Raw genomic sequence first — 55069 nt, 5'->3', positions numbered from 1 at the left:
AATGTTCCAGGGAAGGACATCCCACATCCTCCCTGGGCAGCCTGTGCCACGGCTCTGTCACCCTCACAGTGAAAAAGTTTTCCTTCTCCTCACTGCTAGAATTCAATAGAAACAAATTAGGAAAGGAGGTTTGCTAGCAAGAAGCACAACAGGGTGTTTTTCACCTTTGTAGGTGTTCTGTAACATTGTGTTAATCACATCGCATTTCCCCATGTTGCTTACGGGCATTCCCACACCTGTCCCAGGAGTCCCGCCCGCCCTCTGGTGGCTGCGGCTGCTCCTTGCCAGCCTCGTCTGGCTCCGCTCAACCCGCACGTGCCTGACGTTTTAGACGATGTGCTCTGGAACAGTTTTGGGCGCTTCGACCCTTTTTTGCAGGCCCAATTTCTGCAGCAGCTGTGGTCTCTGTGAGCTGTGAAAGCCACACAGAGCCCTTCTTTTACAGCGTGCAGCCGCGGCCAACGTCGCAGTGAACGCAGTCCCCATGATCGGCGAGAGGGTTGCAGGGTGGAGGGGTTGGGTTCTTCTTTTTAACTGAGCTGTCTTATCTGCAGGAACATTTCCTGAGTTACTCTCTCATCCTGCCTTGGAGATACATTTGTTTCCTAGTGTGGGTATTTTTGTTTTGTTTTCATTTTTTTCCCACCTTGCTATTTTTATCCATTGCTTCACTTTTACAAAGGTTTTTGCCGAGCCTGATTTCCAGAACGCTCATGGGGACAAACTTGCTTCTGCAGATGCTGTCTCTCACCCTTCTTGGTGTGCCCTACCCCCAGCTTTAGCCTGGTGGGCTTATCGCCTTCTTACTCCATATCCCCATAATTTAATATTACAGACAATTTATGATAGAGGCCAGCCAAGATGAGGTTATGCCAATTACGTAAGCGGTTTCTGTAAAGCCATCATCTTGCTCTTTTAAGCAACTCTGTCATTTGAACAAGTGTTCAAATCTCAGCAATGCAGTGCAGAGTTACATATGATTAAACAATTATTTTGACGGAAAATAAAGACACACTTCTGATGTTAATGTGATGTTAATGTGTTTCTTGCAGAAGCCTTAATTTTTCTGTACTTTAATTCTAAATACAGTGAATATTAACTTCTCCAATGGCTCCATTACAGCACTGAAATAAAGGGAACTCTAAAATTAAGGTTGCTAAAATAATTTTAATTTGGTTATTTTCCCTTCAGTGCTTGTGCTCCACAAAGGGATGTTCAGTTAGCATCCCACTGCCCCTCAGCTGGAGTATGTTCAGTGCAAAGATACTTTAGCTAGCAAACTCCAGGCAGTATTTATTGCAGAGTGCAGTCTGAGGTTTCAGAGGTTCAAAAACTGGCCAAGTTTGGTCAGGCTGCATGGAAATAGCAAGGGCCCATCACTTACATGAGGGTGATCTTTCACCAGGTTTCTAAATTTCTGCTTTGAACAATAGACCCTAAGGAAGGGTCTGTCTCTGCGGAGTCTTCCCCTGGGCTCCTTCTGAGGCTTCTCTGGGCAGGTTTTGTCATGGCTTTTCTCAAAAATTACAAACCAAAGCAGAACTTTGCAAAATTTTGCTATTTTATATGGTTTTTATATCCACTGGAAAATGGTCTTGTATTAAAGAATTTTGGACAGGATGTACTCTTTATAGTTACAAATAATGAGATGCTTGAGGAAAGGAATAGAGAGAGGTAATTCTTGCTGAAGGGTGGGAAACACAAAATGAAGAGTGAGGACAAAGAAATTGAAGAAGATGGAGGGAAAAAATAATGTTTAAAAAGAACTAAAGATGAAGGCAAATTGTAGCCTTTTCCATGTATGAAAAAACGCCAGACCTGTGCCAATGAGCTTGGATGGACTACCCCTAAGCATCCCAACTAACCGTGTCCTGCTCCCTGGTCCCGCAGCAGACCAAGCTAGTGCCACGCGTTGTGACATTAAAGCTGCATTTGCCTCCTCCAGTGCAAACCTCATTTTAAGCCCTGTGTGTGAGTAAAAGCTGCTTTCACCCACCTTCTAACCAGATAGCTGCTCCTTGGCCCAGGCTGGGTACTTCATTCTGCGAGAGCAAGCTGGGACGCAGGGAAGATGTTCTCTGTGTGAGACTTCAACATGCTTCACAGGCATGGCCTGTGTCTCTGGCCTGTGTCTCCTTTTTTCTTCCTTGCTCTTTCGGCATTGCCTTGTTCAATGGCACATCAGTCTTATTTCTTCTTCCTCCCTGCAAGCTGCTATTGTTTTTGTATCTCATCAAATACCCCTATTAAGACCAGCCGGAAAGTGACAGCGCAGCACTGACTAGAGAAGAAGGGACTACATGAACAAAGAGTTCTCTGCCTGAAACAGTCCCAGCAGCACCAGTCAGGCCAGTGCTCGCCCCTGTCCCAGACAGAAACCTCATCTGCTCATCTCTGCTCAGGGGCAGGGTGTCACCAGAGGCCTCTGTTAGGGACAAAGAAGACTACCAGGATGCAGCATCTGAATGAAATGCCTTCCTGTAAGAAGCACTTCGTATTTCTGATCTGCACTGACTCGTGGAGCTGACGCAGTACCTTAATTCAAGCTCTGTTAGGTCGCCTTTTAATAAATCTTCCCTGCAAAGATAAAAGATGCTAAGAAGTAGGTCTTATGCTGCCCTTCAGGCTCCACTCTCCTCTGTGTTAATCCAATAACATGTGAGATGATAGACGGGAGTTCTCAGGAGATGTCATACAAAGTGTTCACTTTAAAACGAACAAAAAACAGTCCAGTTTTCGGAAGAAAGTTATAACTCACAGGGCCTCTGGTCCTGTGAGCTCTGGCAAGCCTAACTTCAGTGGAGATTTCAGACTAAACAGACAAACAAAAAAGAGGTGCAAAATGTGGATCCAGATTGCATGGCCACCCAGGCCTGGGAGGGATGGAAAAATCAGAAGTGGACAGCTGTACTAACTTGCATGAGCCTGAAGTTGCTTTTCTTCCTTCCTGACTTTCGGAGCCTCCTGAGTACACAAGATTTTTAAAATGATTCTTTGGAATCATCGTGCTGTTTTATCAGCTCACCAGTTGGAATGGGTGGTGATTGTTCATGACCTTAATGAATCTCCACTTCAGAATGCATGTGAAGCTTAATTAAAAAATTTGCAAAGTAGGTTCTGCCCCTGAGTCCCCTGAGCCACTGATGTGATGTAGGTGGGACAGTGCGGTCTCACTGCTGGTCGAGGATGGTGGAGAGGAGGCACGGACTATAACACCCATCTGTGAGGGGTGGCGGCGGCAGGAGCACCCTCAAATTATCCTTGTGGTGCTGTAAATGTGTTAATATCAGGGCTGAGGCTGCATACAAGGGAGGCAACTCCCAGGCAGACAGACCAACAAAAATCTTTCAGCACCAGCCCAGGGCAACTTTTAAAAAACACGGCGTTGTCCCTGTGCTGCTTTTACACACTTGCACATCATTGTGTGCCAAAAGGAGAAAAGGGCTAATTTTTAAAACATTCTCTGTTTTCTGTGTTTGCTCTGGGAATGAGCAAATATTTCACATTAACTATGTTCTTCTGCCAATTTTTGTCACGAGAGCACAGTCTCTGAATTGTAGAGCCTATGAATTATAGTGGTAAATGCTGTATTGCTTTGACCTTTTGAAATGTCTCCGGCATGATTGGCTGCCTGTCCTCCCCTTCCCCCAGAGGTCGGGCAGGTTGTAAATATAGGCGAAATGGAATAGCCAGATAATCAAATTGAACCTATTTCACTGCAGTGCGGTGCAATCACAGCGCAGTGAAATTCCATCAGCATCAGAGGCTGCATTTCGAGTGCCACAGAAATCGCTTTGTAACCGTCCACGCGACTCGAGGAGCAGTGTTCGCTGTCTGTGATGCTGTGGGCTCTGCATTTTTAAGTCACCTTTAGCAAAGAAAAAAAGAAATCCCAAAGCTACATAAAAAAAGAGCAAAGAAGAGGCTGCCATTTAAAAAAAAGCACATCATCTGAAAAAAATTTACCTTGACATATAGGATGATTGATAATTTTTATTTGCCTTGGGGTTTTTTTCCTTTAAAGACACTAAAATGACTCCTCTGCTCTGGAGCAGATGAAAGAATGGATTGCTGCATCACCTGAGCTCACCTTCGAAGAAAAAGTATTTTAGTCATTATTTTAGCAACAGCATTGAAGTAGAGCACATAAGCAGTGGTATGAAAAGCACTATAACTCTAGCTAAGGATGATATTTAGAAGCAATGTCCTCTGTCCAAGCAAGATGAAAATCCGGACGTTGAAAACTGTAGAGATGGTTTTTCAGGAGAGGGAGACAAGTGCAGCGCTGCGTTTCTGTGGCTTGCAAGCGCAGCGATGCTAGCAGTGGAGTAGCAGGGCATAATTAATGTTTACTTATAATCAGCATCTTTCTGTGCCAGCAATCATGGCAGACTGAAACTAAGCAGGGGAACCAGAAACCCTGCTGCTTTCAGCTGTCTGGAACAATAATTACACAGTGCCACGGCACCTCTGGGAGTCTGGCACCATTTATCCTCCCCGACTCCTGGCGTTGGTTACCTGCCACGGAGCAATCCCCAAAGCAACCAGTCCTCAGCATCATTTTCATACAAAAGGTGGAGGGAATGATAATGGCTATGCTGTTGCTCTGCTTTCAGAAAGCCGGGCTGATGGCTTAATTGAGGTTAAAATAAGCTCCAATCAGAGGTAAAAACCTAACAGGGCTACTTAATCTTATATAAATACAAGAGAGATACAAGTGCATGAGGAGAGAATAATAACTGACTCTGGTAGGGTTTCTATGGAGAATAATCATTAGCCAGGCAGTGAACAGATTGGACTGGGAGCAGGCTATTTAGCATTCATGCCCTGGTGGTAGAGGCTTTGAGCTGGAGGCTAATTTGAATTTTAGGGCTGGGTTTAAAAAGGAAAAAAAGCCTCTGTCTGGAGCAAAGCAGCATCATATTCGTTTTTGCCCTAGACTGTGCCTAGAAAATCAGTTGACTTTTACTCTGTGACCTAAGTGTGGATTTTCTAACAAAAGGGAGAAGTCATGGCAGGACAAAAAGGCATTTTGTTGACTAGGGAGCAGGGATTTACCCTGCCCAGGGCAGTGTTCCCTAACGCTCTGTGTAACCCTCAGCTCCCTCATAGTCTTTGTAAGGGGGAGAAGGCAGCCCAGCCTGCCTTCCTTTCATCAGCACCACTGGGAATGCTACCAGAAAAAGAAACAAAAGGGGAATTTATTTTTTGCCTTACAGCTTCATTCTTAGAGCTAATTCCCTTTTAAAATCTTGAAACTGAAGTACTTATTCTTTGGCAAATCGCTGGAAAGGTTTGGCAAAACTCAGATGTTCTTATTTTTCCAGCTTGCAGTTTGTCGTTCATCTGTTTGTGTAAGTTAAATTTGAAGTTAGATTTCAGAAGTATTTGAAAACACTTCTTGCATCCAGCAGCATCTCAAATCCAAACTAAAATTTCAACTCTTTTCTGCTCTGTTTACCAGCTGCTTGCAAGAGGGGGTTTTGTTACAATAACTTTCCTTTAAAGAGACTATGTGAAAAATGCAATAACTAGCTGGAGATTTGCAGATTCTGCCAGAGTACAGTTTCTGGGCTCTGTTTTTCTTAGTGTGTATCCCCGAGACGAAGTGATATGTTTCCTCCACCAGAAGCTCAGCTCACTCGGTCACACACTAGCTGAGTGGGGATCTGGCCTCGAGGTCTGTAGCTGGAGACAAATAAAATTAGAGGCATCTATGATATTGCTGAGTGTATTTCAGACCTTATTCATTTTAATGTAACTTGGGATCCCTTCTCTCCTGCTGCTTTTTACTTATGGCTTAGTATTTGGTAAAAAGAATCTTGTTATTACACAATTTCAAAAATCATGTTGCAGCCACTACAGAAGACTCTTATGATTTGCTATGAGATTCTGCAATAATTTACTTAAGAGCTTTGCTTACACCTCCCCATTTTCCCAATCTTAGCTGGAAGTCCTTCAGCTTATGTCCGTCAAGAGATAAAACAAACTGTAGGTGGCAGCTCGGTGTAGCTGGATGCTCCATTACTGTTGCGAATTGCGAGAGTCCTCAGGAAAGCGATGAAAAATAACCCCTCTCCAGCCAGTGAAAAACGTCAGGAGCCTCATGGTCTCTGAGGCCTTAACAGAGAATAATTATGCTGTGAACAGCTTGTGGCGTGGTGAAGACCTCGCATCACTCTCAAGGGGAAGGCTACGAGACCTCTTTAAAATGGAGATCAGAGCCCTCACATAGCATTTTTTGGAAGAAGGCAGGTGAGAATAAAAAGATCACATGCCAAGACTGGCTGGCTTCATTGAGGTGAGTGGTCCTGTGCCATACAGGGCTGCTTGCAGCCAGGGAAATAAAGGATAAACGTGGCTCAACAAATAATTGGATGGGCATTTCTAACAGACCGAGCTTTGACCTTAATTCTACTGGCAGCCAAAACCTGCAAGACAGTCGAACAAATAAACAGGAGTGTGAGGTCTCAGGCAAGGAGGGCACTTGAACAAAATTTTCCTGGGAAACCCTCCTGTCCCTGGGCTGGTGAGCATTGCCTGTTTTCTCCAAGACACCCTTCGGTCAGGGGGTTCAGCCCACCCTTGGCCCGGGCTATTGCCTCCTGTTTGTGCCCAGCGTCGCAAGGGCCATGGTAGGGAGAGTTGCAGCAGGTTGTCGTGGCCGTCTCGGCCAGGACCTGGGATCCTCTTGCCCACAGAGAGCAGCAGCCAGCGTACAGCTCAAGGAGTGGGACAAGAAGGGAGGATTTTTCAGCCTGGCAGAATTCAGAGTGCGGTCTGTAGAGGAAAGGTAATGAGAATGGTGACCAGGACCAAGGACGACTGATGTGATCAGGTCAAGGCAATTCTAAAGCTATTTGCTCTTAATGGGTAACAGGGGCCAGAATCTGTGAGATATTTCACCTCCCTAGGAAAGAGTCTGACAGACCTGAGTTCATTATCCTGTGGGAAGGCGATAGCACTGTTCTGCTGGGTTGAACAGGAGCTGGGTTAAGGTTACAAAAAGAGGACTAGAGTCCTCCTAACTGTGCCTTCCCTCTCTTCCCAGCTCTTCAACAATAAAAAGTGACTCCGTACAACAGCGAGAGATGCTGTCAGCCATCTTGGTGGGGAATAGGAGTTTGGGGGAGGGCAAAAATTTTGCTAGGGTTTGTCTGCAGGGCAGGTGGGAGGAGGCCCCAATGGTGGTATCAAAGGAGCAGTAACTCAATCACTGTGACTCTGCCATCTGCTCTGTCCAGGGTTATATTTCCCAGCTCTTCCAAATTCACCCAGAGTTTTGTGGTTTGATCAGAGAAGACTTGGTGTGAATTAAAAGGCAATGGGAGGTTCTGCTTTGCAGGCCCTGAGCTGTTGGGAAGAGGACTCAGACACATCTTCATCTCAGCAATATGCTGGGGGGAAATAATTACTAGCCCCTAAACTACAACTGCATGGCTTTACAGTATTTTCTTTTCAGGGTTTAAATCACAGCTTTTCAGCAGTGCGCAGCTTTTTGATGGGTGCCTGGGAAGGAAAGGAAATTCAGGCTTTGCCATGTTCTTCCTGATAATGCAGGTGTAGTGCCGATCACCAGCCCAGGTGAAATAGTAAGACAGAGATACATACTTCTGATTTGTCAGACAAATCTGCTAGACTAGCCCAAATCTGCTAGACTAGCCCAAATCTGCTAGTATCTCTTTTTTCCTTTAATCTTCATTCTTGATGTTCATTGATTTTTTGTACAGAATTATAAGATGCTGAGAACCTCTCCAAGTTAAATAATTCATTGCCACAACAGGCTTTGTCTTGAAAATCATAATCAAGCTAAATGGGCTCACTGTTACTGTCTCCAAAAACCTCTTCCAACTGCCACACGTAGCTGACAGCACCGTCCTTCAAGTGTTGGCTTTCATGCTGTGAGTAGAAATGTAATTTCAACTTTTCCTTGCCTTCTTGGCAGGACAGGCCTTGCCCAGATGATCAGACTCATGGAAGATACAGGTTAGGGCAGGACAAGGTGGCAGCTGCTGCAGGTACTACAGAGCCTCAGCAGGAGCTGCAGAGGGATGTGGTACCGGTGGCAAGCAGGGGAGTTGAACCCCAGGGTCTCCCCAGATTTGTGGCACTGTCTCTAGTGGGGAGAGAGCAGCAGGTTGTGCTGGGAGTGCTGCTTTGGGGACAGCTTCTGAAAACAATTCTTCCTTTCCCCTCTCCAAAGTCTTTATTTAGTGTGGTCCCCTTGCAGTGCCCTGGTGGCATCCAGAGTGGCAGCCTGCAGTGCTGCTTTGGGCTGCACGGCCCTCACCCACAGCCCAGCCCTCGGAGCAGCACTTTCTACCAGTGCTCTGGTCCTTGGTCCTTCAGCAAAGCTTTTCTTTGCACAGACAGCAAGAGTTGCAGTTACCTGGGTGTTCCTATCACCCAGACCTGTTGTTCTGGAAAGGAATAAGTGTAAACACCTCTGCTGCACAGTCCTAGTGGAGCTGCCCATGGCAGGTTTCACTTTTCTCCATTACCTAACGCCAGTTTTCCTTGCCAGCACTTCTGAGTAGAAATGTAAATTTTGGAACACTCTAATATACCAGTTCTGAAACTGAGGTTTTTCTCCTTGCAAGGACATGTTCCTACAGATGTCAAGCACACTGACTTGCACACTTTTCCCACTCTGAACCCTGCCAGGGCAGACACAGACCTCCAACTTGCAGCAAATGCTACAGCACTTGCCCTTAAGCTCCTCTACTGTACATAAAACAGGGCGTAAGCACTGGCTAATTGTTTCAGGAAGCAAAACATGCCTTGATTGCTGCATAGCTCCAGGAGTTGTAAAGTCTCTAGTCCCAGAAGTGGCTGGAAATTAGGGGCTCAGGGAGGGATGCAGGGACACCCAGACCAGAGCTTCTGTGTCAGCTGACAGTGGGGTTGGGCAAGCCCATAAAGCAAAGGCTGAGGCTGGTCTGGAAGATGGCTGTTAAAGGGTAAGAATAAGTGAGGAACATTCTGCAACTTATTTTTATTTAATAGATAAGTGCTGAAGGCATCTCCCTGAGGGGGATGTGAACTCATACTTACCTGTCCCATGCCTCAAACAGCTGGCCATGTGACATCCAAAGAAAGATTAAGAGGATTCAGTTTGCTTAGTCTAGAGTAAGGAGAAAGTAGACACAGTAACGGTTTACAGCTTCATGGACTGCTGTTGCATGCATAGAGATGCACAGAAAAATAGCTCACCACATACCTTGCAGAACGGGACAAGAGCAATGGATAAGGGCAGAGTAAGAAAAATAGGAAAGTAAACCAAAGCAAGGGCTGTGCAAAAAGAACTACATGCTAGGTAAGATCAGCCAGGAGACTCCACCGTTTCCATCACTGAAGGCCTTTAAAAGCAGGCTGGACTGCTGCTGTGCCTGGGAGGAGCACATACCCCTTCGCGTCTCCCAGCCCTGGCTTCTATGTCTGCAGCTGCCCTCGGTGCCCCTGCCCATGGCCAGGGAGTGCTGCGTGCTGACTGTGCCCAGGCTGGGGTCCTTTTGTCTGTTTTTTCCCAGAGTCTTCCTTGGCAGGATGGGGGGGAGGCTGTGGTGCTGGGTGCCACGTCCCATGGCAGTTTTTGCCAGGACCCACCTGTGCCTGGCTCTGCTGCATGTAACCAAGCACGACCTGGCAGCAGCTCACAGCTTTGAGGATTTCTTTCTATCTGGTGCAAAGAGGGAAGCCTTTGTGGCTGCAAGCACCCAGCTCTTATATTTCAGGCTGCAGTACAGGAAGAGCAACTTTAGTAGGATTTTATTGAACTCATAGTCAGTAATGGGGACAGTGGTAGTACCAGGTACCACAATGACCACTCCAGTCCCCAGGAACGCTCCAGCACAGTGGGGCCGTGAGTGCTGTCTCAGTATTACTTTAGGAAAAAATGGGAACGAAGCTTTGGCCAGGAGAAGCACTTTCATTTGATACAGGGCATGAGCAGCCAAGCAGGAACAAGGAAGCCAACGGTTAAATGGACAGCTACATACCAACTTCTGTCATGGATTCTTTAAAACCAGAGAGGACCATTATAATCATGCTGCCTGGCCTGCAACATGCCACAACCCTTAGCTCACAACCTAGTAAATCAGAAAGACAGCAGGAAGGAAGGAAAGGTGCTAGTCCCCACCTTTGGCTCATACAGCATGAATATTGCTTCTGCCGTCTGAGACTGATGCTGGCAAAATAGAGTTTACCTTGCGAGCAGCAGGAGCACTCAGCACTTCATCCTGCCCTCACGTGCTCAGGTTTTATTTTTATCTCAGGGATGCAAAGAAAGCCCAGAACGCATTAGGACAACCACCTGGGGAGTTAGTTATGATTTCTAAGACTTAATGATGCCGCCCAGTGTTCAATGTTTATAATAAACTGTCTTCTCCCTCTCTTAAACTAAATTGTGTATATACAGGGGAAGAAGCTGTACCCATGGACACCCTGAGCATCTCGATTGCTGCGCAGAGCTGCTGCACTCCACGAATGGGAAAGGTGGACAGAAAGTTATTTATTTTCACGCATTTGAATGGGGTAGGCGGGGAAGCTCAGACAAAAGAAGCCAACAACTATGATCCTGGCTCTAGCCACAGTGTTTTAATGCAGACTTGAAGATTGTGCCGTCCTCGTGACAGCTGGCTCCCAGCTCAGCCTGCACAAGTGATATGGATGGTGATTCAATGGTTGCACGGAATTACGTTACTTTCCCTCAGTTTCGTGCCGAATATAATACCTACCTGCTTAGCTTATGTACATTTCTGCAGTACAGAAGAACAGGCACGCTGGGAAACATGAGCACCACACAGCCTGCTTTAGCTATTACCTGGAAAGGACCATTATTTAATTCTTCTAGTCTGTACTTCTTTTTGCCTTTTTTTCTTTTATTTGCGTTACCACTTAGCATTGATGCTGACGACTGCTTTTTAATGAAGTGTCTACTGCTGAGTGGCTGGTGCCTCAGCCTTTGCAGGCAAGGCAGGGCTCTGGGCAGAGCCCAACACATTCCAGCCCCGGGGCTCCAGGCTGTTGTACAAATAAGGAAGCAAACGGTCCAAGTGGGATTGACTTTCAGCGCAGCAGCAATAACAGGTGGATGGATGCAGGAAAAGTAGAGATTCATAAGAAAAGAAATCTTACCTTTAAAATTTGGATAAGAACCTTTAGAGCACAACTAGTATATTGGTGAGAACAGCACTTCAGCTATGAAGCAGCTATTTCATCGCAGGAAGTATGGTAGCATCCATAATTAATAAATTATGCACTAAATGCTTTAAAGGAGTGCCAGAAGAGAGGTGCTACCTCTTGCACAATCCTGTCTCTGTTTTTCTTCACAGAAGAAAGCTGTGGAGAGAGCCACGAGTGCTGGCAGGGGACTTGCCAAAGCCAGCACCCACAGAAGATGCACTCGCTCGGTTCATGGAGAGAGAATCCCCGCACCAGGCAGCAGTTTGGTGCAGCACTGCACAGCAGAAATGCCTCTGGACAACGTGTTGCTCATTCCAAGCTGACAGGAAAGCTTTTCTTGAAAAAAAGGTGATTTGCAGTTCTGTTTCTAGGTTAGACACCTTCTTTTACTGGAATGGGTAGCAAGACAGGGTGTTCACATGCAGAAGGCCAAGAAGCCACCACCAGCTCAGCATCATCTTCTTGGCAAAGAGAAGGCAGAGAGCACTGGCACATCAGCGGCCAGCTAACACACTGCCAGGAGTTTGATTCCAGCCACTTAGTGCAGCACATGAAGAACTAGATAAGCTAACCAATAGTTAACATTTTCTTACAATGCCTGAGGTAAAAAATGGCAGCTTTTAATTACATTGTTTATTGTTTTTAAATGATAGCTTTCTTTCACACTATTAACAAACTATTGTGAACAAATTTGTACCATAAATGCAAATCTAAACAGGTTGTGCAGATAGCTTAGCTTGGGTTTTTTGGTTTGTGTTTTTTTTACATTTATACATATTTTTATTCTGATATGCTAAGATTATAACAGACAAGGCTACCCGTGCTCTTCAAGATCTGGTGCCACAAAGTTCAGATCTCAGATGGGGCACTCAGTGCCACCAGAATAATGCTGCCAAACTGCAAAGAAGTGTATTTTTGTATCGCACAGACGGTGGCTGTGCATTCACAACTACATTGAAGAAACATAGTTCTTCACTCCCATTTGCACTCAGGTGTGTGTGAAGTGAACCTGGACACAAGCTCATCACTGAGGAGCTGACACATAGAAGCTGCCCTGGGAAAGTCAAGAGAAAGGGGGGCACTGCCACTTTGCCACTGTCACTTGAACACACCTGTTGACAGAGCAACTTACCCTTATAAAACATAGCCAACTGCATTGCATGAAGTGGAAAAGGCAGAACAAGAAAGAAAAAAAAAAAAAACACAGCCCCACAACTCTTGGCAGCCTGGCTTTCGCCCAGGTCTCTGGCAGGGATTCCTGCAGATTTTCTAAATGACTGTTTCTTTGCTTTTTTGCTTGTCCATCACACCTGCTTTGTCTGTTTGCCTTCAGTGTTTTGCATTTACTTATTCCCACACCAAGGATCTGCTCTCTCCTGCCATAGCCAACTGCATTTTAGTGCAATAAGCTACAAGATGAGGTTCTGTAAGAAATAAGCCTGATGCTATCCCTGCTTGTTCCACTTTTGCATTTCTGAGTTTGCTGAATGCAACACGGATTTCTTCCTTCGAAAGAAAGCAGCAGTCAACTACTTTAAACTCAAATCCATTTGGGGAAGCTGTAGGAAACTCTAATATCAGGGCTGCCGTTTAATTCTCAAGGCAATAAAAAGGACCAAGAGGCCAAATCGCTTCTGAATGTCTTTCATGTTGGTTTGTTACACAGTGTGATCTTGTTTTACAAGCGCTCTGTTTACAAGAATGCTGGGGGGGGGGCAGGGGGAGGGAAAATGTTCATTTAAATCCCACAGTCGTACAGGGCTACTTCTGAAAAGGTCTGATCCAATTCTACCAGCTGCTTGCCCACAAAACTTTGCAATTGTGAAGGCTAATTAAGATTCTTTGGAGGAGCTCTCCTCGGCGGTTGCAGAGGCCTCATCAGACATGCTGAACCTCCCCCTCTGCCCAGCAGAATGCCCCACTGTGCCTGCCTTACAGTACGGCTCATGAATTAAGCAATTGATTCTGAAAACTGATTCCTTTGGAGCTAAATAAAGCTGCTCCCTTTAAGGGGAAAACGTCAGGGCTACACATAGGAATAAAACTAATACTGTATTTATCACCTACAAACTCATTTCTCTCTTGTGCTACAAGTCGAGGATTCACTCGCCAGGATACAATGGATTCAGTACAAAGGGAATTTGTTGTGGCTTTCTGTGAAGACAGCGAGGAAAGTCTGGGCCTGGGCAGTAAGCGTGACCTATCCACTCGCACGCAGGAAGCTTTATTTACATGCAACTCTGAATAAAAAAAAATTTAGTTTACATGAAATGACTGTCTATTCCCTTTGTCTTTGTATCCACTTCTCTCTCTAGGTTTAAAGTGAAAAAAATCCATATCTGGTATAAATCAAGCACATCTGAGAGCTGCTTGGTACTAACAGCATAACCTGAACACCGCTCTAGCGGTAGAACAAGATTTCAACTGGCACTGATACATAATATTGAACCTCCAGTATCGAGTGGTTACAGCTACAGAAGTTTATATTCAGCCTTTCAATTGGTTTTAAACCAGAACAAAATCTGACTTAAGGCCAAAACTGAGAAATACGTAAATTTAATTGTTTAATCCAATACAAATAGCTTTCCCCTGCTACATCTGTGCAAAAAATCAGTTTTGATTTTTTAAAAAGAAAGCTGTCTGCAGGAACAAGACAAGGCACCTGAAATAATGAAGAAACCCAATGTGCTGACATACACAGCTTCAAGTTGGCATGATAAGCACAGAGTCTGCTTGGACAGCCTCTTGTTCCTGAATGATTGGAGTGTTTAGCTACACCTCTTTCAGTTGAAAAGAATACTCTCCCCTCGCCAAAATAAAACTGGGAAAATTAAAACATACAACAACTTCACTGCACAAAACCATATTTTACATTGTAATAACAAAATGCTTTATTTCGGGGGAATACAAGGAAAAGCGCGACATCCTCATTACCAAATTGTTCTAAAAAGGCATTCTTTCTTTGAAAAAAGTAACACTCATACAGAAAGGGTGACCTGTGGACAAGCCCTCTCATTTAGCAGTGGGAATTCTTTTTTATTTTAGAGCTGAAAATGGGATTTGAATAATCTCCAGCAACAGACTTCAACTTTGTTGATAATTTCTAGTAGCTCGTGGCACACCTACCGCTCCGCACTGCTCTGGTGCAGCAGCCTACCAGGAGGCTGATGATACACTGCGGAGACAGAGCTTTCACAATTCTCACCCAGGTCGCTTTGCAACAAACCACAACACTTCACCATTACCACAAGACGACAGTGAGAAAGCCACAAGGTAACTCAGCATCTCTTTTATCTCTGAAGACTTTCCATGCAAGCCCTATGCCCACAAAATTCTTGTACCATTCATCTGATTACACCTCAGCACCTCACCACACATCCCCTTCACTGTAAGCCAGAACTGTGTTGTGAAAGGTATATAACAGATCGGAGAGAAACGCAGTTATGTCCCCAGTGTATATGCTTTAAAAATCACAAATTTATATCCATAACTTACTTCTGCCCTCTCTGAACGTTACGTTAGAATTTCAATTGTTAAAGAAAGGGACTGGGGAGTTCCTGAAATGGTCAGGTTATAAAGTAAGCATTCATCTTTTAATCTAGGCATGACAACTCTTTGTCACAAGCAGCAGCCACGCTAAGTGGTAAGATACATCAGTCTTATCCTTTAAAGGGGGTTCATATTGTCTGAAGTGGGAATGGCAAACTCGAAAAAAACTGACGGTTCTCTTTATTCAGGTTAGACATAACAAATATGTCAGATACAGCAGTTAGTCTAGAAAAATACATTTAAAAAAATCTTCAGCAGACCATGCTTCCCTGTAACAAAATCTTTCATAAACCAATTTTACAAATTATTCTACATTAAAGTAAAAAGGAAAATCTTAAATTTAGCATCATGGATTCCATCAAACACCTATCTACCTATCTATCAAACCATGAGTTTCACTATTTGGAGATGTTAGAATTCGTAATACACTTTTCTAACGTATCCTGTACATATTAAATAACCTAAAAGGCTCTTCTTGTAGTGCATTAACAATTTAGCAAGCACACCCAGTATTTCTCCAGTACCATTTGCATTACAGTTATTTGCCTGCAAATGTAATTAACATCTAAAAGTGCACACAGTTAGGACCCCCCCTCCCTCCCCATAACCTGTTTCCCTGCTGAAACCCAGACATCCACTGGAAACATTACGCTACTCTCACTAATCTACCCATGATTAGAAATGTGGGACTAAACTGTTCTTAAACTATACAGGAACTGAATTATATACAAGAATCAAAGGGACAGCCTCTATTTACATCAAAAAACTTCCACTACCACAGCACTATACCAAGAACTCGATACAGCGTTACAGTCGGTATTTACTTAGGATTTTAGCTTTAAATCAGTATAACACAAAACTTAGCTCAGGAAGTACCCTGAAAAAAAATGAACATGTTTATTAAACAGGACTTCTGTTATGCCGCAAGACAAATACCCGTTGCTGGATATTTTTACAAGTTCAGTGTTTGAAATAGGTGTTGTTCTACAAAGCAGCTAAGAAGTTCTGGAAAAGTTGCTGGGGAAAAAAAGGAAAAAAAGAAAAAAAGGATGGAGGGGAGGAAGGACAGCAGATATCAAGTGAGGAATTAGAATTAAATAACTAAACCAAACTGTTAGCACAAGTTTAAGACAGTCACTGCATGCAGAAACCCCTTGGAAAAGTGTCATAGAGATCTGAGTAGGTTGTAATATCAAAGCTTAAGACGTAACTTCACTGAATTCTTCCATACCGGTTGGTAGGACTTTTCCCTGTCAAGTGGAAGAATTTTAAGATTAAATTCCAAACTATCCAGTTTAAGATTAATAGCTTTACTCTCCAGGAAATCCAGTGTATGAACCTATATTACATTTTTTCCAATGCTACCTTAAAAAAAGGCAAACTAAAAAGTTTTTAATTCACTTTGTACATTGAACTTCCGAAAGAAATCCAACGTGTTGTCTTTAATTCGCGTTGAAGTGGTCAAACATTTCTCCTGTTTCTCCCCTCCCCAAAAGTGCAAAAAACAAGTTGCTGCTTGGTCCACAAACATAATACATCATGTACAGTGAGAGATTTTCCTTCTGATGGAGTACTGCTGCCAACCCATCACTTCAGCTTCTACTCCAAGAAAAATGTCAGCGTCCAAAGATGGAATTCAATTCCAGTAGAATTAACTCTACAATCTGATTCTGGTATACAGTGTGGACTGCTATGTTACCAGTCTCTTTCTCTGGTTTTAATAAGGTTGGACCAAAAACTATTGCTACGCTTTGATAGGTCATTCGGTTCTTTTCTCCGTTTTCCACAACTCTGAAAGAGAAAAAAAATACACAGAGACTCACCAGTGTTAGAGTGATAGGATGACAGGGAAAAAGACAGTCCAAAGTAAATTACTATTCACAGTATTTATTTAAGAAGTAGTCCGGTTTGTAGGACATACAGCTGCTGTGGTTCCCCTCTCTACGGAAAAGTTTTATTTTGAAAAGCTATTCCTGATCCTCTCACAATCCCTTGAACATAACGGCATGGAATTAAACACCACATCTACGACACACACCGTCTGAAGTCTGTTTGGTGCTTTCCAAGCTTGTATAAATACAGACCTATATATTGATTCACAGAGTCCAACACAGGCCCGAAAAATGCCGTGGGAAGCGCCATCTAGAACTTTTAATTGCATTATTCAGCTTTGAGGTAGGATCAGCAATACAAAGTCTGTCTTTCTATCCGCTACTTACCTCTTCAGGTGTCTGAACAGCACCTGCATAGTGTCCTGATTTGGTTTTGGCAACTGTTTGATTAAATCTTTCACAGCATGGACACGCTGCCTTGGTTCTTGTTCTGCAAAAGGATGAGACGTAGAAACAGAAATTCAGTATTTTTGCTTAAAACTTGGCCATAAAATTGAACGGAGCAGGAAATACAGGGAAGGTTGGGCAGTGCTGATGCGAGATGATGCACTGCCATCTCCCGGCCATGCCACGTGTTACCGACGGTCCCTTTCAGAAGAGCCCAAACGCTCTTTTACTCTCCAAAACAATTAATGAATTGTACATATTGAGCAAAGCTTAGACGAAAAGCACACGCGCATTTCCCAGACTTACTAATTGCATTTACAAAGTCATTGAAGTGATTATAAGTGAACAGCGGCTCTGGCAATTCTCTGAAAAACATCTTTAGAGCTCCTGTGATGACATGTATATCTTCCCATTTACTGTCATTCAAGTCCAGTTTCTCATCTGAGAGAGAAAAATGAATAATTCATAATTATTTTTTTAAAATACACTTTAAAAAAATGAACTTAAATACTATTCTATTATTTATATACTATTATTGCTTTTAGAACAGTGAAGACTTAACCCCACTTAAGCCCATTCCCTGCTGGGATACAGAGCTGCAGCGGCATAAGCAGGGAAACAAAAAACCACTGCAGACAGAGATTGCAAAGCTCTGCTACTGCATCGCAGGCAGCTCCCCAGCACCAAAGGCATTTTCCAGATGGTAACAGGAGAGTGCTGCTGATATAACACAAAATTTACTACTAGACCTTGTTAATCAGGACAGGTCAGACTGCAGATGGGCTACTGTTCTCTTCCTAGTTGCAAGCCACCTATTGATTCCCACTGAGCAAAACTCTAAGAGCCAGCGTATGGCAAAGAAGAGCTAAGCAGCCCAAGTAATTCTCATTAAAAAGTACTAACTTAGAATTTTAATGCTAGTGGAAGCTTAATATGCTTACTGTTTTTCCGTAAAGTACAAAGTTATTCTGTTTGAAATAATTTCCCATTCCAATTCTATTAGCACTTTTCTTTAGGACTATGTTCTACCAATGCCTCTATGCTCCAAACAAGACCAAACCTCCAGGATACTAGGTTTTTCAAATGATGTATATTACACACTAAATTCTGCAATTCTGAAGTTATTTTCCATTGAAGATGACAATCACTTCTCACGAAAGACTGCAGTTAAGCATTAAGAAATGCAATTATGCACTTGTAATACAGTCAAAGGAAGCTTACCATGATTGACTGCAAATCTTAGCTTCTGTATCACTGCAAGATTGCCGCTAACTCGGTACAAGCCATCAACATCTAATCCTAAAACAAAGGGATACATCCATTTTAATACCTTAAACATACATGAATTCTGAAACCATTAGGCTACTTCTTTATAGGTCTACTCAGCAAAACTAAAAAGAAACCCACCTTGTAACAAAGAACACTTGGTTCAACAAAGAAAAACAAAACTAAAACAAAAGTTAAACTATCTTTTTTTGATGGGCAGGGCATATATCAGAGGTGGTTTAGTTTGCTGACACAGGTTTAGTAGTGTCAAGCTCAAAGTAATCTCTAAAACTCCCTAACACAGTAGAAGAGCAGTAATGAGGCAACAGCTCCAAGTTTCCCCAACGGGACTAAGTGTCTCATTTAAAATATTCTTGGTGGGTGGGCAGAGAGGATGCGGGAGTTCAACATGCAAGAACCCAGTATTTTGTGGAAGTTCAATTTTTTAATGTATGGTTAAGAAAAATCAAGCCAAAATCATGCATAGAGAAGCATCTTAAAATTATCAAGTGACCAGGTTTGCACAGAGACAGAATGATGTGCATGCACACTCATCACTACCCAACATCCTAAAAAACTAAAAAAAAAAAAAACGAGGTAACCTTTGTCTTTGCAGTACTGCACACTCAACCAGAAAACAAGAAAACCGTGTCTCTGTGATTGCTACTGCAATTACTCGGAAGTGACTAGAAGGTAAAGAATTGAACTGCAACGCCACTAGAACGCAGCATGTGAGTCAGTGCCACTGAGAGGGTGAGTGTTGCCAGAATACCTGCAAGTCCCTGGAGCTCCTCAAGGAGTTGTCTGATGCAAGAGAGCCCAGTTACCAGCACCATCTGACATATATCCCTTTTCCCCACAATCCACTAGTCATTCCTTTACAGAAAGAAATGATTGGAAGTGTACTGGCAGTAGGAAGAAGAGTTGGAGAAGTGGGGAAAAAAGCTGTTCATTTCTGTCAGCTTCCCCTCAGGTATTTAAAAAAGGAAAACTTCACCACTATCTTCACTGAAGTCCTGTCTTTAAAATAAAGAAGAAAAAAAAAAAGAAAACAAGAAAAAAGCAAAATAACCCCCTTTCTCACAAACTGCAGATCACAAATGGAATAAAGCCTGCTGTTTAACAAGAAAGGTGACAGTTCATAGAACTGGAGTAAGGCAATAGAAGTTATTTTTCCCCTCCCAGGCCATAAGAAGCAGCATTGAGAAAGAGGACCATAGGCTGCAACGAAACCCTAAATGAAGTTCCCATGGAAGATACATTAAAATTCACATGTAGTATTCCCCTGTAACACTTACCCTGATTCTCAAGAGAACGTTCTCAGATTAACAGACTGGTATATACCTGAATGATGATTATGGAGATTCCATAATCCCCTCTCAGTCATCTTTTCCAAGAAGTGGGGCAATGACAACAGCAAGAAACAAGCAAGAAAACCAGCACAGACTACAGCTGAGTCAGGAGTCACAGTATTCTCAGCAAAAATGTCCTTTATATCAGACAACCCAGAATGGCACATGTAGCTTTCAAGCATAATTTTCTCAGCTGTTGGGTTGGAGAGACTTATTTTCAATAGAAGCAAACAAAAATGGAGTCAATGTGTAGACTGATAATCTTGAGAATTGCATAAAACTTCACATAGCCATTGGGGTAACTGGCTGAAGGGCATCAAACCAACAGATACATCTTGTGTGGTCAACAAATACACAGAGCAGGAACACAACTTCTTCCCAGAAGTTTGCTTCAAGGACGTTTTAATATAGATGATTGTTACCACACTTAAATCTCCCAAAAATGAATGGTTGCGTTTTCAGTCTCTCTTTTCATCTGAAAAACACCAACCTTGATGGGCTGAGCAGTTCTGTTACTTCTTGTAATACCTCTCTCCTCAGAAGTCGCTCAGTTTGAAATATACCGAAAGGAATCTATTTCTTAGATATAAGATTTCCTCCCCACTTTGGATCCCACTTACCTCCCCACTCTTAAAACTACTACTGCTACCTACAAACACAAGTTTCAGATTATTTTCCCCAAATAAGTCTACAGCATTTTAAGGATTAAAACGTTCAGAATTAGATAGTGTGGCGAGTAAGAGAGATTCGGAAACAAAAAACTTCAGCCATACCATGTTCCTCAACATGCTCAATGCACAGCTTCACGAACTTTGGCACCGTGCTGTTTTCTCTTTGACACAAGCTGGTGAGATTGGAACCAAACACTTGATCTGGAACCAAGTAAAGAGACTGATTTACAGTGGAACAGGACTCAAGTGACAGAACTAGTTCAGGTTAAAACAAACCTCTACTGGATACAATTGTCGCAGTATTAGAGTGAAAACAGGAAAGCTTTGAAAAGAGATCTCAGCAGCTCTTATAAGAAGAAGCTCCCTCTAAGAGAGAGTGTCAGCACTTACTCAAACGGGAGTCTCTAAGGAACTTTTGCTACTGAAATAACTTTAATCCATCAGGAGATACCTGTGAGAGTCGTATAGTTATTACTGTAATGAGAAACTTAATAGAGTCAAATGCCCTGTTACACTCCATTCTTGTTCTAAGGTCAAAATACATTTACTGTAATATTTGTTAAAAATATGAAGAGATAATAAAACTCAACCAAAGTGAAAGCTTTTGGCATTGCTTGGGGAAAAATCCTATAAAACATTATTTTTCATTGCACCTATCTTTTAATTCAGCATTACATATTACTTGAGAGTCTTTCACTTCTAACATTTTTTTATCTCTGATACGGATTTGTAAATGAAAGACCTTTACATCAGAGAGCTCCAAATGGATGCAGCTATGACTATGCATAGGCAACCCAGCTGCAAGGCTGGAATCTAGATAGAGCTATTTTATTGGCAAAGGTAACTGAGTCTTTCAAAACTACACAGTCTAAGTGGAGTGTTTTCTATCATAAACTAGAGCCAAAATGGAAACCAGCTTGGGCAGAGAACAGATTCTTACAGTGTCTCCATGTATTTCAGCAAAATGTTAACTCTTCTTGTTCAGGTTATGTTATCACCAAAATCTCTCAGACCTGTATTCTCTCAGACCTGTATCTATAGTTTTCAAAGGTGCCCAAATAACAGATGCCCTCCCCTGTTCAGATGCAGGCGACTGCAACACGGTCTCGATATAGAGAAGAAACGCTGACACTCTTAAAAGGAAGAAAGGTTTCGGTTTTAATCATTTAAATAAGGTATGTAAAGTAGTCATCTTCGCAACATCTAGTAGATCTTACTTTAGAGCATACGCATGAGAGGAAACCACTCTTGCATTTGCACCATGCATAGCATCTCGTCCATTTTGCATGTTTAGTAATCATTGAAGTCGAAGCATTAACAGCGCTGACTACTGCTTTAGGAAATCCAAACGGCACCAAACCAATTATATAGTGTGAATGGTATTATTAGCCACATACACGTAAGGCTGGTGACCTAAAACATCTCAGTCCTGCTGCTGCTACTCACACAGCCTGCTGTATCCACAGAATCAGAAGCAAGAGATTGAAGAAGCCCACGCAATAGAAAGTCAGGCTAGCATGCAGCTGTAGCAGGTAAAGCAATGCAGATTAGGTAGCTCAAGAAAACATTAGCAGATAAACTGATTTGCTACAATTGCCTCTAACTTTAATAATTTCAATATACAGAGGAATCATATTTTTATCTCTCATCTTATGGTAACTTTTGTAATTTTGTTTTTCCATGTAACAAAACCTTAGCACAGTTACTTCTGCTTAGTGCATGCTGTTTCAAGTATTTTTGGGGTTTTTTTTCTAGAACTGTTCATTATTTTTTCTGCTTATACTGGGTTTGCCAAGTTTTCCATTTACTAAACTTGTTCTGTAGCACAGACAAAAGTACACAGGGCTTTTAAATAGACTTCTGTATTTTTCATTCATATAGCAGATGTAGAATTGTACAGCGCAGATCCAACTTTTAAAAGTTTACACCGTGCTTTTAAATAAAAACAAACTCTTCATTCCTTAACATCTTTATTAAAAATCCAATCACCAGCATGCATGTGTACAAATTAAACTTGGCTTAGCATTCACTGTTGCTAATGTCAGAAGTTACGTCACTGAGCCATGACATGAATACTAAGCTGTAAAGCAGAGCAAAATGTCAAAGTCTGGGAATAATGTCTTCTTATCCCAAACAAAAATTCCAAAATTTACAGTTAGATTATATTTGCAGATACACAAATATATAAAACACCACATGCAACAGAAGCACACGTGTTAAAGTATGTAGCTAGACAAATCACAGTAGGATTTGGTCTGTTATTTGTCTACTCATATGCTACTTTTACCCTAGTAGAGCAGCACCTACAAGTTCTACTAAAGCATACAAATAAATAAAGTTTTACAGTGAGTACCAAGTCAATAACTTACAAAAGCACATTAACTTAAACCTGTGCAAATACTGTTCTTTCAAAGTTTCTACAAAGTGCGACAAATAGAAAAAAATTCTTCCATAAGTTTGATTCAGGAATATTCGTCAGACTCATTGTTTGTGAAACAATTACAAAACCGTATACATTCAGAAAAGGTCAGGGGAAAAAGTTGTTTAAGTTAAGACTCCTTGGCCTCACCCTGGTTTGCCTAAATATTTAATTTCTTATGAGATGGCACATGATTGTCTGGTTCCACTCAGAGTTAAACACCCTTGTGAAACAGATGAGCACACGCATTCAGCTTTGTACCCAAAGGACTGTTACCTCCCTTGTATGCACAAAGGATTATCAGCTATTGCAAGCTTCCAGCTCAGAAGAGCAGACCAGATGGACTCTACAGCTAAGAAGCACTCCAAGTCCAGTCGGGCTCCTGTGCACTCAATTTTCATTGCAGTTTTGCAAGTAATGAGCTGAAGGAGAGAGCATCTCCACGAAGTTTAGTGGCTTGTAGCAGTGCTCAGAACGACAATCAATCACCAGTTCCACCATACATCCAACCAGTTACATACACGTGTGTTACTCTAAAACTAGATCACTTTAACCTCATTTTACACATGAACTAATTCAGCTTTTCAAATTATTTCCTTTGTTAAAAAGGTTCATTTACCCTTAATGTAGCCTTTTTCACGGACAGCTTGTAACGTAGGGCGCCGTGTTAGAAACTTCTTGAGCTTTGTTTTGGTCTTTTTCTGATCTGTGGAATCTATATTGCTAGGTGCTTTCACTGCTGAAAAGAGAAATGCATTTAGCATGAACATCCACAAAACCAACACTGCATTTATCTACCACGGAACCAACACTGGGGAAACAACAACAACAAAAAGCAGCAAACTCAAACCCATTTAGAAAAATACTCAAGTTTGTAATGCATCCACATTTTTTTCCTTAATTTTTTTGGATGTCCTTGTAAATAGCATCATTTTTTCAAATCACCAAGAGAAAACTCTGTCAAAAAAACCTTGTAAAACAAGTATTGCCTGTGAAACTAACTACCTGCTAACTTAGTTGTGGAATTCTGAAAATATAGCTATGTTTCAAAATCAAACTTGCCTTTCATTAAGTTAATTCTTTTGAAATAAATACTTTTTCACAAATTACACACAAGGCCTAGAAGTAGAAGACAGAAAATAATCTGCCTGATTAATATAGTTCTGTGCAAAGGAAGACATCTCTGTGGCCAAAAGAAATTTGGTTCTAAAATTCTGAAGGTGTAATTACAAATGCCTAGTTTCTCTATATGAGCTTCATAGCTTCATTAGCAACTTAAAAAAATTGCAATTTAAGTTAATAGTGCAAATGTTTACAGATGTTGTACCACAGACAAAAAAATAATCAAGTAAAAAAATTCTAATCAGGTTTGAACATATACAAGGATAAAGGTATTTTTATTCAAAACCATCTATAAAAGAGAAAATGACTGTCTAATTACTTCTCTGCATTTGACACCTTGAAAATAGTTCTTTTCACTGCTGTCTTTTTTCCCCTCTTTTTCACGTGTCATACAGCAGGAGCTAAAGACATTTGTGGGTTGTTTTTTGTTTTTCTTTAAGATCAATAAAACATGGAAGAAAATATACTAACTGGCACCGAGATGTAGAATGAACTACATAAAAGTCTCTTTCCAAACTCAAGTAGTTTCATTTCTACCTGTCCTGTTGAATTCTTCCCTATTTACATATAATAATGAAGATGCAAAAAATAAAAATAAGCTTTACTAAAATCAATTAATGGAAAACTTTCAACTCACAACGAAGTTTCTTAGAATCTTTATTCTCTTTCTCTTTTTCTTTGTCTTGTTTTTCCACCCCAGGGGAATCTGGTACCTCATCATCTAATGCTTCATCGGACTCTACTACCTATTAGATTTAACAAAATGCAATGATCAGTTTGATGATTCATAGAATGTAGCATTAAAAATACACATTTCCTGTAAACAGTTCTACAATATACATTTTTTTCCCTATAATGATACACAGTTCATTCTTTCCTGAACTTTAGATGCTAAAACTATCTTCGGAGATAATATCATTCTCACTGGCAGAGCAAATAACTGAGAAACACTCTTTGATCATACCGTCCAATAAAGAAAGTCTTGCTGAACACTGAACAGAGTACAACTAGCTTTTCAGGGTAACACTTCATTGCATCAACCAATAAACAGAAACTATTTTTTCAAATCCAGTAGACAAAACAGCTATATCATGGTCTGCTATAGAAACACTTGACTGGTAAGAGTCTAAAAAACATTTCTAGAGCATTTACTTCATTTCTGATCTCTGTAATTAAGATTTTTGTAATAAAAAACCAGAACTACCAGTTGGAAAATTTCACTAGTCAAAACGTACACTGAATTCACTCTGAAGAAGTAAATACACCAGTGCCCACAATTCTTGCCCTGTCACTGCTCTCTCAGTATATTCTCATTAAATAGTCAAATGAAACCATAGATCACGTTGTAGTGTGGAGGCAGATACCAGAGTCTATCAAACTGCCCACCTGGAGTCTCATACCTCCACTACATGTGTGACTGAAGACATATCAGAAAATAGGAGAAGACCTCACCACACTAGAACTAGCACCTCTGTCCTGGGAAAGAGACCATAAAGTTCCCCAAATTAAAAGTTTGCTTGAGATCTGATTGACTTTTGCACCCAAAGCTTCAGTGCTCGGAATTGTCAGGTAGTCTAATAACATACGGCCTTGGGATGACTGCTTAGGGGATGGGAAGCACAGGTAGTGTTCTCCTCTACCCCTGCAGTTTCACACACTGATGAAGAACGTGACAGGAAATGCCAACACATCAATGCCTGGCTCCGAGCCTGGAGGGGTTGGCAGGACTTTGGATTCTTTGACCATGGGTTAACTTCCCAGACATCAGGCACTGTGACACCGGATGGAATACACCTTTCACAGTGGGGAAAAAGGACCTTCGTGCAAGAGCTAGCAGGGCTTGTTGAGAGGGCTTTAAACTAGATTTGAAGGGAGGAGTGCATGAAACTGGTCCTACTGGAGCGAGACATGGGCAGAGCATATCTATGTTTGTGGGTCAGTGTGCCAGCAAGATTCTTCCATCTGCCATCTCATCAGAGGTAGGAGAGAGAGAGATCCATGTGGCAGCAAAGCTGCAGGTGCTATTGATGGATTACACACCAGAGGGAGAGAACCTGAGGTGCTGGAGAAGGAATCTCCAGCCAGCAAGTCACCTGCAATGAGGCCCCAACTAAAACGCCTCTACGTGAACACACGTAGTAAAAGGAGCAAGCAAGAGGAGTTGGAGATACGTACTTGCCCGCAGGGCTACGATATCATTGGCATCACGGAGGCATGGTGGGATGACACCCATGACTGGAGTGTGGGAAAGGAAGGATATTGGCTGTTCAATAGGGACAGGCAGGGAAGAAGGTGTTGCCCTTTATGTCAGTGACAGGCTGGGGTCCACAGGGCTCTGTGTGGGGATGGATGAGGGTATGACTGAGACCTCACGGGTCAGGATTAAAGGGAATGCACAGGCAGGTGACGTTGTAATGGACATCTGCTACAGCCCACTTGACCAACACAACCGATTGGAGGAGGCTCTCTACAGACAGACAAAAGCAGCCTCATGTTTGTCACCCTGGTATCTGTTAGAGTGACAACATAGCGGGGGAAGGGGAAGGGGAGGGGGAGAGGGAGGGGTCACTTAACAGCAGCCATCCAATACATGAAGGGGGCCTACAGGAAAGCTGGAGAAGGGCTTTTCACAAGGGCCTTTAGTGATAGGATAAGGGGCAACAGCCTGCAACTGAAAGAGGGTAGATTTAAATTAGATATTGGGAAGAAATTCTTCACCATGAGGATGGTGACGCAGTGGAACCAGTTGCCTAAGGAGGCTGTAGATGCCCCATCCCTGGAATTGTTCAAGGTCAGGTTGGATGGGCCTTTGAGCAACCTGCACTAGTGAGAGAGAGGTGTCCCCACCCACAGCAACTGAGTTGGAACTAAATGATCTTCAAGGTCTCTTCCAACCTTAACCATTCTATGAACATACTTTTTGAACTTTTCCCTTGTAATCTTAGGTCTCTTGGGTACCAGCTCCCAGCAGTAATATATCACCAGTTCTTCTAGAGTGCTGAGAAACTTTCCCTATTCCACCACTCACCTCCTCAACCTAATGTGCAAGATCTCAGCATATTTCAGCCTTCCCATCTTTATATTCAATTAAGCAGGGAAGAAGCATCCTCAACCACATTACACAGGGTAGACAGGAGAATGCTATCACTGAGTGACTGCCTTGCCTGGCTGTTAAGGGTCATGATATTTTCATATCAGGAGAGAGCAGAAGGCTCGGAGCCTAAAAAACGAGCAAAGGAACTAAATAACGCATTCTAGCCTGCTGTTTGAGTGGAAAACACTATCAGAGCTAAGAGAAATGAGGGCCACCGATTTAGGGGCAGCACAGGCCTGTAACTATAAAAATAAGAATAGGCATGAAGTCAATCTGATATCAGAGAAGTATTTTCTCTAAGATCTCCTCTAGCTTCTTATAAATTCAAAGATGTTAAAACTTGTTTGGCAATATGAAGAACAAATGCTTGATTAATTTTCAATTGATTAAATAGTTGACAATTTGCTGTCTGATATGACAAAATACAGTGTTTTGCCAAGGCTTTTAATTTGCACTTTTAATAAGTGAATAGCAGTAACAAAAGCTGATTAATGTATGCCATGAAGCGCTCCTTTGGCTACCTTTCCCCTTTTACTCCCTCTATATCAGAAGCTTTCAGGTCACGGAGAGAGAACAGAAGGAAGCTAATTTCTGAGTTGGAGATCAGCCTACATCTCCTGGTTCTTAAAACCAGTGGACCATCCTTCATCCTTTACCTCTATTAACTACATGTCTCTTGTCATCACCAGGAATTGCCATATTCTCCACCTTCTGCCCATTAAAGAAAATTAGGGAATGAAAATGTACACGAAGCACTAGGAGTCATTACATCAATTATTTTACTAAATAACATTACCTTGAAAACAGAGCCTTTGCAATTCAAACACATACCTGATTGTTGATGGTATAGTTAAGAACTTTATACCATTCATTAATAAAGCTGTCATTATCAGATTGAATTAAAAGCTCAGTTCCTTGGCGAGTTTTTAGCTTTAAAAAAATAAAAACAGGTATCGTAAGAATTGATGAACACACCAGAATTCGAAAGTGAAATTACCTAAATAAAATTAAACTTCTCCCTGGCGCAACTTTTAGATAAGTCTCCTTAAAATTTAAAAACATTTTCCAATACAGACATATTAAAAATGGACATTTCTTGCAGGCACTAAGATACATCTATAGGAAGAAATTTTGAGAAATGCAAGTTATTTTAAGTTTAGAGAGAATGTCTTAAGTTATTAACTAAAGTACATATAATTCCACATTTAAATAAAATAATTCACCTCAATGACATTCTTCTTGCTGGATTTGTCCTTTGAGGCCCAGTCAATTAATGCCCCTTTGAGATCCACTGTAAATTCTGGCTTAGACTGATTGACACCAAACTTCTGGAAAAAAAGGAACACTGATGACAAACTTAAACAAAAGAAAAAGGCAAATTCCTAACAGGTACAGAGCCTTGCAATCCTTTACCATGTGTCATTTGCAGTTTACAACTTAACTTTGTCACAGATCAACAGGCATGACACCAGGAAAACAAAAAACCAAACAAAAACCACACACAAAAAACCACACCAGCCTTTAAGCATGCCTATCAAAAGCTGCTCAGCGTAAAGTCCTTAAAATTCCATTATTTTAACTGCCAACTAGATTCCCACAGAGCTTTTTTTTCTATCACAAACAGTAGAAGTCCACACATTATTTGACTGTAGCTTGATTTGAGTCAAGATAGTCCTAAGCTTTAAGAAAAACAGGCTAATAAGTTACTAAACAAAAAAATAAAATTAAAAAAATCTGTAAGTTAATCAATGTCTGTAATTAAAAATCCAAAAACCAAACCAAAAATAGTAGCTTTGCTAGAAAGCAATCACATCCTCTCTCCTGCACTGAAAAAACTTGCACTTATATTTTTGTAATATATATTTAATTTGTGTGTACAGATACACATTTTCCACAATGCTTTTCACATTTTATATTTTTCTGCAGTGCTTCTAGTGCAATACCAAATCTTATATTATCAAGTAAACAGAATGCAATTTCACTGTCTAGCAACTAAACAAACAGTAACTAATCAAGTGATTAAAAAAGAGCATTTAACCCACAAGCAATCCTCCAAACAATGTGGAGGAAAACATCCAGATGATGTTTTTACCCATTGCTTTTACATTTACATTAGGTATCACAATTTTTTAAACCAAAGTACTTTTATTAGCATCTCAACCTACAGCACACGGTTTTGAAATATCATTCCTCAAGGAAACCAATTGAGTGATCCATACAAACAAAAAGTTCTAATTGCGAATAAACTAAGTAAAACACAGAACCAGGAAACCTGTGAATCACTTGGCTGTGGCACTGAAATTTAATGTTGTAGTTTTAGGGGAAGCTTGTAGCATCTGATGCATCAAGAACAGTTTTAATTTTTTTTTTAAGAAATCTTTGATGTGCAAATGTTGTTCAAGTGACAGCTCTAGGGGATGTCAGCCCCAGGACAAGCTCCTTGCTGTGAACACAAGTTTCCAGCCTATACAAGAACAGTCATATCCAAGGGGAGAAAAAACAGTTCAGAAAACAGAACTAATCTGCTGCTTCTGATGAAATTCCCAGCATGGATGTTAATTAATGCTAACTGTGTTTTAGAAAGGCTGTTTACCACTGGAAAATCTTCCCGCTTTGAATCTTAAAGGCAATTAACTGTTGAATGGATAGTAGCACCTTAACTTCTTTATTTTACCAGTGAACAGAATACAGGATGCCAGCAAGCACTTGGCGGGGGGAAATAAAACAACATACCCCAAAAAAACCCACAGCCTTCCAGTTTCTAACTTAATTCTCAGATACCTCCTCCAAGAACATTTCTTATTAATTATAGTACAGATTTTGTGAGAGGCCCTGCTCAGCAGTGAAGTCCACAGAAAAATCTCTGGGCAGCGATGCAGCAGCTGCCTATTTAAGAGAGATTCATGTAACTGCGTTACACACAACCAGTGTGTCCCAGCCACACACTTCCTGACAGCCTAGATCAATCTTGTGTTGGGAAAAAAACCAAATCAATTTATAGAGTTTGGCACTGGAAAGAGCAGGAGACTAGAGTCAAAGTCCTCTGTAGAAACCATGGCGGGGGGAGATTCAACAAAACCATCACTTGGATGGTGCTGAGAAGCACAGATGTCCTGCTACAAGTGAAACCAACAACCAACGACCAAAAAAACAGTAACAGTCACTGCTGTTCTGGCCAAAAAGAAAGCCCTCCAATGCGTTAGCTGGCTGAACTCCTCTTGGAACATATTGCAGTACTACCTCAAACCTATTTGGAGTCCACCCATCTTTTTGGCCTGACTCCTTCAGCGTTTCAGGAAAGCACAGAACAAACAAAAAACTAAAAGCTAAATTTCTCAAAGCGGGGAAAATAAACCAATACATCTTCCCTCACTCCTTCACACAAGAAGCAGTCCCCAAATCGCTGTGTGAGATCCAAAACCAGGGAAATCCATACAAAAAATCCAGGCTCCCCGCAGAGCTCTCCTGATGTACCAATCTACTGCATACTCCTTAGAAACTTAATTTCTGTATTGAAGAAATAAGTTTAGCATGCAGGTTCTTCTATAAGTTTTCCTGTCCAGGTTCTTTTCTGTTCCTAGGTGTGCAAAATCAAGATGCCAGCAGCCATTTCCCTCCTTGAAAGCTTCCAGGAACAAGTCCTGTTCCGGGTGGCTGCTCCAATGCGCCACACACGCAGGTCAGCTACAGGCAATGGAACCCTCCTGAAACAGGCAGGTTTTGTGGAGAGCAGTAACAAGAAAACCTTTTCCTTTAGCATTTGCTGCCACCTAGACACAAAGTCCGCTTTCTCAAAACAGCGCTACCAAGTCAGCACTAGTTGGGATAAATTGAGCTCTTACTAGAGCACTTTACTCTTACTCTTTTTCACCTCTCAGGGAAATTTGGGAAAGGCAGCAGTGTGAGACAGAAAAAGGGAGAGGTCTGTGCAGGGTCCTGCCAGCTGTCCTAGACACAACACAGTCCAAGGGTCCCTAGACACAACACAGTCCAAGGGTCCCTTCTGACAGCTTTTTCTAGGATAGGGGGGGAAAAAAAAAAAAAAAAATCAAAAAAGAAGCATAGCCAGGGGATGTGCTTACAACAGTTTTATGTCAGAGATAACTTTTACTTTTTGGAAACAATGGGGTTTGTTGTTGTTTTTTTCTGCTTTAGACATAGTAGATGCTGTGTAGCTTAAGGACTGCCATTAAAGATGTGTGCTGACATCAGCAAAGAGAAGGTCTTTTCAATCTTTTCAGGAACTTTCTCCAAGTCCTGTAAGCCTCAACAGGACAAGCCACACAGTCTGCATTGTGATATATTCCAGCATTCTTTGGAAACAGAGCTGGATGTTACTTATGGGAAGACTTTGGATGTGCAAATGTCACCTGTCGTTCTCATAATCCTGGGTAGAACCTTTTAACTCCAAGTCCTCCTCACCCATGGATGGACTGCAGAAACAAGGTTGAGGAGACAGATGCATCTTTGTGGCTGGTAAGGTAGCTCCAGAACTATGAGCTTTAATTAAAAAAAATAAATCTAAAAATATTCATTATTTTCATAGTAAAATAATGGATCTTTTTTTGAAGCTAGACTGATAAGAACATTTGCCACTGCACTTGACACTGAGCATATTACAAAAAGTTAACAGATTAAGCTAGAAGTCTTGGGAATCTTAACTCAATCCAAAACACATAGCTTGCTCTCTCTCCAGGTCTTCAGGAAACACAAGCCAAGATATCAAAATAATTTTAAGTATCACCATTTAAAAATCCTCAAGAAACCAAATTATTAAATCACTGCTTTTAACGTCTTCAGCATATTTTTTTTCCATAAATACTTTAGTTTGATTCTGATAAGAGTGCTAAGAAAGAGATATTAAAAACCAGTTATACAACCAGACAAGCCTGTTTGTTTCTTCTAACACTATCATCGTCATCTAAATCCCTTCTTGTCCACCTTGAGCAATGAGCATATAATTGAGCAATATTAAGTACCAATATTTTAACAGTTTCTGCTAAGTAGGACTTCCATGCTTGGCATCTACACTTCAAAACATGACTAACTACAGATGCCAAAGTTATGTACCGAGAGTCCTACAAATTTACATCAGCTTTCTATATGTTGCTTGTAGCCAGAATATCCCTGAGCTCTCTTCCTTCCATCTTTTTAATGCACATTACCTTTTGAGGTACTCAAATTACAACTAGAATTAACCAACATGTACAACATTGCATCAAAGACATCATAGGCACCTCAAAAACATCCTAAATTAGTTGTGTTAGAAAGAATTAGACATAAAATATCTGTTAAAAATTTGACCATATCATGCTGTTTATTAATCAAGACACTAGCGGTTCAAACAGTAGGCAAATTTGAGATTATAATTCTGGCACTGATGAACCGGATAATCTTTCTAATTTGCTCCATTAGAAAAATTACAGTATTATTGCAGCACACTTGTATTAATTTGCACTGTGGATGACTTTCAGAAAACAGCAAACAGGATATATAAGATGTTATATATGAAGGGACAAGACTCAAATCTTGGAAAAATTCAAATTTACTTTCAAGGTTAGTGACAAATAGCCTTACAGTGACAAGAGGCATGCAACAAGAACACATACAGTGATAGCTGAAACTTGGTCAGAGTTTACATAGGTGACAGCAGGTCGACGACTGAGAGCATTTTTCCAAGAAGAAAGCAGCGAGAGCAAGAGCTCAGGAATTGAGCCTGCTTGGCAAAATGACTTGATGAGAAAAAGGAAGAGAAGTGATGAAGTCACAACACAACGCACACCAAAAAATGATATGGCTATATCAATCATTAGACAAATGCTAAACAAATATTCTGCTCATAAATGAAGAGGAAATGTAATTCTCATCATATGCCAAACTTCACCCTTATTAAAATATTGACACAGATGGAAGTTTGAGAGGTGAGGCAGAATCTTTAAAACTCACAGAAAAAATTCTGCAGAGAGCAAAAAGAGCATGTGCTGAATATTTAATTACATTTTTACAAAGCCAACTGCAAGTATGCAGGTATACAACAAAGTCCTTGAAGGAGATTCTTCCTTAGTATTACCAGCTTCACTTTATTCTGTTTGCACTGTTGAGATTTATTTTGCTGACCCTGCTCGAATACTTGACAGTACGCACGCCTGACAGTGCCACACAGAAATACTGTGACTATGACACTTTTGCTCCACTTAAATTATCAAAAGAATTCATGCCCTTTTTTTTTTCCCAAATGACTGTATTTGGAAGGTGTAACACAAGTTACAGTAGTACCCCTAAGCAATAAGCAGAGATGCAGGTTATGGATAACTCATTGGGACACACATTCATTCGTAACAGTATCACACATTCATAAACAGTATCTTAGTTTAGCACTATGTGTTTTAATGATACCAACATATAGGGGTTTTTTTTTAATTTTTTCTTGGATCTGCAGCTACATTTGGATTAAGAATAATAGTAGCTGTAATCAAATTTAGCTAATCAAATCAATGATTAGCTACTCAGGCAAAATGTTTTACATTCCAAACATCCATATTTATACCTATAAAACTAAAGTGCTTTTTGGATCCTTAGCTATAAAAGTAAATTGCAGAAGTCACCAAATCCACTTCCTACCCAGACAGCATAATTCACCTCATCTCATGCCTTTAATCTTTATTCTTTTTCCTTCCCTTCTCTTTTCCTTCTGCTTGACCATCTTGATCAACTTTTCTCTTCCCATTCTATTCTACCCCAAATGCTTTTATATATCCATCCTCACTCATTTTTTACCAACCACCCCTTCTACAACAAACAGAAGGGCAAAGAAAAATTATATTTACAGCTCTGAAATGAGCTCAGTCCTTTAGAATAGAAGGAGAAAGCGAGCCAAGTAAAAAGCTTAGCAAAGCACAGCAAGCCAGCATATATCTGTAAGATGCAATTTTGCTGGAATTCTCAAGATAATACACTGGAATAACAAATACTGAATCTGAGAGATCCACACAATTTAATGCCAGACCTCCAAAAACAGGTAAGTAAGTTGTAGATAAAGAATAACTTCTATAACTATTAATGTTGGAATGCAGCTAGACAGACAATAGACAATTTAGGTATTATGCTAGAGGTGACATAAAAATTGAATAATCATCATCTTCAGTGTGATGCTTCTCTCTAGGTCTTCATGAGACATCAAAATAGATACAGATACTTGTCATGCACTAGGCAGATATAAAACAAAACACGGAATCCAGCAAGGCAGATAGCAAACAATAAGACAACAGAACATTCAAATAGTCCAACACAACAAGAAAAGTGTCAGACTATTTTCTTTATTGCATTATCACATTCAAAATTACCTAGAATTTTTTAAAAAATATTCAAGAACAGTAAAACAGACAAAACTGCTTAGAGAAATACATTAGTTAGGAACCCAAAAATAGTCAGCGTGGAGCAAAAACTTCAAGGTTACAGGGCACCTTGTTATCAGTTTCTTCGTTATCAAATACAAAAAAAAAAAGTTTCTGAAATGCAAGCACAACTGTTTTTCTTCTCGTTCTCCATCATGATTCTTACATTAAGCTATTTATTTTCCTGCTAGTTCTACATTATACACACATATCAGTACTTAAGCCCGACAAATACAAGAGGTTTACTTTTTCTGTGCTTTATGTTATTAACACTTAAACGAGGGTGGGCAATATTCCTGAGCTTACCCAGCCAGTTCCACTTCCTTGGGTTTTAGTGAACAGCAGCGAGGAGCCTTGTAACACTGCCCATGATGACATCCAATTCTTCCTGTAGGTATTTGTAAACAAACGTAAGATAAATTCACTTTGAAAGTAGATGTTTAAACTGTCAATCATTGTTGCCCAGCTGACCTTTATGCTAATATACTTAACCATATATACGGTCATTAGAGCCATCAGTAAGTCGTAATTGCTGTCATATTTGTGGAAGGGAACATATGCTAACGGTCCCAGCCTGACCGTCAAAGTCTAAATCAAACAAAGCTAATTAGTAGTGGAAGCAGTTCACCAGCAGAAATACCATATAATTACAATTTCAAAGGGGCTAATCTGGAACACTCAGCCTACTGTGTACTTAGTAGGCTATGCCAAAGTACTGCATAATTCTGAAGCTGATTGATCGCATCTAACTGGGATACAAGTGTACCACGCTTATGTAATAGGCTCATTTACACTGCAATAAAATCTTTGCTACACAGCTAAAAAATGCAGAAAAAGAACAAATTAGTTGTTCCAGCTGTCTGATTATTTGCTTTTATGCCCAAGTACCTGTCCTCCTGATGTTATAAAAAAAATAAAAGGCTTGACAAGCCCTGACAATCTATTCCCATTGCCCAAACATGAATTATTATCCAACAGCTCTCAAAGGGGTAGGATGGCCACGTTGCCTCTTTCTGTACAGCAGCACAATAATCCAGATCAATGATTCCAACAGAGGAAAGAGAAATGGTGCGAGTGTGCTGTACCAGCAGCAGCTCATGTGAGTCACTGCTCACCCTTTTCTACCAAGCTCTTAGGAGCAGCTCTGAAGAATCAAACTGGAGGTCAGCTGTGCTGCCCAGCTGCGCTGCACTAGGTCAGGGTGGCTGTGGAATATCAGCTGGGTGCTGACTATTCAATCTTCAGGAAAAGCATGCTTCACACATCAAAAGTCTGAGGAATGCTGAACTAGATAGAACACAGTATTAGACCTAAAAGATTAAATTTTTTAAAAAGTAGAAATAGTAAAAAGTAAACCTAAATTAAACCTGAGGATGCACCACACTTATGCAGTATTTAACACCGGAGAAGCCTCTGGCTCTCTCTCAAGTCCATCTTCTTGAGCTCACTGGAAGAAACATATGTCATCACCCCTCAGTTCAAGAAGGCCAGCACAGAGCCACAACAATGATGAAGGGAGTGGAACATCTCCCTTCGGAGGAAAGGCTGAAGTAGCTGGGTCTCTTTAGCTTGAAGAAGAGGAGGCTGAGGGGTGACCTCATTAATGTTTATAAATATGTCAAGGGGGAGTGTCAGGAGGACGGTGCCAGGCTCTTCTCACTGATGTCCAATGACAGGACAAGGGGCAACGGGTACAAGCTGGAGCATAAGAGGTTCCACAAAAACATCAGGAAAAACTTCTTTACTGTGAGGGTGACAGAGCCCTGGCACAGGCTGCCCAGGGAGGGTGTGGAGTCTCCTTCTCTGGAGACATTCAAAACCCGCCTGGACGCATTCCTGTGTGACCTACTGTAGGTGATCCTGCTCTGGCAGGGGGGCTGGACTAGGTGATCTTTCAAGGTTCCTTCCAACCTCTGTTGGGGTTCAATTTAGACAAAATGTAATGAACTGCAAAACCCTTGGATGCTCTCCTAATATAAAAATCAGATTCATTACACAAACCCGTATGCACATGCACTTCTAGAAGCTCAAGACGTACCGAACTTTCTTCCCATTTTCTGTAATTTTTGTCACATTCAGTAATCCATACTTCTCTTGACCCTGTAAGATAGAGTAAGACATAAATATAAAAATATCTGCTTCTGTTGCCATCAAAACACTGAATTCAAACAAAACACTGAATTAAATTTTTGGGGATGAGCCATCTTTGCCCATGTTCTAACTTCAAAAAACTGTCTTAAGTGTATTTAAACATGTAGAGATCAACAAAATGAAAATTCCTCTGGGAAAGTACGATTTACCATTCAGAGGGTTAAAAGTTTTCCTTCTTCAAGGCCTAGGTTCTTCAGAAAAGCCAAACCAAATCATTTGTGATACTAGAAAGTGGAAATTTTAAACATAAATTTATTATGATTTGTGTAATAGCAGGTTTATCTTTGTCTCCTTTGCTAAAAACGATGGCTTGACAAACAGCCTAAATGCTCTGACAAAATAATTCCAAGTTATTTTGACATAATTGCATATTTTAAATAAAAATTGTTTAAAAAGCATAAAAATGTTAACATATTAATTTCAAAACCGGATGAGTGAAACATTTCTTTCATGTTCTATTCTTCCTATCCCTAAGCAAAATGTTAGAATTTAAAACTACTTCATTAGGTCTTGTTGATGAAAATCACATATATTAGTATGCCTCTGTACAAATTTGGAGATCAGTCAGCGAACAGTGGAAAAAGAACACTGCTGAACAAGAAGGGCGTTTGCAAGTTACGAATATTTGCAGTTCCTATGTGAAAATCAGTAAAATATAAAGGAATGAAAAAACATTCTAAGATAAAAAGGAAAAACATTGATCTATGTCATTTGTGACTCTCAAGATGAGGTAGCAAGTTTTGTAATTTTCACCTGTTACCCCCACAGCTTTGTCCTAGCAGTCAATGATGCTAAAGGAATGTTAATTTTTTTTTAATCAATTCTTTTTTAGTAACAGTTCCTAATTTAAGGATTAAGCTATCAGTTGAAATAATCAACTAGGGAAAGGATCCAAATTAGTTTTATCCTAACAAAAATGTCCTCAATTCTACATCCAGTGAAAAGAAAAGATATATTCTGTTGAGCATTCTCCTCTCAATCTCCAACTTCAGTGGACCATAACTACAGAATACAATACTGATTTTTTTTATTTTTTTTTGCTGGAATGCTGTAACAGCACTCTTACCAAAACCATAGATTTGCCTTCCATGAACCTCAAAAATTCTGCCTAGATGCTTCAAGCACAGCACATAAATTACAATAAAAGGCATGTTTTCAAGGATGAGAGTATTTATGTTACGTCAGTCCAATGGTAACTGCTGCTCCTACTCTCTTATCTCCATTGGGCTGCAGCACTTTCCCCAGAAATAATATAAACATTATTTTCCAAAACTGATACTTTCAATAGAAAAAAGTAGTCCCCCAAATAGCCTGTGTTCTTTAGATCACTTTGTGCTTCACGCAGACCACGACTAAGAGGCCTACACACGGCACCCTTCGAAAAACCTTCACAATGGCTGAGCAACTCACACCCACTTTCCCTTAAATTATGGTTTCATTAAATTACTCATGGTGGAACCGGTGGGAATGCTCCAAAGAGGAATTCTTGAGATAAAGTATCATAATGCCCTACTTAGCAGCAACACTAGGGGGTACTAATGGGAAAATTAATGTAATCAGGGGAAAGGAAGTACAAAGCAAGTTAAGGATGAAAATGCACAAAAAAAAAAAATCACCAGCTTTGTTTGTAATATCTAAAACCCAGGAGCGAGCTAAAGAAAATACAGATTATTTTTTTCTATTATCTAAAGCAGCAGCAACTTCTTATATAAAAATCGATTTTACTAATTCAAGATTGGAGCTGTATTTAAAGAAATCAGAATACATGCAGAAATGATTGATTGTGTGTAAGGCTATCAACTACATTTACTTAATAAACAATGGTTATTTGATTGGAGAAAACTGTTTGAAGAGTCATAAGAACGGATGGCACAAATAAGCCAGAGAATCATTTCTCTGCATAGAGTAAGAACGAAACAGAAGACATTGCACCTTTAATGCCCTAAGCTACCAACTAAAGGGCTAAAATTGATTAAGGCACATATTTCAATACCACTTTAGTACATTTCCAAAATTTAAAAAAATAAACCCAAAATAACCTTCATTTTTTTAAAAATTATTTCTGCTTTTACCTTCCAAGTTGCCAGGTAAGAAGACATGACTGTTTGAGGAAGTAAACTGCCGTAGCTTTATTCCATAGTGAAATTTTAACTTAATCTACTATTATCAAGCTGTATTTAAACCAACAGCATTCACATTTTTTCTGAAAGTGCAGTTGGGTGTAATGCATTCCTTTTAAAATATAATGCCTTCAAATAGTTTTATCCCTTTTTTTTTCCTCAGTATCAGCCTTACCCTCAGTTCTCTAATGACTAGCTCAGTTTCTACAACATCTACTTATCTATTTAAAGACTTTGCATACTGACTGTGGCTTGATGCTTTGGTGAAGAAGGAGAGGACTCATTTTCAGGAAAACTGGCCCTAGAAGCAGTTGATGATTCCTATAAAATTCAAATAGACAACATAAGTTATTATATTCCTTACAATTACTTTTTTTTTTAACCATAAATATGCTCTTTTTCTTTAGACACACACTCATACGCTACCAAAAAAATGCACTTTTTAAAGTATTCATTATATTCTTGGATAATTATATTATAAACCCCTATTCACTAAACAGTACTTTTACATTATTTACAGACAACACTCAAACTAGGTTAATTAGCACATATCCATTTGAAAAAAATGTTAATGCATACTGTATCAGCTTAAAGCAAAGATTTCATCCTTATTAAGGGGTAGATTTTTTTGTATGACATTGCTATCAAATTATGAAGCACATTTATAATACTATCTTATTACAGTGCACAATATAAACACCAATATTTTAAAGAATATATTATGCCTCTGTGTGGCTAGTCAATAAAATATTAGTAGAACAAATTGTTATACTTGTAGAAAAGCATATACCAGACTTAATTTTTGTGAATCATAATCATTAATTTCCTTATAATCAAGCGCTGAAAATTTCTAGAGATTCAGGGTTATTTTTTTTTTAAACCAGCCATTAAGCATGGACCAAAAGAAAGTACTACATTTCTGAAAACTAGAAAAATTTGCCATCTATAATAAAAAAAAATTAAAAAAGCAAAACAAAAAGCATATGAATTTCCTTTGAAGTAATGGTTGCTTTGTACTAATACACTGCTTGAAAAATCTGGTAAAGTATTTCAAACAGAAGAAAAACACATTAGCAGTAACAGAGAGCAAGTGACTTTTCTTCCCCTCCTTTTAAATTCCCTTGATGTTCTCCCAAATTCAGTTTGCTTTTCCAACATTACATAACACTCTGCACAGCCACGCTTTAAAATTCACTTGTAAATCCACCAGCACAAGCGGCCCACTGGCTCTTTCACTAGCGTGACAACAGAGGACATGAGCAATCCTAACACCAGCCTATATGTTACATATTTTCAGATTTGGGGCAGGAGGAAGACAAGGAAATCAACATTGTGCCTCCCAGGAAGGTATTTTTCCTCTGCTTACCAAACTTTTTAGCTGATGGCTACATACAGATACATGCCACAGCCAATAAACAGTTAACAAGTACATCTGATACCATCAAATTCTTGTCAGCCATGGTAACCCATACTTTCACTCTGACACATTTCAAGCACTTTTTGATTGGCCTATTTTCACAGAACTGCATTGTGTCCTTTTTCCAGGAAAAACAAACAACAAAAAAAGAAAATAGCTTCCCTGAGAGTCAGTTAAAAATCTAACTTGGGGTTGATGTGCCTATCCAAACAAACACCAGTTCTTCTTTCTACTCAATCCTGAATTTAAGATAGCTTTCATATACTGAGCAATTCTGGAACAAGAAAAAACAGTATTAGTGGTCATGAGCTATATTCCCTTTTCATGTATTAATTTAAAGCAGAATATATAGCCGTGTGCCTGCCAGCAGTAATAAAATGTGTGCATCAATGCACTAAAACTTTGTCCTTCCACAAACCCCTAGTTTATTGCTCTATCACACACTTTTAATTTTCTTGTAGCATTAACATTGCGCTTTCTATGAACTATATATTCTCCTTACCATTTAAAAAATGCATGCTCTTTGTTTTGAAGCTGCTAAAGGAACTTCAAGCTACTGACTTAAGATTTCACAAGTGTGGCTCATGTATATAATTTCTTTCAGTTATTACACAAGGTATCTGTACACTTTGACGTCTGCTTCACTAGGTTTAAGGTCATGATGTTTGAACGTTGGATCTTGAAGAAAAGTAAACAGTTCCACTATTCCATGTTTTACAAGAGGTTCTTCGTTCTGTGCAGCGCTACATAAGGGTTATTCCAAATCCAAAGCAGATCTTACGCCAAAAAAAAAGTGAGTCTTCCTTTAAAAGCCAAACCTTTAAGCTGTCTCCAACAGAATTTTTCAGTCCCTCACACAGTGCCACAACGCCCTCAGTACAGAATGATGCGTAAGGAGGACCAGGGAGGGGAAAGGAGCTGTAGAGGGACCTCAGAATTGCTCGAGCTAAACGAACACATACAGGTGCAAAGTCTCCAGCCAAGCACGGTCCACTGGCTCCTCAGCGCCACATACAATATATTCTGACAGCTCAAAAGCTTAAGATCAAATCCAATAAATTCTGTTCTGAGGAACTAAGTCAACTCATGACAACCCGCTCTCCTATACTCTGTTTCATCACGAAGAGCCATTAAAATGTACTGGAAGCAACAAGTCAAGCAAATAACTTTCTGGGCAGCAGAATTACAGCTACTGTGTTTTGCCCAGTTAAGTTTGTCTTTGACACTTTACACGGGCTCCCTTAAAGTCTTTTCTTCATACTCCCAAATCTACATTGATATTATTTTTCCCTGTATCAGTAGAAAAAGGGAACTTACAATGCCATTTCCTGGTGTCTTACTCTAAATAGTCTGCACTAAGGTTTCAGCATGAAAGTGTTTCCGTTTCCATGAATCCTGGGATGCACTGCTGCAAAGTTAGAGAAAACAGCAAGCCACCACCCTACATCATCCCTTTCAGTTCCTCCCTGCCCAGCTCACAGCAACTCTCTTCGCTCATGGGCAGAACGCCCCAGCACAAGCGGAAATGGCTGTGACAAAAATCAAACTGGAGAGACAGGCAGAAGGAAAACAAGGGAGATGCTCAGTCTCCTTTTTGGCCCCAACAGCATCTGTTAGTGTACAGCCCAAAACAGAAAGAACATACCAAAACAGAAAGACATACAACACCAGAAAGAACATAAGAAAGGACAGAAAACAGCTTTTGTTGTCACTTGACCTACAGCTCTTTGAGACTAAACACCCAGCTCAGCTCCGGACAGGATGAAAGCCAAGCATTTCGGCACTTTCAGTGCTGTCCTCTGTCCTTCAATAACAATACTGCAGCCCTGCTGTAACCACACGTAACTTTTCTTCTTTCCTTGAGATATTACAGTGGATATTACAATGGAACAGTCATTAAAGGGATAAAGATGTAAATAGTAATATCATACAGTGGATTTAAGGCATAGTTTTTGCTTTAGCAAACACTATTTGTAATTCTATTAATATTTCAATTACTCATCTGCAATCTTTCAAGTGTATTACTACAGTTAAAAAATTTGAGAGTGAAATACCACCATACCTTACATAAGAACTTCACCGACATCAATAATTCTTTAATTCAAACCCTAATTACACTCCAAAGCCTAAACCAAACTGGGACATTCCCAATTTTAACTAAAATGCCTGTACACCCCAACCCCTGAACTAATACTAGTTAAAACACTTCAAGGATAACAAGAGAAGAGCTGCTACTCGCAAGGTAACAGTAGCAAAGTTATAGAGTAGTCTTTGGGTTCACTCAGAGTTATAACAATGATACAATAGAACATAAGAAAAATGAGATTTCAGAAATCCATGCACACTTATTTGCTGTTAGATAAAATACTTTGTACATCAGAAACAGCTGGTACCCCAGCACACTGTTTAACTTGCTCCTACCTTATCGTTGGTGTCCAACACAATTGTGCTGTGCCTCCACTTTGTTAAAACTATTGGTTCTTGTAGCCTCCTGTCCAGACTCCTACTCTTTATTATATCTCTCTGCTGCTGTGGTGAAGCATTGTACTAAAGAAGAGAAAAATCAAACTATAAGTAAAACCTAATTCACGCAAAGAAGACTTGGACACACCACTCACATGCCCGAGTGGCGCAAACTTTAAGAATCCTGATGTTGACCAAGAGTGTGAAAATAGTTTTTCTTTTATTTTGCATTTAGTCTTCAGAACTGTGCTTTCTGTCGTAGTCCTCCCCAAGGCCTGGTCCATTGGGCTAATGCTCTCTATTGGCAGAGAGAGGTTTGATTTCTTGTGCAATAAATTACTGCTGGTTTTGCAACCAACCAGCATACTGAGAACTCTCAAGGAATCAGAATAAACACAAGACTTAAACATTCACTCTTCGTATTGCGCTGACAGTATTATATACCACTTGTCCCGCTCCTGTGTAAGCAAAGGAAACCCCTATTACCCTGCAGTAGATATTTACACTGAGGGTTACGATTGCCTGGATGTGTTTCTCTTTGACTCAGAGGTTTGGGAGAGGAGACACGAGGGTGAGGACTTGCTTTTTCAGAATAATCACATCAAATTACTCAAAGGATTTTCTAGTGTGGAATGTACATAAACACAGAAAGTAAATATTTAGCAGGAAATTATTTTCAGACTAGTAGAGCTGTAATAGCCAAGGAGAGAATGGATTTTTAATAACATAGGTTTTCTAATAACTCAAGAGCATCCAAAAATGTACAGTCTGAGAAAATGTGAAGGTCATGAGGAGGACCCAGAATTTAATTAGATCTCACTACTGCACCATACTTATCATTAGTAGCATTGACATTTTAAATCATCAAAAATAAATCAAAGTAATTATAAAAATATTTCAAAGTTGAATACCAAGAACACAACAAGAAAAGATAACGTCAAAGTATGTTTTTTAAAGTCATTACAAATCCCATTCTTCCTATTCAGCGTCACAAGGCTAAAATGTGCACACAGAAAGGAACATAAGGTAGCATTTGCAGAGTCACATAAAGGACTAGAATCCACTGGGTAACAAGTAACAAAGGAAAGTCAAGTGCCCTTTTAATTCGAAATGGCTAAAGCAATAATCTTTGCAAGCACACCAAATTCTACATTTTTGTTGCTTATTCCTACCATAACCTTAGAGGTCTTCACAGAAAGAACAACCTGTATCTACACATGACAACAAAATATGGCAAAGTTTAACCTAAATAAGGGCTAAATTTAAGCTAAATTGTGTAACATAGTTACACTTATCATTCATGTGCTTGTGTCAGCTTTCTTACTTTACTATGAACAGAATGATGTTCCACTAACTCAATAGATGCTTAAAAGGTAAATAACCTTGGTGTTCCATTAAATTATTTCAATGCGCTGAAGAGTAGTAAAATACTCCCAGGGAAAAATTTGCAGTACCAAGACTGAAATATGGTAGTTCATGTCCAGAAAGAATTGTGCTGGTTGTCACTTCTGACATGGCACTGACTTTGTATTGGGTTCAGCACATTTACCTCACGTGACAACTGACTCCTCACAACGTGGAGGTTTAAGCAACTCTCAGGTCATCCCCTGGTTCCATTAAATCTGCTGCAAGAAATCTAATGCTAGCTTACTTTCTCATTACAGAAATATCCACGCTGTAGATGTTCCTACAACTCACATTATGGCAGCAAGCTAAGCAATATGTAGCAGAATTGCCCTCCCTTATTGCAATTAAAATCTAAACAATTTTCAGCAAAGATATGCCTAAATCACAGCAGGGCACCACAAACATTTCTTGTAGCAGTCTCAGGCAATTCAAACATATTTCTTGCTACGAAACAGAACCGTTTACTTCAGAAATAGATTTATGCTTCAATGGCACCAGTGAATATTATTTATGGAAATCCTCTATGTACTTTCCATTTGAGTAACTTGAAGAAATTAAAGATAAATTACTTTAAGTCTTTGACTGTTTTAAGTAAAGTCTCTGTTAAGACTTAGGATATGGGCATAAGCTTAATTATAGGTGATACTTAAAAGGTGCCTTTGATACCACCACAGGCCATCAGGAGTTAACTTCCCTAGCATGCAACCCTATCTTGAAGGTGAGAGGACCTGGACAATAATAAGAAATCTAACACTTACAAAACATATTTAATGAAAAAGCAAAGCAACAGTACCTGGAGCTCATTAACAAAGCACTGCTAACAACTTGGGAACACTGAGCTATACGCATTTTAGCACCTTAAATAATTGGCATCGGTGATACAAACAAGTGCTAGTAAACTGACAAGTCTTTACCAGGAACATCTGACATTCTTGCCCCATTTTCTCACAATAGAGGCAATAAGTAAACATTTTTCACTCAGGTGTTTATGGAGTTCTTTTTGTTTGTTTGTTACATGTAAAACACACTACTAAGTGGGGGGAAAAAACAAAAAAAAAAAAAAGAAAAAGCTGATGTATTTCTGGACTCAAGACAAGTCTCTTCTTTCAAAATGAATGGATTGTTCTGTGATCTCCCAAGAGACTTGGTGAGATACAGATACTTTTTCAGACTCTGCATTATCCAACTGAATCAGCCATTCGCTAGATTAAGTAGAGTCAACTGTCTAGGGACAAGAAGCCAGAGCTAGTAGCCTTGTTGTAACAGCTCTTGGCACAGGTTAAGGACACCAGTGATGTAAATTTAGGTCACACAGGGTTATTTTCATTGCTGAATTTGTTCAATGCCTTCACCAGCTATTTAAAAGCTTTCTTTTGTTACAAAATTTTCTAACCCTCTCAACTGGCCAAGCGATTTATATTTAATTTTAACCTGATACGTGGCATGGCTTAAGGCTCTGTCCTAGCCTAATTGTGACTGAAATGAATGTAACAACTCCGAGTTATTTGTAGCACTTGTCCCCATTCTTAGAGAGATGACACAGATCTGTCAGCTTTAAGAAACAGAAAAAAGATTCTTCTTGGTTTGCCTTAACATCCTCAGCCAGATGAAAGGAACTGGGTGGGTGGAGGGAGGGAGAAAAGAGTGGGAAGCGACAGTCAAAGTTAGGAAAGACCTAAACTTAAGCATTTTACTCTCCCTTCTTGCAATCAGGGATCAAAACAGTAGCATTTTAAAATATTCTGTTAGTGCCATTTAGTGCTTTATACAGGCTACTACAGTATTTGCAGCTGTCCCAACAGACTGTCTGAAATCAAAGATTTTTTTTTTAAAAAATATATTGCCTCAAAACAAAACCACTGTTCAGTCAGCGCTACTACTATCATCAGCTTTGAATAAACTTTTCTGGTGCCGTGACAGATGTAACACCTACATCACACTTTTTGTTTTTCTTAACAACTAAAGAGATAGCACATTTTTCTTAAACATATGTAAATAAAAAGGAATAAATTTTGTATTTAAGGACTTTATTCCCTTTCTTCCTCTACGGAAAGAAGACTCCTCATTCTCTGCCATAGGACATCTGGGCAGCAGCACCTGGAGGTGTCAGCTGCACTGAAGGAACAGAACCTACACAGGACAGGGCGACCACTGGGATAAGCAGCTCGCTCTCCAGCGTACAATTGACCGAAAGGCAGCTCTGGCTAAACCCCCTTTGGTCACTTTGCCTCCCTGGACATCCACTGCTTCACCCTCTAACCCTTAGGATCACTAACGCTGCTGATCTTTGAAAACCTCCAAGTCAGCACCGATTGCCACAGGTCCTGCTGCTTGCCCAAGTAAAAGCTGGGGGCACTTCCCTGCCACCTCCCCATCTTACTTGGGAGGAGGGGGCAGGGGGTGGGAACCACCGAACACCAGGACAAATGAGGAAGACCAGACCAGGCCTCTCAAGCACAAACATATGCATTAAATAAAACAGAAATCTGACTGTCTTCTCGTACTTATCTCAGGTTTGTCAAATCACTTGCACTTTTGCCCTTAAAAACTAGATCCTCACATCAGCTGAGACCGTCTCAACTCGCATCGCGCAATCCCAAATTTTATAACAATGTGAAGATCCCCGTTCGGTCCCCATGTGTTGCCTGATCTGGTTGAGAGGCGTCCATGCCAATGACCAGGAGGTTGGATTAAATGATCTCTAAGGTCCCTTCCAGCCTAGGCCATTCTGTGATTCTATGATCCACAATTGCTAGCGAGGCTGTATAGTGCACTGACCCGCAGTAACTATGAATGCCAGCATCCATGGTGTGTTACCTCCAGTCAAGGAGCACAGCTCAGAACAAGCCAAATTTATCACAAGACAACCAGGCTCTATTTATATAATCTCATCTTTATTTATTATTTTTACATAGGATTGCGTAATATCTTCCTGATATTACCTGCATGGTGGTTTATTGCAATTTTTCAGACAGCATGCTCTGTCTGAGAACATTCAGGTCTCCAGCAGGAAAATCATTCACCTGAGTGTCACATTGGAGGCCCCTGAACTCCTACTTGACACTGACAATGCACAGAGAGCAAATCAAACAGCCTGCTGGCCTGTTAGGCTGCCAAAAATGAAGGTACTCTACTCAGTCCTTCCTCTGGGCATAGAGCAAGGGGAGCTAAGGCTGCAGGAACTTCTCAGAAAAGAAAGCGTAATTGCAATATCACAGACAGTGAATATTAACAAAACTACGAGTTCGCTCCAGAAGCTCAGAATATATGCATTTTCTTTCAAAGTCTACTCTTGGATCAGTGAGTTCAGCCAGAGGATGGCGAATCATCCTGCAGTTATGCCACCTATCAGCCTAGGAACACATTTTGAAAGTTTGAGAGACCATTCATCTCTAACTTTCTTTAGGTTGTCTTCCTCATCTTCCCCTTTGAGCTACTTACTGAATATCTATTACATTGTTTTCCTCGCTTTTTTTTGGTCATTTTGAAATATTACCTTTTTTAAACTTTAGGAATTAGAGAGCTTTCATTTCTGAGATCAGTTTAATTTCCCCTCATCCCCTACCTCCAAATACAGATTTCTGATTTCCTTAAATTATAAAGCTTGTGTTAGAAAATTACGTTTCTGGAACAGAGTTGTAGCCTGTCTCTACACAATTTAGATATTACTCATTCACTACACAGGAAATAAACATATTTTATCATAGTGATCTATGCAGGAATTAACTTGTATGTGTAGGTATATTTATTTTGTGTTGTGGTGGTGTGTTTTTGGTTCTTTGCTTTTGTTTTTTTGGTCGTTTGGGTTTGTTTTTTTTTACAATTGGCAAGGATTGACAATGGAATACAGCAGAACGCCTAGGCAAGGAGAAAACTCAACAAGATGTACTATAAATTACAGTTAAAGACTATTACCCTTTTTTTAAGTATGTTCCTCTCTTCCACTGCAAAAAGCTGGGTCACAAGTCTTATACTTTTCAGCAGTTGTCAAAGCTACTCCATCAGAGACATGATTTTTAGCCAGAGGCATTCAGTTATTCCGAGATGTTATTTAAATATATATGACTGGAGGACTTTCTACAAGACTGTCTGAAGTAATTTGTTTTGTAACTGCCTCCCCTCCCCAATGTACACCCTCACCATTTTTAGCACGTGTACAAGAATACTCAAGTATTATTTTTGAGCATGTTCATGTTCACAGTTAATGCTGTAACACTGAAGATTTTTCACGTTACAGAATTAGTTTAACTAACATGCTACTTCCAGAAACCTCCAGACACTTTTTGGTTCTAATGAAGACCAGGTTACTGCGAACCATCTAACAAAATGAATACCTTCTTTTTCTGGTTTAATAGCACTACATGACCATGCTATTCCATCACTTTATTTCACAACAAATTTGGGAAGACAACATTTAAACTAAATGCACTGGGGAGAAACTGACAAAAAGTAGGGTTTTTTCCTAGTAACTTCATTTTCATGTAAGCGAGAGTTACAATGCTCAAGCCCTTCTATGATTTTCTCTAATGGGACAGTTTTCAATACACATTATTTTTCTTCAAAGCTGTTCTGCAGTCTGTATTGTCTTTCCAATACATTTGTTCGTAAGCACTTTTGGAAGCAGCTTCAGTAAGATTTGAGACTAATCTTCAATCGCTCACAAGTGTAACGTCTCCACTGTACATTTTTCAGATAAATAGCTACATAAAGTAGCTAAATATTTTGCTGAAATATTATATCTATTCCACAGGATTTAAAGTTAAAAACTACGGATTTCTTGGAATACATGGGTTCTTTTTCTGGTACACTGTAGTTCTTGTGTATATGATCAAAAACTCCAAAGCAGAGGCCATGTTTCATTCTGCAAGTGGCTGCTAATACAACAGAGCTTAGATGCTTGTTTAGAAACACCTAGATATCAAGCACCTACACACAAATGGCAGATCCTACTCCTCTATGTTAATATATATCAGGTAACAGTTTTGGATTATCTTTATGACTTGTTGTAGTTGGATTAAAGTCAACTTAATTTGATATTTAGTTTAAAATCAAATCCAATCTATTTTAGTGGAAAGCAACTTGTTCACAGTCAAAACCTTCAGAATTGCAGAAATCGTAGAATGAAGTACCCAAGCAGTTACTTCCCAGAATTAACTTCGTTATACATACTGAACTAGCAACTGCTTCTGTTAAAATCTAGTCTAGTAAATTTTCAGATTTCTAATTAATCTAACACCTAATCAACAGCTAAGTAGCTTTTAAAACCAATACTTGCAGAAGTTATCTAACACATCAGACCAATATTCAAAAAGCTAGCTCAACCCTGCAGTGACTCAGACAAAATTCTTTTACTGACATAACAAAACAGTCCAGTATATATCCTCATTGAAAAATCTCAGTGTAAATATTTTCTCACAAATAATATGCAAGCACTTCTGTTAAGGTTGCTCCTTCTGAAGTGGAAGTTACTTAGGACACCAGTTTTTTGGACTAATGAAACAATAATTGATAAACATGTTCTTCGGATAATTATGCACCCAATACTGTACAGAAAGGTGTGGGGGGGGTTTATCGTCACCTTCCTATGTAAGATTGAAGAAACAACCTAGTAGCAAGAAAGACATACACAACTACAGCATTGACAAAGGTCCTACAGTTTTTCAAAGTGAAAGTGGGAATTGAACAGTATTATGCACATCTTCAGACTACCAAGTGTCCTTAGCACTATCACCTTCCTGTAAGTATTATGTCATTGCAAAATAATATATACATCAGAACACACCTCTGCTGAAACTGTGTTCACAGAATCACAGAATGTTAGGGGTTGGAAGGGACCTCTGAAGATCATCTAGTCCAACCTTCATCCCAGCATACCTAACCACTACACCACAGCCTCAAGTGCTAGATCTACTTTTTTTTTTAAACACCTCCAGGGTTGGTGACTCCACCACCTCCCTGGGCAGCCTGTTCCAGTGCCTCACCACTCGTTCAGTAAAGAACTTCCTCCGAATATCCAATCTAAACTTACCCTGACACAACTTGAGGCCATTTCCCCTTGTCCTGTCATTAGTAATTAGAGAGAAGAGACCAGCACCAGCCTCACTACAGCCTCCTTTTAGGTAGTTGTAGAGGGCAATAAGGTCTCCTATCAGCCTCCTCCAGACTAAACAAACCCAGTTCCCTCAGCTGCTCTTCATAGGGCATGTTTTCCAGACCTCTCACAAGCCTTGTTGCCTTTCTCTGCACCCGCTCCAGCACCTCGATGTCCTTCTTATACTGTGGTGACGAAAACTGGACACAGTACTCGTGTTGTCCTCAGAAATACCACAAACACTGCTGAAACTTCAACACCTGTCTGTATAAGCATTTTGGATGGTACTAAAACAGACTAGTGTCTCAGGAAAATTTCATATTAAAAAAAAAACCAATTCCTATAAAGGTTTTCTTCATTGCAACAAAATCACAGACATTCTGCAGCCTTGCATGAAAAGCTCAGCTCAGCAAAAGATACAAGATCTTCTTTGACATCTGAAGTCACATACATCTGTTTTTCATATCCTTGAGTATATTTTTTTCTCTTCACAACCAGAAATTCCACAAAAATGCACAAAATAAGCAAGTACAATATATATAAATCCTGCTGTTGTGAATAAGTCCCATTAAAGACCCCATAGAACCTTTATTAAGGAAGAGAGGAAAGCTTGAAGTTATCTAAGCTTCTTTTTTAGGTCACTCACCTTAGGTAACTCCCATTCGGATCGGGAACCATCAGCGCTGTAGTAGTACGGTCTACCTTGTTCATCTGCATGTTTTATCCACTGTAGAAAGAAATGTGATGACAGGAAATTTAATCAGAGCGACAGTAGTAACACAGTAAATCTCTGATACATGGGATTTAAAGTTAATTTTTAATGAAGTGCCATCCATTTCAGCAGTGTCTAGCCCACAACTTCCATTAACTAAGCAAGGCTAGTTAGCGATGACAGCAACACAGTTTCCAGCTTCCCGAGTTGGATTCAGCACTACTTTTTTCCTTCTGTAACTCCTCAAAAAATAGCTCTGCAATATCTCACAAGAGACTGAGATAAATAGGTATTTGTTAAGGTCGCATATCTCACTCTATTAACATTACATTGTCAGTTTAAGGAAGCACAATCTTCGCATTAGATCTGTGTAAGGATTTTAGACATATAATTACAGAATTACAAAAAGCTTAACCATCAACTGCTGATAACTGAAGAGATAATTGCACTTGTTGAACAACTCTGTTTTAAAAACATCAACAGGAACATGAGATAAAACTCCTAAACAAATTATGAAGAAGATAATGTAATTTCTGTAACCTCTATAACCAACTCCCACAGGCAAAGAAGTGAAACTATGACAACTGTGACTAGTTACACAGAAAGGAAAGAACTGTAATGAGCAAGAATCTACAAGATCACACAAAAATATGCACAAAAACACTCACAGCAAGACTCTTGGGTCAAGCAAGTTTCACAAGATTGCCTTCCAATAAATTGTCTGTGATAGGAAACACTTTTTCCTATCAATCCCAGTGTAGTTAAAAAAATAGTGCATACTTGCCAGAACACAGGTATGTGCTCTACAGATGTTTAACAGAAATAGATTAAGCAAGATAAAATTCCAAAACTGATGTAAAACTCTTTAAAAACTTCTTTAAAAAAAAAAATTGTATATATCAACTGAAGAAGAGGAGGTGCTATAAAACAATAAGGAAACTACCATTTCAATGAATAGTTTCTGCAGTTAAAAGGACAAAATGCAACTTTAATGAACAATTTTTAAAAAGACTGCTTCATAAATACAAATACTGCTATTTGTCCTACACGGGAAAAGCTTCCATGAAGTGCCCAGAATCACCATAAATTGTCAGTAGCAATTAGATAATTAGAATAGAACCTAAATCTGCTGATACAGTTGTAGTTAATTAAGAAGTTTGTCTACATGTGAAAGCAGTACTGAAAAATCCCTAGTGAAGGATGAAATTGATAAAGCAGCATTATTTTCAGTTTGAAACCATCCTAACTGGAAGGCCTGTGTAGACAAGAACACCTCTTAGAAGAAAATAAGAAAAATATTATATTGCTATGAAGTTCATTACTGAAGTGTAACCAAGAGGGTGGAGGAGGGCAGAAATTATTTTTTTAAAAAAAATAAAAAAAGATACATGGTACATTTAATATAATCTGATACTCAACTGGAAATAAATGAAGTTTTTCTAAACAGTTAAGAAAATACACAAGAAAAAAATCAGTTCAGTTGCTAGTTTTGTGCATATTTAAAAACAAAAGGAGATACTGCTGAGGCACGCTTTCCACTTCCGAAATGAAATCTGAATTTCTAACAGCGAAGCAGTGGAAAAGTTTTAGAATATGTGATGAGAAGAAGGAAAAAGTACCTTTTCATTAGTATAGTCATTGGTATATAAGGTTTGACCATGTTCATCCAACTCTTCTGACCAACCCTTTGGAGGAGAACCATACTGACTATCTGACTGGCTGTAACAAGAACTGTGGTCGTTTTCTTCTGATGAAAGATGCTACAAGTAGTCAGAAACATACAAGGCAGTTTTGAGAAAGAAAGCGCTTTAAAATCTGAAAGATCAAAGATTATTTGACTAGAAAGAGAGTAGTAATAAATTCAGGGAGTTCACATTTTTGTATCTTACATCAGAGAATAAGAGATGCATTTTTACAGTACAGAAATATTTGACAATTGCTAGGCAATTCAAAGTATCTGCAGAACAACTGGTTTCTACTGATATAATTCTCTTTTTTTTAGCTCTGCTATACCACATTTCACCTACTTAAATTTAAACTTCCCATGTTTTTGCTAATCTAGATTTTATCCCTGCTAATTTACATTATCGAATAATGAAGAAAGTTATGCTTAGTAATCTGCATTGCCTCCAAAAACCTGGGAGACCTGCTACCTCAGTTTTCAAGCAACATCCCAACTTTCATATCTAAATCCTCTCCTTCCCAAATAGTACCTGGAAAAACAAAAATCATTAAGGACAACCTGTAACTCCAGTTGCACTTTTGTGAGTCCCAGCACTTTACAGTGTTTGTGCAACAGATCTTAATAAAATATCAGGAATTTCCATTATCCTCTTTCCAACTCTTGATATGTGTGACAAGAAGCAAACCCCAGGCTGTGTAGCAGACAGAGCTAGTGCGCTGTAACGTTCTTTTCTGAAGGTAGAAGTGAATTACAATGTAATTTGATGTGTACGTAGAGCATAAAAAAAGATTTTGCACAGATCAAGCAATTCATCTCCTTGCTAATGTACCAGGTCATAACAAAATCTCCCTCCATTCATCTCCCACAACTGAATCCTGAGGAACTCAGTGCAGATTTTCTCTCACACTGTCTTGGATCCTCGGCTAGCAGGAGGCGTAACACTTTAGGGAGAATATATCCTGTCATTCAAACATTATGATGGTTAAATATTAACTACGATTGAATAACACAAGTATAAGGGTTTTGAGAAAAATTATAAAGCAAGATAAAGGCTTTAAACTAGGAAAAAACCCTCTCCTAAAAAAAAAAAAAAAAAAAAAGCCTACCAAAAAAAAGTATCCAGTTATCAGAAACTCAGTAGTTTTTAAGAGCCAGTGGTTTTGGAGACTATGTGTTTAGTGACATTTTCAAATGATTACTACTTAGTTTTTTGGTGCTACCTTTCTGAGCACCCCTTACCACCTGTGTGACACGAACTCCCTATGCTGACACAAACCAGTTTTGCCAAGCACAGCAAACGCCCATAGGAAATTTTCAGGTCACAAATAAACTAGTATGAAAAAACAGTAAGTGTCTTCTACAGCCTACAGAATGTGAGTGTGTAAACCATGATTTATTGCACACAAGGTAATGTGAAATTCTTAAGTGTCTATTTCTAACCACTGTGGGAAGAAAAGTCTTCAGCCACATTTGAAGAATTAAGACTGAGGAGTTAAGTGCTATTGAACCCATTTGAACTACTCTTTTACAAGATAGATACATTGTATATACATATTTAAGTTTATATTATGTTTTAATGGTTAAATATTAAGTGCATGGACATATATTCCAAATAGAAGACTTTGGACACTTACTACTATTAACAGGAATTGTGACCAAATAACATAATGCATTTGTATTCACCTTTCCCAAGCAGCTCCTGATCCTAAGGAAACATTGTATATATGTAAAACTAAACAGCAGACTTGAAATTCTCCTCAAAAAACTACTGTCGTTCAGTCAGAATGACTGTTAATGTGTTTATCTGTAAGGCGCCCAAATAAAAATAGTCTTAATGTTTCAAAACTAATCAATTTCACATGCCTTTGAAGATCTAAACTTAAACAAAATTCCAGAGTCATAGAATCACGGAATGTGTTGGGCTCAAAGGGATCTTCAAAAGTCATCTAGTCCAGCCCGCCCTGCAGTGAGCAGGGACACCTTTAACTAGATCAGGCTGCTCAGAGCCCCACCAAGTCTGACCTTGGATGTGTCCAGGGATGGGGCCTCCACCACCCCTCTGGGCAACCTGTGTTTCACCAGTGTTTCCCCACTCTCATTGTGAAGAACTCTTTTCTAACATCTAATCTAAATCTACCCTGCACTACTTTAAAACCATTGCCCCTCATCCTGCCACTACACACCTTGTAAACGGTCCTTCCCCACTTTCCTGTAGCCCCCCCTTCAGGTACTGGCAGGCTGCTATAAGGTCTCCCCAGACCCTTCTCCAGACTGAAGAGCCCCAACTCCCAGCCTGTCCTCGCAGCAGAGGTGCTCCAACCCCCTGATCATTCGAGTCCTTACCAAGTTTACTGAGCCAAAGTACTCCTTGTCCCTCAGCTAGAGGGAACAACAGCAAAAGTTGCATCAAGAGGGATTAGAAAACACTGGCCAAACCACATTCAGCAACTTCCAACTTAACTTTCAATGCTTTTTCAGTATGAGCTGCCTGTGTACTTTTTACATATCATCTATGCTTTTTCTCAGAGTCCCCAATTACACTATATCACATTTAAATAAGGCCATCTTAAGCCGACAGCTGACCAATCTCATACCTTGTACGAACTTTCCTGTGACACTAAAGGTAATTACAGAAAAGGCCTCCCACATCATCGCTTCTGCTGTCTTTCATAGAATCATAGAACAATTCAGGTT

The 55069-nt window shown here is 39.8% G+C and overlaps 1 protein-coding gene across 1 annotated transcript; it reads right to left on the bottom strand.

Annotated features, from left to right (window-relative positions):
- Window positions 1-16065: 16065 nt before the first annotated feature.
- Window positions 16066-54754, bottom strand: ARHGAP12 (Rho GTPase activating protein 12; the record flags this gene model as incomplete). Its single annotated transcript, XM_009871267.1, has 17 exons — window positions 16066-16524; window positions 16953-17055; window positions 17319-17453; window positions 18234-18311; window positions 20404-20502; window positions 23340-23459; window positions 24480-24588; window positions 27768-27866; window positions 28160-28264; window positions 32546-32668; window positions 34637-34718; window positions 36369-36430; window positions 38848-38922; window positions 42440-42565; window positions 50626-50706; window positions 52311-52451; window positions 54719-54754. Coding segments are annotated over 17 exons (1749 nt in total), but the record flags the coding sequence as incomplete, so codon positions are not given.
- Window positions 54755-55069: the final 315 nt, after the last annotated feature.

The sequence above is a fragment of the Apaloderma vittatum genome, unplaced genomic scaffold, assembly GCF_000703405.1.
Source record: "Apaloderma vittatum isolate BGI_N311 unplaced genomic scaffold, ASM70340v1 scaffold5976, whole genome shotgun sequence".
NCBI lineage: Eukaryota > Metazoa > Chordata > Aves > Trogoniformes > Trogonidae > Apaloderma > Apaloderma vittatum.
The sequence above is the reverse complement of the archived record's forward strand: the minus strand, read 5'-3'. Positions and strand labels throughout refer to the sequence as shown.